Genomic DNA, 72089 nt, shown 5'->3' with positions numbered 1-72089 from the left:
GGTCTTGTCGGAGCAACCCCACCTCCGATTTAGACTTCTTTTGCAGGTCTCGACGGCGACCGCGACTCCCTCGACTCCAGCTTCTCCGACGCAGGTGAATTTTTGCACCAACAGCAGTTTGGGACTCCCTTGGGTCCTTTCTCGAGGTAAACAGATTCACCTCCCTCCTTCCTTCCGCATCTTTGTTTAATTAGTTCTCCAACTCTTATTCTGACCTCCTGGCCGCCCTTGCAGATTGGGCACCAGCTTCTCGCCAACATCGAGATGATGAATCGGACAAGAAGGGATGCCATCTAGGCAGAGGAGCATCGTCGGACCGAAGTCGCCCGCCTCCAAGAAAAGGTTGCTGAGGTAGCCAACCTCCATGAGGCCCTGGAGAAAGAAAAGCAGGCCCTGGAGCAAGAGAAGCAGACCTCGGAGGAGACGACGAGGAAGGCGAAGGCCGAGGTCGCCAATTTGGTGGAGCAGATCCCGATCCTAGTCTCGAAGGCCAGGGTTCTGGCGGTGGAGGAGTTCAAGGCCTCTGCGGGGATGAGGGACCTGAACGTCAAGTTCGGCCAAGAGGCCTTCATTAAAGGATTCGAGCTCTGTCAGGAGAAGGTGGTCCAGAGATTTTTCGAGCTCGACCTCAGCTTCTTGGGCGAGGCATCTGAAGATGAAGCCGGTCCCTCTCCCACTGCTACTGCCACCGCAGCCCCTCTTCCGGGGACACCGAGCTCCCCAGCCCTTACTTCAGAGGTCTGAGACCTCTGACCTTGTATTTTTTTTTATTGTAATTTTTTTTCTTTTCCCTCTTGTCCTTAAGAAATATTTATTCAATAAGATCGGGTTTCTCCTTTTGGAGGGCTTCTCCACTCTGCTCCCCCTTTTTTTTTTTCTTACGATGAGATGCACCTTGACGCCTTTGCCTCCCGATGGCAGTGTCCTACCGAAGTGCTTCCCCTACCACAGAGAATTTCACTGAAGTCCATTATCCAACGTCTGAAGAAGGAAGTTCATTATTTGACAAAGAGGTCGAAGAAGATGGAGGGCGAGCTTCGCAGGTTGAGGGAGAGCCACTCTGAAGCCACCGCGGAGGCCACCCGCTTTCGGAACCTCCACATGAAGGGGATCATGGAGTACAGTCGGAGGAAAGCGAACTTCGAGAAGGAGCTTGAGGAACACAAGAAGCACGCCAGCGATCGAACTTGGGCTCAAGCTGCCAAGATCAGTTCCCTCAGAGTGGAGCTGTCGGCTGCACAGGAGAGGATTAGCCAGTTGGAAGGAAGCTCATCCCGGCTTCCGACTCGGACCGACAGTGACCGAGAATGGTCGAAGAAGATCTCCGACCTTCAGCAGCAGCTCCAGGATGTCGAGGCGAGCTATGACGCGTACCAGGCCGGCTGGTGCAGGCAGGTGGACGAATACAGGGGGAAGCTCAGGATGGCGACCGACGAGGTTGCCCGCCTTCAGAGGCAGCTAGCTGGAGGGGCTCAGCCTGCTCCCGCTCTGGATTCCAGCGAACTCCAATCCCTGAGAAGAACCGCAGAAGAGCTATCTGTCACCCTCGGGGAGGGAAAGGTCGAGCTGCAGCAATTGAAGATCCAGCTGGTATGCGAGCAGCAGGCCGTCAAGGATGCGGAGGTGGAATCTGAGGTCCTGAGAAAAAGATGTCGAGAGGCGGAGAATGAAAGCCAGCGATTTCACCGAAGATACATGGAGATATTAATGAGAGAGAGAAAATTGGAAGCAGAAGTCGAAAGTTTAAGGCGCTCCCTGGCAAGGGTCGAAGCCGAAAGTTCGAGGTTGGAGGAAGTCGGGCCCCCTTAGGGCTCTTTTGTCCTTTGTTCCTCTAAGTGTCTTCTTTTGTCACTTGTCTGTTTGTCGTCGCCGTTGTCGCTGTCGTTGTTGTTTTTATTATTTTTTCTTCTTCGGGCTTCCGGGCTCTGTAACGCATGTTTTGCTAATGAAATGAAAAGGTCTTTGCTATCTTACCCGTATGTCGTGTTGAACTGTCGTGTGCCGGACTTCTTTCACTTTTATCCCGTGTGACGTCGATGTTGTTTGAGGATTCCTTGTTCATCTGTGTATTAGGTCATCATTGCCGAGTTTCTGGTTTGACGTCGACGCCGCTTGGAGGTTTCTAGTTATCGCCGTGTCGGTTTGCCTTTCGTTTGCGACCGTAGATCTTACTTTCTCTTCCTCCCTCTTCATAGAGAAGAGGTTCTTTGTGCTTTTAATGTAGTTCGACCTTCATTTTTCGTTGGGGTAGGGGATCGCGGCGGCGTAGAGGGGTCATCGCGAAAGTTTTCTTTTTCTTGTCGGGTCTCGAACGGTCGGACCTTAGTCGGCGTCGCGATGAGGTTCTTCCTTTATTTTCGATGTGGTCGGTTTCAGTCCAGGTTAGGACGAGGTTCTCCTTCTGTTTCTAACGGGGCTGTGGGGGCACATATGGGTGCTGTACGGCCTCTCCTTCCATCCGGTCTAAGTGTAATCGGGCCTTCGACTTTGCTCATGTTAGGGCGAGGTTCTCCTCCTGTCCCTAACATGGCTGTGGGGGCACATGTGGGCGTTGTTTGACCTCTCCCCCCATCCGGTCTAAGAGAAATCGGGCCTTCGACCTTGCTCATGTTAGGGCGAGGTTCTTCTCTTGTCCCTAACATGGCTGTGGAGGCGCATATGGGCACTGTTTGGCCTCTCCCCCCATCCGGTCTAAGAGAAATCGGGCCTTCGACTTTGCTCATGTTAGGGGGAGGTTCTCCTCCTGTCCCTAACATGGCTGTGGGGGTGCATGTGGGCGTTGCGGGGCCTCTCCCCCCATCCGGTCTAAGGAGAATCAGGCCTTCGATTTTGTCCATATTAAAGTTTGTTTTTGTTGCCCGAAGGGGTCGTCCCCTGTCGTTACAAGTCCGTGCCAAAAAGGAAAAGATGTGTAGATCTGAAAGGAATCCTGAATTAAAATAGAGTCGTTCGTTATACATTTACAAATTTTTAAATCCTAGCACTATGGAAGGTCTGCTCCCTGTTGGAATCCTCCAGAGATGGAGTTGATGATCCCGATTGGAGGTTGATCTCTGTGCTCTTCTTCCCTCCTTGGCGGCTCAGGCTGCGGTAGTGCCCTTGGCCGATCTTCTCTACCCTCAGGCCGGCATCAAATGAATCTGTCGAGCCGACCTCGTCGGATGAGCTCCTTGATCTCATCTCGGAGCTGGATGCATTCCTTCGTGTCGTGGTCGTGGTCACGATGGTAGAGGTAGAACTTGTTTGAATTGCACTTTTCGGGGTGCGTGTGCATCCTCTCTGGCCTAGGGAGCTGCTCTCTGACCTCCATCAGCACCTGGGTTTTCGATGCGTTGAGGGGGGCATAGTTGCGAAATCTTCCTGGGGGAGAACCCCATCGAGCCCGACGATCCGGGCTTCCCTGCCTGCATGCTCGAGGAGGAGTCTGGACGCGCTTGTACCCGAGAGGAGTTCGAGAACGTGGCCGAGCTTCTCTCGGCCCTTTTTCGACTGCGGGCTTACTCGAGTCCCTCGCCTGCCGTTCTCTCGCGGTCTCCTCATCCTTCATTTTGAAGACTTCTTCTGCTCGAGCGTACCCTTCAGCCCAAGCCAATAGATCAGCAAAATCTCTGGGGTACTTCTTTTTCAGGGAGAACAGAAGGTCGTTCTTCTGAAGGCTGCCCTTCAGAGCGGCCATTGCTACCGACTGGTCCAAGTTTCGGACCTCCAGTGCGGCGATATTGAAACGGTTGATGTAGGCCCGAATGGACTCCCCCTCCCTCTGCTTGATGTTGATGAGGGACTTCGAGCCCTTTCGGGGATGCCGGCTACTGATAAAATGGGCCACAAATTGGTGGCTCATCTGATCAAAGAAAAAGATGGTATCCGGTTTCAGCATCGAGAACCAGTTTCTCGCCGCTCCCTTCAAGGTGGATGGGAAGGCTCGGCATAGAATGGTATCGGGCACGCCATGAAGCAGCATCATTGTCCGAAAGGCCTCCAGGTGGTCAACCAGATCCGAAGTCCCGTCGTAGCTTTCGAATTGAGGGAGTTTGAAGTTCGGCGGGATCGGTTCCTGCATGATCATTTGAGAAAAAGGGGGGTCAGTACAAATATCCTCACCATAAGCGGGAGGAGCGTGGTGGAGCTCTTCGATCCACCTGTTCATCTTCTGGAGCCTCCGATCCAGGAAATCCTCTCGAGTGCGGGTCTTGAGGGTCTTCTGACAAAATGGAGGTAGAGATCTTCCAGGGGTGGAATCGTGGTCTGATTAAGGGCTCTCCACCCTTGGATTTATCTTTCCGAGAAAGATGGGGCGACTGGCCCAAGTGGCCTATCCTACCGTCGGATTTTGGGGTTCCGGTGATGCTCTTTCCAATCGCACTGATGCCTGCGGCTGCTGCTGCTGTTGCATGGCCTGCACAGCTTCAGTAAGGCCTCTGACCTGTTATACCAGCAGGTCGAATTCTTCCGCGCCAACCGTCTTTGCCGGAGGAGGAGGAGGAGGCTGGGAAACTGGAGGTGAGGCCGGAGCCTGAAATCTGATTGTGGAGGCCGTGGATCGTCGCGTGGATGCTTTGCGGGGAGGCATCGGGCAATGACCTAGTGGGGGAAGGAGGAGAGGATGCCGAAAAAGATGATCGGAGGCGGTCCCGTTGAGCGCTCCTTCAAGAACAAGGGTGCTGCGAAGACACAGGCCCCCCTTCCTCTAGCACCAATTCTGTTGGTGCAAAAATCCACCTGCATCGGAGAAGCTGGAGTCAAGGGAGTCGCGGTCGCCGTCGGGACCTGCAAAAGAAGTCTAAATCGGAGGTGGGGTTGCTCCGACAAGATCCTCCGACGCTCAAGTCAGTTCTCTGCCTCAACAAGAATGGAGTGCTCGAACGAAAATTTTAGCAGAGTTTTTAGGTAAGAGATGAGAGCTTAGAGAATAACGTATGTGGGGTCCTCCTTTATAGGCGGAGGGGGCAACAGACTGATAGCGATGTTTGTAACCGTCTGGCAGTGGGCTGCCCAGGGTCAGGAGGAGTTTGTTGCGAAGAGTAGTGGAGTGGAATCGTGGCTATCACCGGGACATGCCACGTGGAGTCTGTTGCGGGGAGTGGAGCGGCGTCCATTATCGCGACTTGCCAGAGGATGGGGGAATCGCGCGGTATCCGTCGCAGGAAGTGGAGTAGAATCATGGCCATTATTGTGGTCTGCCAGGGGGTGATGGAGTCGCACGGAATCCATCACAGGGAGTGGAGCAGAGTCGTGGCCGTTACTGCGGCTCGCCAGGGAGTGATGGAGCCGTGCGGAATCCATCGCAGAAAATGGAGCAGAGTCGTGGCCGTTACTGCGGCCTGCCAGAGGGTCCAGGCCTGTCGGTCGAAGTTCGGTTGGAGTTTGATCTTCGTAGAAGCCCAGACGGGGATCATTTGTCGAGGAGTCTCGACCAAGGCCGCTCGTGATAGAAACTTGAAGTAGATTGTTTGCAGCGGTAACTCAGAGTGGGTCGCTTGCAACAGGAGCTCGGAGTCCGACTCCCGTAGGAGTCCGGACGAAGTCTTCCGGCAGTCAAAGTCGGAGATGAAGTCCAGCTCCCGTAGGAGTCCGGGCAAAGTCTACCTGCAATTGAAGTTAGGGACGAAGTCCGACTCCCGTAGGAGTCCGGACGAAGTCTACCTGCAATTGGAGTTGGAGACAAAGTCCGGCTCCCATAGGAGTCCAGACGAAGTCTACCTATAATTGAAGTCGTGGGTGGAGTCCGGACTCCTATGGGAGCTGGAGTCCGGGCGAAGTCTGCCTGCAGCCGAAGTCGGGGATGAGGTCCGGCTCCCGTAGGAGTCCGGGCGAAGTCGACCTGCAATTGGAGTTGGGGACGAAGTCCGGCTCCCGTAGGAGTCCGGACGAAGTCTACCTGTAATTGAAGTCATGGGTGGAGTCCGGCTCTCGTAGGAGTCCGGATGAAGTCTGCCTGCAGCCGGAGTCGGGGACGAGGTCCGGCTCCCGTAGGAGTCCGGGTGAAGTCTACCTGCAATTGGAGTTGGGGGCGAAGTCCGGCTCCCGTAGGAGTCCGGACGAAGTCTACCTGTAATTGAAGTCGTTGGCGGAGTCCGACTCCCGTAGGAGTCCGGATGAAGTCTGCCTGCAATTGAAGTTGGGGGCGAAGTCCGGCTCCCGTAGGAGTCCGGACGAAGTCTACCTGCAATTGGAGTTGGGGACGAAGTCCAGCTCCCGTAGGAGTCCGAACGAAGTCTACCTGTAATTGGAGTCGTGGGCAGAGTCCGGCTCCCGTAGGAGTCCGGACGAAGTCTGCCTGCAGCCAGAGTCGGGGACGAGGTTCGACTCCCGTAGGAGTCCGGGCGAGGTCCAGAAGATGGTCGACAATCGTGGAAATTCAGGTGGAGTTCGTCCGTCGCGAAGAATTCGATCGACGCTGGTGGGGGCTTATCCGTCAGCAAAACTTGAGAGTGTTGCATAGGCTCGGCTGCCTGGGAGGTTTGAAGAGACGTCGTTGGAGGTCGGAAGTCGGTTGGTTCTCCGGAGGGTCACTCCTGTCACGAACTTTGGCTGGGGGGTACTTTATACCCAACACCAATAAATTATGTATAGAGCTCTAATAGATTTGTTAAATCAACAGACATCAAATAAAAAGATGAACAATTATATCCTGATCAGGTATAAAACTATGAGAAATAAAATAAAAGATGTGATATCACTTCAATTTATAAGATCAAAAAGTAATCTGTCTGATCTTTTGATCAAAGGTCTTTCAAAAGCTTCGGTATTTAAGACATCGAGAGGGATGGAGCTTAAGTCCGTATATTAATCACCAGAGTGGACCTCTATCTTTGCAATTGGAGATCCTAGGATCAAGATTCAAAGGAAAATGACCTCTGAGGTGATGTCTGGTAGCACCATTTCTTGGAGTTTGTCTCCAACCCATCCTTATGTTGTAGTACTCTATGTGTACCGGTTAGGTTGAGCATAGCTCTTAATAGATTCAAGGCTGAAAGTTAAGCAAGGTACGATTCTATTACACATATCCTTAGAGGATCTATCTTTGTGAGAGTAGTCGTGAGGCCACGACTATGGGATTAGGGTGAATTCTTAGTAACTCTCATGAAAATCAAAGCAAGCGCATTGCCTAAATAGCGCTATCCCGCATTATGATCAGTTCATCTTCATACCATGTGTTTTTTATACTAAATACAAATTCAAACCTAAAAGGTACTAGTACTAAGCGCATAAAAGCCTAAGAAAAAAATTTAAAATATTTATTGAATTTAAATATTTTATCATGAGTTTTTGAAACTTGTGGGGGATTATTATTTTTTTTGGAGTTTCAAAAACTCCTCTGGATGTGCGCGGCCATTCCGTGGGCGCTCCACGCACGTGCAGTTGTTCCAAGGGTGCTCCGTGCATGCATGGTTGTTCCACGAGCGCTCCGTGTGCGGGCAGCCATTCCGCGAGTCGTTCACACATACACAGATTCTATGCGCGGCCATTTTGAGCCTCTAAAAGGGCCTCTATCCTTAGTTTTTTCATCCACCCTCGAGAGTTCTTCTTCTCATCTTTAAAAAAAAAATTCTCTGAACACACACACACTCTCTCTCACTCATTTTTTTTTCATTTGATCATTTGGGCTGAGGATGAGTTTGATCAGCATTCGATCGAAATTGTGCCACCAACAGGTGTTGGAGTACTTGGCTTTTGGATTATACCTTGGAGGAGGGTGTACGGACCAAATCTTTGCATGAGAAGGGATCAAAGTCTCCTTTAGAGCAGTGGTTTAACTGCCTTCCAAGCTAGATTCTTTTTTTTTTCTGTTTGTCATATCAATATATATTATTTCACACACATCATGAGAAAGAAAAAAATTCAATTATATATATATATATATATATATATATATATATTATTTCATATAATTTTTATATCATCAGACAGGTCAATCTTCACTCCCATATGTGAGAGATATTGTTCGCTTCGATCTCTGATCAATGGTTCGGAGCTTCATAGTCTTATCTTTTATAAGATGGGGTCTAACGGTTTTATTTTTTAAAAAATACTTCATGGAGAAGAGAAGATTATGTTCATATAAGTTAAACTCTTTCTTAATTCACAACCAATATGATGCGGGACATGATCTAGAATTCAGATGCTATGGTTCTAAAGATGCGACATGCGAATTAAAACCCATGCAAAAAGATTAAGATCGGCAATTAACTAATATTTCAACAGATAAATAGATCTATTCAAGTTTCTACCTCAATGATTAAGATATAATTAGATTAAAGAAAAGAAATTAAGCAGACGGCAGTTGAATTCTAGATCTAAAGTTCTACGGATCATAGGCAATTAAGAAACTATCTATGATTAGGATATATCTTTAGATCTTTAACATGCAAATCTAATAAATTAAGAAATAAGAACTCACAAAAAAAATCAATAATAATTTTAAAAAAATTATCGATTGAAGAGATTTTTTCGAGTGACATATCAAATAAGCCCTGAAGGAGCGAGTTCAATTTCCTTAGAGATCAAAGACATTTACATTCCGGATTGATTGCAAGATAGGGTCGATGGATGTCATTGCATAGATTAGAACTTCAACAATAAAATCATGTGCATAATTTAATTTAGAGGAGAATAAAAGAGAAGAGAGGGGAGAAAGTAGAGAGAGAATAGGAAGAAGAAGAGGAGGAAGAAAGAGGAGATGTGAAATATTTTATTCTCAAAAAAATTCTGTATTTTTTTTTTTAACAAGCCTTTTATAGACTAAACTAAACATAGAACAAACTATCTAGGACTTTTCTGCTTTTAAATACTAAAATCACTTAGGACTTCTTATCCCCATCCAAAATCCTAATTTAAATTAAACTCGTTATAGCCCAACTAAAACAGACTAGAATCAACCAAATAAAAATAAACTGACTAACAAGATCCAATCCAATTGATTCAATTGGGCTAAATTTATAAGACCTCGTAACTAAAACTCAAAATAAAAGAAATAAAGAACTAAATCAAGATCCAATTTAATTAATTGAGTAAAATAAATGTCGATCTGGTACTTCGATGTCATCCATGTGTCCAAGTTGGCTTCGATCAGTCATCACTAATAATGGTGTCCGCACCAATTCTCCTGAAGAGGGAAGAACTCGGCTCTATAGAGAAAAAATTGACTCTATTCGGATAATGCTCTAGCAAATCTGGGTCAATCTCCTGTAGCTACTCTCAGATAATCTAGGTATCTTCAGTCTTCAATATCCCTTGCCATCGAATCAGATGTCGCTGGTAGTCTCGATTCTTGTCCAAAATACTTTCGATTTGATCATGCCTCTTAATTATTTTGGATTATGGGCACTCAGATTGGGGTTCACTCTTGATAGAAAGATCAAGCTCAAATAGATCACTGGGTATTATTATTGGCTCCTTATATCTTATTAGATCTGAAATGTTAAAGATAGAGATAATACCATAATCAAGTGGTAAATCTATAATATATGCATTCGATCTTAGTTTCTTTAAGATCTTGAATGGACCTGCTTCACATGTATATAATTTCTTAACAGTTCTTGAAGGAAACCGTTCTGGCCTAATCCATATCATAACATAATCACCCTTAGCAAAATCCTAAACTCATTTGTGAGAATATGCTAAGTATTTATACAGTTGATTGCTGATATTAATCTTTTCGCAAATTTGTTTATGCAGACTCCTAACATACTGTGTAAACAATTCTGCTGACTTTGACACTCTAGCATGCAACGGCAATGGGATAAGGTCAACTGGCTTTCTAGGTTTATAACCATGAACTACCTCAAATAGACTCATGCCAATGGATCTATTGACAGAACTGTTATATACAAACTCAGCTCGAGATAAAAGAAGATCCCTATTATTTATATGCTCACATACCAAATATTGAAGTAAATTTTTTAAATTTCTATTTACAACTTTAGTTTGGCCATCAATTTGTGGGTGATATAATGAAGAAAATTTTAATTTTGTCCCCATTAAATACTATAAGATTTTTCAAAAATAGCTCATAAATCTAACAATTCTATCAGATACGATTATCTTCGGCAATCCATACAACTTAACAATTTTATCAAATTATAACTAGGCTACTTTTGAAGTATCAGACGTTTTGAGATAAGGTAAAAAATGGGCCATTTTTGAAAATCTATCCACTACCATGCAAATTGAATCATTTTTCCTAACTATTTGTGACAATCCTAAAACAAAATCTATGCTAACATCTTGTCATGAACAGTCAGGTACAGATAGTGGGCTATAAAGTATAATATTTTGCTTACGCTGTTTTGCCAAAGTGTAAGTCTGGCATTGGGCAACTATCTGGGCAACATCATGCTTCAAACTAGATCAATAGAATTGATTCTCTACAGTCTCAATGGTCTTATTTCTATCGAAGTGTCCAGCTAGTTCACTAGCATGAAATTCCGACACAAGAAAATCTTGGATAGATGTTCGGGAGATACACAATTTATTATTTCTAAACAAATAGCCATCTTGCAAAACATAATCACTATACTCTGTAGATGGTCCTTACTGAAGTGAGGAATAAATGTCCTTAAAGTCATGGCATTCTACATATTCTTCTTTAAGCTTTGCAAATCCTACAACTTCAATACTAACAGTCGAAAGTAAAGAAACTCTCCGACTGAGTGCATCCATAGCTTGATTTTCTACTCTCGTTCGATGCTTTAGAACAAAAGTATAGGCCCAAAAAAATTCAACCCATTTAGCATGTCTAGGGTTTAGTTTTTTATGGGAGTTTAGAAATCTAAGGGCTTCATGGTCAGAATAAAAAAAAAATCTTGCGGTAGTAAATAATGTCTCCAATATTTCAAAGCTTGAACTATCGCATAAAATTCCTTATTATATGTAGAATACTTAAGTATTGCATCATTTAATTTCTCACTAAAATACATCACAAAATGACCTTCTTGACTCAAAATTCCTCTTATACCTATACCTGATACATCACATGCAACCTCAAAAATTTTTGAAAAATTAGGAAGAGCAAAATAGGTGCATAGGTCATCTTCTCTTTAATCTTCTAGAAAGCTTTATTGGCAGCTGTTGTCCACTCAAAGATTTTCTTCCTAATGCAATTCGTAATAGGGGCCATGATAGTACTAAAGCCTTTGATGAATCAATGGTAAAAGGTTGCTAGGCCATGAAAACTACCAATGTTGTATACACTCTGAGGCACTGGCCACTCAACTATTGCTTTGACCTTTTCAGGATCAAAGATACACCCTCAGGAGTCACTACGAAACCTAAGAAAATTATTCAATCAGTCATAAAGTTATATTTCTTTAGGTTCGTATAAAGGCTTTCAGTTCTAAGGGTCAAACAAACTTGTCGAAAGTGGTCTAAGTGATCATCCCTAGATCGACTATAGATAAGGATATCATCAAAATATACGACAACGAATATGCCAATGAATGGTCATAGTACCTGAGTCATAATCCTCACAAAAGTACTTGGTGCATTGGATAAGCCAAAAGGCATGACCAACCATTCGTAAAGACCATCCTTCATCTTAAAGGTGGTTTTTCATTCATCTTCTGACCTAATTCTCATCGATGGTATCCACTTTTAAGATCTATCTTTAAAAATATAGTGGATCCTACCATCATATCCAGCATATCATCTAGCCAGAGAATTGAAAAATAATACTTAACAGTAATCTTATTAATGGCGTGGCTATCGACGCATATTCTTCAGGTGCCATCTTTCTTTAGAGAAAGAAGTGTGGGCACCGCATATGGACTCAAACTCTCTCTAACAAATCTTTTTTTAAGAAGCTTTTTAACTTGTCTTTTTAACTCAGCATGCTCAGTAGGGTTTAATCGGTAATGTGGCAAATGTGGTAGAATGAATTCCAAAACTAGATCTATAGCATGTTGAATATCACGCATCGGTGGTAAGTGGTTCGAGAGATATTCGAGAAAAACATCCTTAAATTCATCAAGGAGGGGAACTATCTCCTAGGGATACTCGATTTGGGGTTCTTCATGAATTTTCTTGACAGCTAAGATCTAAATCGATGATGCTTCAGTCATTTTCTTTTCAAATTCTTTAACACTGATTAAATGTAGATCCTTTTTCTTAATGCTAACTTTGGCTCCCATGGTTCCTTTTTTAGAAGTAGTCTTGGGTGGAGAAGATTTGATCATAATTTTCTTTCCTTTATCCCAAATACTACACGAATTTGATTGTCCAAGGAGTGTGACATCCTAGTCATATAACCACGGTCTTCCTAAAATAATACTACCAACTTCCTTTGGTAGTGCATCACACCAAACTTTATCTTGATAGGGATGGAATTGAATAGGAACTAGGCACCTATGCTTGATTGGGATAGATGATGCATCTACCCATGAGATTTTATAGGGACTCGGATGATCTATAGGTGCTAAATCTAGATGAGATATGGCATCGATGGAGATTGCATTTATACAACTTCCACTATCTATGATCACCTTACATGTTTTATCACCATGCTTAACGTAGGTGTGAAAAATAGCCATACGTCGTCAATCTTTATTTTCTTTTGGTTGAGCAACTATACATCTGACCACGCTCAATCTCTCTTCAAAATCTTACTTTATCCTAATATAGCCTAGAATATCTTCATCTTCCTCAAATTCCTCAGCTAACTTGGGATCAGCCTCATAAACTTCTTCTCCTTTTTCAGTTTCAACATACTCAGGCTCTTCCTCTTCAGTTTCTCCTAAGTGTAAGGCTCTAGAAGGGCATTGTGTAGATAGATGTCCATAGCCTTGGTACTTAAAATATTTGGACAGTGTGATAGGTCCACTAGTCTTTGATATCTCTAGTATTCCCTTCCCCTTATCATTTCTTCTCACCGGAGAATCCACAATCGAAGATCGACAGGTGGGGATTTGACTAGTGCTAGGTCTAGGACCTGAAGGGGTCGGTCAGCTTAGGTCAGATCGATAAAAAATTAAATACCTTTGAAATCTTTCAACATCCTTTGCTAGCTGGTAGGTATGCTCTAAGGAGGTCACCTCACATAAGAATAGCTCTAGCTGGATATCCTTTTGGAGATCAGCTCTGAATCTCGATAAGGTGACAACCTTATCCTCAGTGACACTACATCGCATAAGAAATTCATCAAATTTCATGATGTACTCCAAAACAGATTGATTTTCTTGAGTTATCCTCTGCCATTGATCTAGGAGATGTTGTTTGTAGGATGTGAGAAGGTATTTCTCACGCAGCTTTTCTTTCATCTCGTCCCAAGTTCGTATAGACTCTTGTCTCCTATGCTCAGTTAGACACTCTAGATTATGCCAATACAACTTAGCTTGATTGAATAATTTTATTTTGGCAAACCTAATTTTTCAGGCTTCAAACATGTCATACCACTTGAAGAAGTGGTCAATATCTGCCTCTCAGTCCAAATACCCCTTAGTGTCAAACGAACCATTGAAGTTGGGTGCTTCTACCTTAACACTTCTTAGGACATGCTCATCCTGATCCATGGGCTCGCGATAGGGGTGCATATCTAACCTACGACCCATATCTGGACCCTAAGAAATGTAAGGTCCTCTCTAAACTAGGGGCACAGGTGAAGTATCAAGGTTAGGTTGTCGTCTATGAGGAGATTGGCCTGGGTCCATTTTCTGATAAGCTCTATACTTTTTATGCCCGATGATCTCCTAAGGAGTCTCAAAATTAACTTGATTGAAATGTTCCTCTACTAAAACCACTACTCTAGCAGTTAAGTTTTGAACTGAATTATTTGTATTTCGCATGTCTTCACTCAAATTCTTAAAGCCTATGTTTAAATTTGTTAATTGCTCCATCATGCTTTCAAACATAGCTGTTATATTGAGATCCATACTAGATGTAGATGGTGAATACCATCGTAAGTACTTGACCCCTGATCTAGTTGGCATACACTAGTCGCCCAATCTAAAGTTTCAGAATTTTTTTTTTTTTTTTGTGCAGAATTCTTAACGATCAGTAGATTTCAACACTAATCTTGATGATCTATGGACTTTTGATTGAAATAAAATTTAAAACACTATTTTCTAGATGAGTCACAACTCCAGTCACAAAATTTCATAATTTTAGAAGTTTTCCAGGGACAGGACTCTTAAAATCTTTCAAGATTGCTCGCTGCAGAATTTTTGGGTACAGAATTTTTGGTACTGGGCAGTCTACGGAAATAAATTAAAAATTTTAGAGATTTTAGAATTTAACAAAATTTTAACCCTAGTTTTTTTAGCAAGTTAGGTTTCTTTCCACCAAATTTCAAAATTTTTTAATGTCGTTTGCCCTAGATTTTTATGAAAAATTTCAGAACAGATCTAAAATAATGTATGTAGATTTTTAGTGCAGAATTTAAACCTAATGCAAATTCTAATTACCCTAATCAAATCTATAGGCTCTAATACCAAAAATTGATGTAGGACATGATCTAGAATTCAGATGCTATGGTTCTAAAGATGCGACATACAATTTAAAACCCATGCAAAAAGATTAAGATCAACAATTAACTAATATTTTAGCAGACTAATAGATCTATTCAAGTTCCTACCTCGATGATTAAGATATAATCAAATTAAAAAAAATTAAGCAGATGGCGGGAGAATTCTAGATCTAAAGTTCTACAGATCGTAGGCGATAAAAATCACCTATGATTAGGATATATCTCTAGATCTTTAACATGCAAATCTAATAAATTAAAGAACAGAAACTCGTAAAGAAAATCAATAATAATTTTGAAAAAAATTACTGATTGAAGAGATTTCATGAGAGACATGTCAAATAAGCTCTAGATGAGCGAGTTCAATTTTCTTGGAGATCAAAAATATTCGTATTTCGGATTGATCGCAAGATAGGATCGATGGATGTCATTGCATAGATTAGAACTTCAGCAATGAAATCGTAGTGTAGAATTTAATTTAGAGGAAAATAAAAGAGGAGAGAGAAAAAAATCGGGAGAAAATAAGAGGAAGAAGAGGAGGAAGAAAGAAGAGATATAAAATATTTTATTCTCAAAAAAATTCTGTATTTCTTTTTTTTTTTTAACAAATTTTTTATAGACTAAACTAAACATAAAATAAACCACCTGAGACTCTTCTGATTTAAACACCAAAACCACTTAGGACTCCTTATCCCTATCCCAAATCTCAATTTAAATTAAACTAGTCCTAGCCCAACTAAAATATGTTAGAATCAACCAAATAAAAATAAATTGGCTAACGAGATCCAATCCAATTGACTTAATTGGGTTGGATTTACAAGATCTCATAACTAAAACTCAAAATAGAAGAAATAAAGAACTAAATCAAGAATCAATTTAATTAATTGAGCCAAACAGATGTCAATCTGATACTCTGGTGTCATCTATGTATCCAAGTTAGCTCCAACCGATCATCGCTAGTGATGATGTCTGTACCACAATGTGGGACTAATATGTCATTCTTTTATAATATTAGGCAAGATGTGATTTTTCACATACGGCATCATTGTTACAATCAAGAGCTTGTGGCTCGAATGGGTTAGTGTCTACTCCCATATATATGAAATATTGTCCACTTCAATTTTTAACCCATGGCATAGGATTTCACTGTTTTATTCTTTAAAAGACATCTCATGAGAGAGAGAAAGTTATATTTTATATAATTGAGATTTTTTTTTGACATGCAATTGATGTGACGTGAGACCAGTAATATTGTCCTCTTCGATATTTGGTATCCCAATTTTGTGAGTACTGGACTTTGTTTGCTTAGGAACTAGGTGGAAGGAGGCTTAGTAGAGCTAAGGCCGGAACCTTCCTCGCTCTCATAAAAAAAAGAACGAATCCACTCTTCTTACTCATCAGACGCAATGGAATGATTGCTTGGTTGTCTCTTCTTCGTAGAGCTTGCTCAAAATATCTTTTCCGTTTCCCTCTCCAGAGGGTATTGGGCACATCATCTTTGTCATGGTCCTCCTACATTTTTGCTCATTTGGTTCGTACAAAAAGGATGGAAAAAAATATGGCCAAACAGTTAATAGAAGAATGACATTTTTTCACAGGAACAAGCTCCCCACCTTTCATGAGAAATAGAAATTCATGCAAGACGTGAGAAACCCATTTTTTTCATGTGCTAAAAATTAGGTTAATATTTTTTATTAAAAATATAAATAATATTTTATATATTTTTTTAAAAAATAAATATTTAAATAAATATAGATCATTCTAAAAAATATATTTTTTATGCTCCTATCCAATAGTCAATCAAACATGTTAAAATTAATTTTTAAAATATAATATATTAAGATATTAATTTTTAAAAATATACTCCAACGAGATAAAATTTTTTCTGCAAAACCAAATGAATCTATCTATTCTCCTCATTTATTACCCTTTTATTGGATCCGGTACTTGCTGGTTTCTCCTCATCTCCATGATTTCTTGTAGAAGGCTTCATGGATGCATATTGCTTATTGGTGTATGACTTGCAAAGCAAGCATGAGTATCTCTCCAAACTGCATTAGCTGCCATGGTGTTATGGAGACCACGATGCATGCAAGGTTTTCTTGGATGTCCATATACTTGGATGACATATGGGGTGAGTTTACAGCGACGTTATCCACTTTATTGGCACAACTGCAAGGACGTACTGTAAAGCCATTTATTAAACTTTTCTCTCCTGGCATTCACGTTTCATGGTGCCCCTCACGGTCAGGTTTCTTGAAAGTAAATTTTGATGGTGGAGTACGACAACTTTATTCCAATGCCGGTTTTGTGGTATGCAAACATACAGGTGGGGCTATGCACACCATTGTGGGTTACTTTCCCCATGCATGGTGCACGCTATGACCATGAGAAGGTCTTATGATGATATTCGGTCATTTTCACGCATCCAGGATTTGGATTGAGGGCAATTCCATCACGGTCATTTCATGGTTGGAGATAGATGCTAATCGCAGCAATAGAGTCCCCTATCATCCTATGCTGCAAGTCGGCTTCAGTAACCATTTTTTTCTTTGTTCGTATTATACATCTGGCAAGGAGGTAATAGAGTTGTTGATTGGCTTCCCTTACCCCCCTCCAAGTCCAAGTATGTGTGATTTTTCAGTATTGCCGGCACTGGAAGTGCCGACCACTCTCCTCGAATTTTTTACCAAAACCTCAAGATATCCGCATCTCCGCTGCCCCTATCGCATCGCAGCGACATGGCGTGCGGCCGGAGACCCTCCAATGGTACCATCCGAATCCAAAGCCCATCCCTTCGTTTCTCTGCTAGCGAGAGTATCCGCCCTTGTTCCCTATCCTACTTAATCCATGAACTCCTGTATTTGGTTGCAGAGGTTCTTCTGCAGCAACTGAGAGATGGAACCGCCGAATTCGAGCTCCTCGCCCCGCCCACCTCTCCGGCTTCTAATGGCCTTCGATTCTTTGCTAGAATTAGCTCCTCTCTGTACGTTCCGTTGTTTTTTACCCTCTTTGAGTTCATGTTTCTTCTATCTATCCAGAGCTTTTAATCAGGTTTTCGATACATAAAAAAATGATTATTCTTTTTCAAATTCTGAAATCTAAGGGGTGGATCATCACCGGCGATGAAGAAAGTGCAGCATTATTCAGTTCAGAAGGTGACCGGTGATGGCCGTTGCATGTTCCGGGCCCTGGTAGATTTCTTGGAGAGCTGTCTTTTATCTTCTTGATTTTTTTTCTTTATTTATTTACATCCTTCTTTATACTAAACCATCTTCTCATTTATTTATCTATATTCATTCTTTAGGTTTCATGAGTTAATCCATTTATGATAGTACATATTAAGCTGCTTGTCTCCACATCATCCATATCTGCATCCCAAAACAAAAAATCGCAGTATTGTTAATAACAGGAACCAACTAAAATATTTGGGATCAATTTTACGGATCCTTATCTAGAGGGTTACCTCCTGTGCCACCATATGCTTTATTCTGGTTTAGGGCTCGATTAATTATCTGCCTTCATTAACATATAATGGTTTGCATTTTTTATGAACTTTGATACAAATGATTCAGAGGACTTGAGCATTACTTGTAGGTAAAAGGAATGGCAAACAACAAGGGACTTGCACTGAACCCAGCTCAAGAGAGAGATGATGCAGGTAACTTGGAAGAATCTTTTTCTTCTTCCCTCTTAATTTATTGTAGATCTTCGTTATTGTTCACTTTTCATGATTCCAGCATATGTAAAGCTTTGAATTAAATTTATCTGTAAAATGTGGAAAAGGGTCTATATCATGGGAACTTTTGTCATTTTTCTTATGGGTAAAGGGCGAATGACTCTGAAATTCCAAAGTTTGAGATAGTAATTTCACATGTTAGGTTGATGGTGGTTGCATGGGAGTAGCATGGTTCAGAAAGTGTCAATCCTGGACTATTTAAAGTGGTGCCGGTTCTGACATAGTTATCTTCACCCGAATTTTCATTTGGTTTCAAGATTGTCTTGGTATGATCTTATTATAAGAGGGCTTTTGTACGTTGAAACAACTCTGAGCATTGGAAGCTGAGTATTGAAACTCAGCTGTGTCTTCATGTGCTAAATAAAGAAGCATAATACTCTGGTGAAGTAGATGACCCAAATCATAACAAATGGTTATGTCCTTCCAACCTATATTAGAAGAAATGGATCCCTATGTTATTAACTTATATTTGTAGCCTGTTGGAGTGTGCAAACCATTGACATGGTTGTTCTAAGATGATTGTAATTTTTTCTCCTTCATGGAACTCTAGCATCCTAAGTATCCTGCATGGATGTGGTTATAAGAACCATGTGTAGAGGTTTGGTAATTGCCTCAAATGTGAAGGTGATCACCCCAATCCGTCCAAATTTGATCTGTACATAAATATGTCCAAGTACCTATACAGAGAAATTTATGTTTTCATAGTATCTTAAGAATAGAGAATCTTAGGTTTTCATAATATCTTAAGATTTGTGGTGCATGGACTTCCATGCTTTAAATGAAAAACTTTAGGTTAGAAGCCATGGTTTTTAATTGTTGAAACTTGGAATGCAAGACAAGACGTTGCAAAATGTCAACTACTAGCATCTCAATACTTCAACTTGGCCTCAACATAACACTTAAAATGTCGAGCAGCGCAGTGCCATGTTCAAGTGTCGACATGTGCTGACACTTCATCTTTCTGAAATCTCCATAAATAAGAGTAGCAAATTCAACATCAGATCTTTGAAGAAAAAACACCATATCAGGTGAAGAAAAACTAACAAACTTGGAATCTATTTAAAGCACTAAATATCTAGCAGAAGCTGTTCACATGATTAAATTTAGGAACTCTGGTGTAGAGACCAGGCTTCCATGCATACTTGTTAGTAGACAACAGAAGTATGCCAAGAATAAATCTAATATATATATATATATATATATATATATATATATATATATATATATATATATATATATATAAATAATATAAATGGAGGCTTTGCTAAGGCAAAACCTCCATCCACCATGTGTATATATTAGTATTTACTCTATTTGACACGTATATCGTATTTCCATCCCCCTTCGTCAACCGCACCCTCTGCTGCACACGCAAACCCCCAACCCCTTCCATCTCCACATGTCAAGTACCAGCCCCCGCCCTCCATGAAGGCAACAACAACTCCACCACCTCCTGTTGATTCGGTGAAATCCGGTGGTCCCGTCGCCACCGTCGACCTCTTCAAGTTCACCCACACCTAGCTCGACCTCCTTAAGGCCCATGTGTGGTGGTGCGCGCTCTAGTATCGGCAACCAGCATCTCCGTTCTCTTGGTGGTTGTGGGAGGTTGGGAGATGGGCAAGAATGCGGTGGAATGGGAAAAGAAGGCGCGAAAGGAGATGCCTCTGAGGAAGGTGGAGACTAAGAGGTTGACCAAGAGGTGGTTGCTCTTCCTCTGGAGGCTGGGCCGTGGCTCCCAATCCAACCCCATCTCCTTCACCAGCTACCACTCCTCAGAGCAGAAGAAGAGGAGGACAAGCCCAAGAGTCGTTGGAGAACAAAAGAATAAGAGAGAATGGGAGAGGTATCAGAGAAGAAGAAAAATAAAAGAAGAAGAGCATTAGAAAAAGAAAGCAGCGGCCTTTTTTTTTTGGTGGAGAAGAACACAGTTGGGGGTCAAGTGAAAGGGGAGAGAGGAGAAGCTTATTGATCCAACTCGGGGCTGGGTAGCACAAGCCTTTTTATCCTCACCGTTTGCAAGATTTTTTTACGTTTTCTAGTCATTGTTGGCAAGATTAGTGGAATTTTTGATGATTTCTTGGATGGTTTTGATCCTTTTCCTTTTACCATCTTTGTTACTTTTTCTTGGCACAATGTCAGATGCGTTATCCATCTACAGTTTGATAGATGTTCTAAAGGCTTTTTTGGTCCGTTCAGCTAGGATGAGTATGGTTGAGGTTAATTTATTTTCTTTTCTTGGTTTTTCTTTTGTATTTTAGGTGTTATGCTGCATTCTGGTTCTGATCATTATTAGAATTGGGGCTTGTTTGCGGTTGTGATTTTTTATTCTTTTTCATTTTTTTTCTAACTTTTTGGTTTAGGGGCTCTTAGATCTGGTGCATTATATCGCTTATTTAGTTTGATTGGTTTTGTTCCATTTATGCACTAAGTTGATGCTTTGACGTAGGTGGTCCCTTTCTTTTTTTAATGGAAAAATCTCTTAATTATTGAAGGAAATTTGCATAGGAAGCTGGTTAGATTATCATTGAAACATGGTATAAGAATAGCTTCAAGTCATCTGGGGCAATTTGCTTTTTCATTCGCATATTAGTATGTTAACTATTCATTGGATGGTTTGTGGTCTTGGGATTTTGGGTTATAAAAGTTTTACTAAGTTGCCAACAATTGTTAGCTCAGTTGGTTGGCACCTTTCCTAAGAGCTTGCTCTTAGGTGCAAATTCCATGTTCTGCTCACAAAAAATATTTTAACATTAACCTTTTTTTTTCAGTAAACAAACATTAACTTCATGTTTCAGATGATAGCCTATAGTGGTCATCGCATATGGTTTCTGCCAAGAATATAGATTGGATTAGTGTTCTTGACATTGTTGTGGGATTTTGTGCAAGTTGTGGCAGTGTGAGTTGGTCCCTTGAGGTTTTGAGATCTCTCGAACCTCCCCGAGCCTCACATCCCATGCATCGCATGGGGTTATAATCTAGTATGAGTTGTATTTTTGTTCTGGTGAATTGGCCTCACAAGTTCAGTGGTTCCAGAATTAAGATATTCAGTTTGTTCAGTAGTCTGTCAGGATAAAAAATGCTAATATTTATAGTCACTGAACCATGCTGTCATTATGTTCGTGTTAAAGCTGAACTATGCTGTAATTGTGTTCATATTAAAGGTTTTTGGATGGGACAATGATTTCTTCTGATGCATTCATTCAACATATATTGGATCTTTTCTGTAATTGATGCTTGAATTAGACTATCACAGCCTTACATGATCTCTATGTTCCTGGTCTTCTTAGATATACTAACTTCTGATATTATCCAGATGAACTGCGGATGGCTGTGAAGGAAATTATATGCGACAGTGATGATGCAGAACGACTTCAGTATGAAGAAGCACTGATAGCAATTACTGTGGAAGAGTCTTTGAAAAGGTGAGATTTGGCATGCCATTCTAGTGTTGTATGATTATAAGATATATGCCTCTTGGCAGAAAGTTAATTTTTCCATTTTTACTGTAGATATTGCAATCGCATCCGGCGCTCCGATTTTTGGGGAGGAGAGTCAGAACTATTGGTATGTATACACTTTCTTATGTATTCTAAATTGTATGATCATCATATTCTCCATGAAATGGAGTTAAATATATCTTTGTCATATGTGTCTCATTAGGTGAAAGAGTGTAAACTACTAGGCATCAATATTTTCTCTTAGATTGTAATGCAACCATGATGGTGTAACATGCTCGTTTATGATCCTTCCTCCACTTTTTCTTTTTTCAGTAACTTATCTCAAATTTTCTTCTAGCTTCTCAGAACTTTTAAATTTATTAATTGATGAGCCAATGTTATTTCTTAGACTGCAGTTAGAGTTCAAATCTCTCCATATCATAGTAAATCTATGTCTGAGCTATACTTTTAGAATTTTCTTTCTAGTATTTTTATTCAAACTCTTGTTCTCACAAAAATTTCCACTTCAGGTGTTGTCAAAGCTATGCCACCAGCCAATCATTGTCTATATACCTGAGCATGAGGTACATTCCTGTTTTCAGTGCTTGCATGGAGATTGCAGTTAAGCTTCAATTCTGATTTACATGATCAGATTCATGGATATTCTTTCTATTATTAACTTTCTCTCAGATCAGATTCCAGTTTGAGCTGTAATACTGGTATCTGGAAACAGAAAATATTAAGGCAATCTGTAGCTTACTTTATTCCTTTTTGTCGGAAGAGGTCATTCTACAAAATGAATTGTCTTTTCATGTGATTTTGATAGCTTCTAATACTACTATGGAAATTCTGATTCGATCATGTCATTTTCATTGCTAATAACTTTATTATTGAGTTGAGCTGCATAAATTGCTGTCATGCTTTTTAAAAAAGTGGTATCTGTCATGCAAATATTAAGCACTTTTACCACCTTGTGGACACATTTTGATCTAATAACTTGGAGCAAACCAACCAAAATATGGTAATGTTGCATCCTGAATACACACACATACACACACACACATATAAGTCCAGTTCAACTACTTGGTGATTTATTTGTAATAGCTATCAAGCAACAGAAAGGTTTGAATATAGTTTGGTACAAGGTTTTACATCCCAGCGGGACGAGGACATCCTAGATATCTCATCCCATTCTTGTAAAAAAATGAGACCGGAACGAGGTCAGAACTCCAAAACCCATCCATGCAGGAAGAGAAGAAGAAAGAGAAAAGAAAAAAAGGAAAATGAAAAAAAGAAAAAAATGAAAGGAAAGGAGAAGTAAAAAAAAAAGAAAAAAAAGAAGGGAGAAGAAAAAGAAAGGAAAGAAGGAAGAAAAGAAAGAGAAAGAACAAGAAAAAGGAAAAAAAAAAGAATGGATAAGAAAATGAAAGAAAAGAGAGAAAAGAAAGGAAGGTCGAAGAAAAAAAGAAAAGAAGGAAGATAAGAAAAAAAAAGAAAGAAAGGAAAGAAGAAGGGGATAGAGTTGAAAAAAATCTATTGGGATGTATGATCAGGACTATCGTTGGGATGAGATGGGACAACAGAATGTCCCCTTCCATGGAGATATCGGGACACTTCTGTCCTAGATGATTTAAAACTTTGGTTTAGTGAACAAATAGATTGAAATGTTTTATTGGTTGAGATATGAAAAATCTCATGCTGACAAAATATCTCAATCCTCATGCTAAAGATGGCGAGGTGGCAAATAGTGATGCTAGCCCTATGTAGATTGGATTAGGCTTGTTTGCTATGATAGACTAGTTTTGTATTGAATTCGCCCTCAATGCTATAACTCATGACATATGGCAGTGCACCCAATCCTTCACAACATATTGTCACAGGCTGAGTGTTTTTCTTACCCAAATACCTACCCTCAAGTGCCCGCAAGCAATCCGACCTAGGGCTAGAACTGGGCTCAGGTCGGTCTAACGCCCATCGGGTCAGGCTGACTTTGGGTCGGGCTTCGGATTCGACTTGAAATAGTTTAAGCCAGGTTTGGTCCTAAATATAGAACCCATTTGTCTTTCGGATCGGGCTCGGGCATATCTTTGGCCTGATCTGAGCACGGCCCGGGCTCGAGCCCGGATTTTAGCCTGATCAGTAGCCTGAAAAGTCTGACTAATAGCCTAATAGCCCAATCAAGCCCAATTCCAAATGGGTTGAGTCAGATCAATAGCTCGAGCCCCATCCTAGTCAACTAGAATTCGAACTCGAAGGGCCTTAAAATCCCTATTCCCCGTATGTTCGTCCGTCCGATTGCTGATTAAAATTCTTCTTCCTCCCATCTTCCGATCTTCTCCCATCGTCGTCTTTGCTTTAGCCCTAGTTTGTCTGCCACCGCCTTTGTTCGTTCTCCATCTTCTGGTCTTCCCCCATCCCGCCTTCGTCCGTCCGTCGCCGCTCGTCGACGCCAGGGAGTCTTTCACCACTTTACGATTGCTGCCCTCGGCAAAGATGCTGAGTTTTTCCACAAGGGCGGGTTCCTTGGACCCTGAACCCACCAATCTCGTTTGATACCACTGAGTCTCAATCTACCCTCCGCTTTCAACACCACCGCATCCAATGCATCGTCCACCGTCCGAAGATCACCCACGTCGGTGCTCTTTCTTCCATGGCACTGTCGGACCCAGCCTCGCTGATTGACAGAGCACCTGCACCATCCTCTCCACCTTTGGGAAGGGGGAGGTGGATGGTCACCACCATGAGGCAGCTTCGATCCCCACTGTCATCAATGACCACACGTCTGTTGGGGCGCCACTCTAGATGTGGTGCCACTGCCGCAGTCGTTGACGATCGCAGACCTAGTCCTGTGTTGGGGATGTCTAGCTAGGACACCATCACAACCATAGGACCTTTTCGATACCACACTCGATGCAGTAGAAAAAAGAAACAAAACGAAAACAATCAAATACGTGGATCAGTCAAAAGACTCATCTCCACGAGGCATGCAAGTTTTACTATGAAAACGAGAAAATTATAAGAGGAGATCACACTCTCAACCCTCGTATATCCAATCTCTCTCTCACAAGAAGCTCTTTCTCACAAAAGCCTCTCTAGAAAGATTTCCTGAACCCCTGAAGTGATCACTATCTACTGCCTGACAGTCTGCTTGAAGCCTTTGCTTCTACTCTCTGTCGGCACCTCTCCAGGGTCTCCTGCTGCTGTCTCTGCTTGCGGCTGCTGCTCAGGTTCTGTCAAACTTACCTCACGAGCTATTGTTTGTACATAGGCTTTTAAACGCATCAAATAGTGCTTAGATCGGAATTAGACTTCGATTATAACTCAAAGAAATCTTTCGAATCGTCCGATCAAGACCGCAACATCCCACGGCCATCCGATCGCACAATCCCGCACCTCGGTCCATGCAATAGTACCGTGGACCACGAGAAACGGCTTCGAAATGCTGCGGTCCACGGTGGACCGCGAGAAGCGGGTGGGAAATGGCCCATTGGTTCATCGCGGCTCGCATGGACCGTTGATCCACACATCGCGCATGGACCGCATGAGAAATCTGTGGGCTGTGCTTGCGCATGCCCGCCTAGGCTTGGGCCACGCATCGTGCATCCGCGTGCGCTTGCTCCACCGTGGCCTCCACCAGCCCGCCGTCGGCCTCCGCCACCTCATGGGTCGTGCCACCTACTTCAGACTTCTCTCGAGTGTATCTTCTCCATCTGGATTTTGTTTGGATTGATCTTAGGCTCATTGGACTCCGTTCATCATTGCGGATCTCACTATGGGCTCAGTGTGGATCAAATCTCGAGACATCAAATCTTAACAATCTCCATCTCGACTCGACATTTAGTCTCCTCTTAACTCTAAGAGCTTCTGAATCTTCTCACTCTTTTTTTCTGGGGCAATCGCCTGCTGATCATAGATGAGCAAACATGAGAGTCGAACCAAGCCGCTCGATTCTATCTCCGTCATATGCTGTACTCTTCCTAATCTAAGATCTGCTTGGGATATCCTATGGCAATAGAAATCTCATCCTATGATATCATCTCTCATCCTCTCGAGTCTTACATCTCGTGCTTGATCCATCTCCACCTAGAGCTCTATTTTGCTCTGAGCTCCTGACTTCTGAAGCTCTACCTCGCACTGAGCTCCCCGTCAGGTAGTAATATTCTCTCATCTTCTTTTCCTCTAGAATAATCCTATCGTTGCGCAATATCTTCCGGATTCCTCCAGCTATCGTTCTGTAGTCTCTCGAATTCAGTCTGCTTCGTGGATAAGATTATGTCTGAAATCAGATTGTATCGGATCTCCCCCAATCTTCTCATTACACCATCATATGTCTTCCAACTGACCGTCTCGATGTCTCTGATCGCACAGCTCGATCCATCCGGCAGATAAACAGTGCCCTCACTGCTCTTCAGAAAGTCAAACTGCTCCTTTTTACAACATACATGATAGATGCATGCAGAATCTAAAATTCATTGTTGGGAAGAAGTAGATACCTCGTCAGATATCTCCAGGATATCATTCTCAGACTCGCTACTGACCATCGTTGCAGTAGCCCTCATCCGATCTCTGAGTTATGGATAATCTCTGGCTAGATGCTCCAACTCGTCACAACGATAACATCTGATCTTACTCAAGTCCCTCGTCCGGTACTTAGACCGTCCTCATCGTGATTTTCTGTCACTCTGTTTACCACCTCCTACTCCAGAAACCGTCAAAGCTGAGCTGCCACCTGAACTTGAAGCTGGATTCTCCCTTTTGAAAATCTCGTTCTGAAGAATCGCCGTTGTGACCTCGTCCATCTTGAAGATGCTCTTTTCCACTAGAAGAGCAGTCACCAAGGACTCATACGAAAGGAGAAGCGATGCTAGCAAGATCAGTGTTTTGATTTTCTCCTCAACTTTCTTAACAACACTGAGGAGATTGGTGAGGATCTTCTGGAAGTGGCTGAGATGCTCCTGCACGCTGTCCCTCAGTCATTCGCAGCTGGTAGAACTGTCTTCAGAGGAAGAGTGTTGGTGAGAGACTTCATCATGTACAACTTCTCGAGCTTCGATCATAGCACTGTCGGGGAAGACTTGCCAAGTACATGTATCACCACCTCATCCGTCAGATACAAGCAGATCGTACTCACCGCCTACATCTGGAGCCGCCTTCAATCTTACACCTCCATGGTAGTCAACTTTTCGTACAAGAGAGCATCGATCAACCCTTGCTGGATGAGTATGTTCTTCATCCTTGCCTACCACAAAAAGAAATTGCTCTTTCCATCAAATCTATTGATCACCACCTTGATTGAGCCTGTTTTCTCCATCTTTAATCTTGATCACCACCGCCGCAACCTACGTCTTGGTACCGCATCGCTCTGAACCACTTGTTGGGGATGTCTGGTCAAGATACCACCACCACCACAGGACTTTTTCGATACCACGCTTGATGCAGCAAGAAGAAAGAAGAAACAAAACATAAATAATCAAATACGTGGATCAGCCAAAAGGCTCGCCTCTACGGAGCATGCAAGCTTCACTATGAAAAAAAAATTTACAAGAGGAGATCACACCCTCAACCTTCGTACACCCAATCTCTCTCTTACAAGCTCTTCCTCATAAAAGCTCTCTCTTTAAGAAGATCCCTTGAACCTCTAAATTGACTGTTGTCTGTTGCCTGATAGTCTGCTTGAAGCTTCTGCTCCTGCTCTCTGTCGGCGCTTCTCCAAAGCCTCCTACTATTGCCTCTGCCCACGGTTGCTACTTAGGTTCTATTGAACTCACCTTACGAGCTACTGTTTATCCACAGGCTTTTAAACGTATCAAACATTGCTTAGATCGGAATTAGACTTTGATTATAACTCAAAGAAATCTTCCAAACCATCCAATCAAGACTGCAATATCTCACGGCCGTCCGATCGCACAATCCCGCACCCCGGTCCACGCAATAGTGCCGTGGACCGTGAGAAACGATCCCGAAACACCGTTGGTCCATGGTGGACCGCAAGAAGCGGGCGGGAAATGCCCCGTTGGTCCACCATGGCTCCCATGGACCGTCAGTCCATGCACCGTGCATGGACTGCATGAGAAATCCATGCGGGCCGCACCTGTGCGCGCGCACCTGGGCTTGGGCCGTGCACTGCATGCTCTCGCGCGTCCGCACGTTGGGTCGTGTGCTTGCGGCTGGCTCTCATGCTGCTGCGTGCTTGCTCCGCCGCCTTATGGGACGTGCCACCTGCTTCGAGCTTCTCTCGAGCGTATCTGCTCCATCTAGACTCCGTTTAGGCTAATCTTGGGCTCGTTGGCGTCCATTCATCGTTGCGGACCTCGTTGTAGGCTTAGTGTGGACTGAATCTTGAGGCGTTATATCCTAACACTCCGGCCCCGATGCATGGGTCCTCACTCCATGTGGCCTACTAGGACGTCCTGGCGGCATACAGTGAGGCGGCCACGGGCAAGGCATACTCGAAGTGCGAGGCCATCCCCTACGACCAGTTCGAGGTGGCCTTCCAAGCGATGAAGCTCTGGATCACCAACAATGTGGTCCTCCCCATGGAGAACTCCCTTGGAGGCAACATCCACCGGAACTACGACCTCAATTTTAAAAAATTGAGGTAATTCGGGTTGGCCCGATTAGGTTTGGGCCCGAACCGACGTGGGCCGAGCTCGGGCTTGGATGCGGGCCAGGTTTGGGCTTGAATTTTTAAAAAATTTCAGGCCTAAACCTGATCCGAAGCCCAAAAAAATATTTCGGGCCAGACTTGATTAGGGGTGTGGCCCGACTCTGCCCATTTCCGACCCTACCCATTTCTGACCCTAATCCGACCCCTTGGGTCACAATGCTTATGTGCATCTCTATGCCATAATGTAGATTTTTGTCAAAAGTGCTCCGATTCGACATCTCTGTGCCAACTTTAAGGCTTTACCGCTTAAGCCAAGTACTACTCACCCAATGTCTCATTCCTCAGCGTACTTCTGTGCCATGACATAACCACTGTACCATTGATCCGTAAGCCACTAAGCTGCCTTTTAGAAATACACAGACCAAATCTATATAGCACAATCATGTAACGCCACTACCATGCATGAGGCTCTATCAAATCCATCTCTAATGCCGCCTAGCTAAACTACCAAGTTGGCACATCCTGTAATTTCTCGAAGCTACAATCGATCATACACATCCAAGGCCTTTCGAGTTCTGCTATCCAAGCTCCCCCACAAGCTCTTGTGCCATGATCTCGGTCTTTTGCATCTTTGATGTGACTTTTCATCAATGGCCATATTGCTTGACAATATTCACAGCATGCTCACATCACTATGCACTGCCATGGTCTTAAAGGTTCATGGCCATACCATCCAACATCCTATGCCCACGACTTGCTCGCATATTATGCGCTGCCATGATATTGGCATCCAAGTCTACCCATCAAGTAACTTTATTTGACCGGCTGATTCTTGCATCAAGCTGTCCTCTCCTCGGTACGACCCTCTTGGCCGTCCTTGATCCTTCGCCCAGCTCCAAGGCACATACCTCAATCGATATTCCACAAGCTCCGCTTGTACTCCACGATCGATCGGCTCTCGTGAATCCCCATAAGACATCACTCTGCGATGCTCATTAGACTTGTCTGTTTGAGTAGGCCACATCTTTATCCGACTAGTCCTCTATTATCTCTTCGCTCTACTATAGAGATCAAGAATGCATAGAGTAGCCTAGATGTTGCCCAGAAAGATAGCACCCCAAGAGGGGGGCGAATTGGGTTCTTTAAAAACTTCAAGCAATTCTGAAATCTAAACGAGTACGTACTATAATTTAAGCTAACTTAAGTGATTGTATGGTGTGTGCTTTAAGCTACAATGGAATTAAGATATAAAATGCAAACTAATAATTTAAACAATGCAAGGCTGAAATTTAAAAGCAAGTGAAGCAAGCATAAGAAGGTATAATACAAACAACACAAATTTTATAGTGGTCCAGTGCAACCCCGCACCTATGTCTACTTCCCAAGCTTCTCTTAGAAATTCCACTATGATCTCTCGAATTATAGCTTGTTTGTTTTATGCGGGATCACAAACAAACCTAGTTGGTTTATGGGCTTACCAAGCACAATTTATACAGCGATTGTTTTTCGGATTTACAATTAACTTAATTGGTTTTATGGGCTCACCGGCCAAAATCTGTAATATATAATTTCAGGTTTAGACGGATCTAACCTCAAGTTTTTTTCTTCCACAAAAATATAAAAAGAAAATAAGATACAAGAATGAGAATTTCAGCACAAGAAAAATAGAAAAATTGAACTTTTTAAAGTTCGAAGAAGTTGCTGATCGATGGCTCTTTAGATACTTAAACTTCTCTTCTTTGAAACTTGAGAGGATATGAAAGATGTTGGAGATGATCACTCTTGAAAGCTCTTTGAATTCTGTGCACAGATCCCTCTCTTTTTTCTTCCTCAAAGGTATTCAATGAAGCTCTCACAAATTTAAATATTTCTCTCTTTTGATCCCTTTTTTCTTGCTTTCCAAATGATTCTCTAGCTCTTAATAGGCTTGGGAGTTGCTAGAGAACGAATTTTGGTCATTAGGAAGCTTGGACTAGCCTTTGAAGCTAAAAACTAGCCATTGGAAAAGTGCAAAAAACTAATCGTTAGTGCTGTCCTGTGCCCGGGATTGATCCCAATTCCTCGGGGATCGACTCCAGCTCTTCAATGGTTGACCCGAGTTGGGGTTTGAAAATATAATCTTCTATTTTTTCTGAGAGAGTCGACTCTTGCTATTCATAAGTCGACTCGCCAACTGTATCAGTACGTTCCAACGTGGCAGAGTCGATTTGCCACTCCAAGGATTGACTCCTGAACATTCTGAACTTGATTTTGCTTCAGTTTTTAGCTTGTTTTTGTTCAAGGGTTAGCTCTTATGCTCCTAAGGTCGACTCATTAAGTCAGAAACTTGAAGTTTTTTTTTTTTAAATTTCTTGACTTAGCTTCTTTTGAGGAAATCTTTTTAATGGATGGATTCTTTAATTTAAACTCTGAAAAATCATACATTCATTCTTAAAACACATGATTAGTATCATTTATACTCAATAGTTTGAAATCATCAAAATCAATCATAGGATTAACATTCTTCCCCTTTTTGATGATGATAAAACTTTAAGTATGTGCACAAATAATAAAATAATGTGCTTCACTTAAATTGCCAACATGAATCATGAAGTGATAGAATAAATACTTATAAATATATACTTCATGAATGTTTCATTGGATTTAATAATTTGATACTAAAATGCTCATTTTATATAATCTCAAGCAAATACATGAGCATATCAATCAATTTAAGAGTCTTTCAAGTATTTTAAGCATAGACTCAACGCAGCATCATCTCATCCTTTTTGACAGCATCAAAAAGTGCAAAGAAAAGATTTAGACAATATCATCAAAATCAACTCAAATTCACACACGTTCAACTTTTAGAAATTGATTAAGTTCATCTCCTTTCAAATTTAATTTGGATTCAACTTTCAAATTCAGATTTTCTAACTTCTCTCTAAAACTTCTTTCTTTTTGAAAGTTTACAGCAAATTCAATATAAATTTAAAAAACATCTCTCCCCATTTTGAATGATATAAATGAAACAAATGGATTCTTAATTTCAGTTAGGGAATAGCTTTGAGCTTCAAAAAATTCAAGAGAGATGGAGCTTAGCAAGGATTAAAGATATGCATAAGGCATGCTTCATTTTTTTAAGTTCATTCCTTTTTTTTCTTGAAAAGCATCAATCACTTAAGTTTTGAAAAAGTATCAATTTTCATGGTTTGTCTCAAATGATATTATATCAAGAATGTATTAGAGCAAAATGTGGTATCAGAGCGAAATAAACTTGCGACAAAATATTTTTTTCTTTTTGCCAAAAATATAAAGCAAAGAAGTATAAAGCAATAGTAGGTTGTCTGATACCAATTGTAAAAATAAACTCCTTTATATCAATTTTTGATATCAATTATTTTAAAAATTAGCTTAAACAGCAAACTTCTTGATACCAATTAGAGATTTAAAGAAAGCATTTGTCAAATTCATTTCTTAAAAGAATAGTCAATTGTATCAAAATACACAAGCATATTTCAAATTTGGTTTGATACCAATTAATTGTCAAAAAATGATAATAGAATCAAATCATGCAAGATATGAGAAGATATATCAAATGATCAAAATCATATGATCGCACAAATATAAATAAATTTATGAGTCAAGCAGAATATGAATGATTTCTTTGTCATTTTTTTATTTCTCCCCCATTTTTCATAATAAATGCCAAAAAAAATTTGTTTTACTTGATTGTCCTTTTTCTTTCAAGTTATGCACATTCATTAAGTTTGAGCTTATGAATTTTGTAGGAACATTGTTTTCTCCCCATTTGTTTTGTAGTCAAAGCAAATGTTCAATAAATTAGATAAGTGTATGCATCAACCAAGAAAGCACATCAAAGACATTGAATTTCCAAACAAAATCAAATTTTCATTGATTTCCAAAATATATCACAAACAATGAATACAAAGATAGTAAATATGAATACATCCAAAATGTATGCAAGGCTATATCTATCAAGAAGATGGACTGCTAGGGGCACTAATGCATTAAGTAAGAAATCCTAACATCCTAAGAAATCATGAGTCGACTCCACAGGTTCAAGAGTCGACTCCTTAATACAGAAAATAGTTCAAAAAATTTTGATCGAAAGAAAATTGGCTCAAATAGAATAGGAATCAAAGACAAGTCAAGTCAATGATCAAAAATGATATTTGAATCAGAATAAATGAATCAATTTGGGGGATCAAAAGTAATCAACTTGAACATGATCAAATCAAGAGAGAACTAGATAAGAACTCTAAAGGTGAGGTTCAACTAGGGGATTTTCAATGCCTTAAAGATAATCCTAAGATGCAATCATGCAAAACAATAATATCAAGCATATGATCTTTTATGAATAGATGACAATTTTTAATAAATTTCAATATTTAGATATCTTATGAGAATATCAAAATTTAATTCACATGATTTGTACACAAGTAATTTCTTAATCAATCAAGCTTATTATGATTCAGCTTTCTTAAATAATTCTCAATCAAAATCATGATGTTAAGAATTAGGAGGGCATGTAGATTTTATGAAGGCACATACTAGTATCAAAACATTTAAGTCAAAGAATAAAATCATTACAAGCATTGATAAATCATCAAAATCAATCAATTGTGTAAAATAATTTCAATAATTAATGATGGTATGATGTAAATAAGATTTAGCTTTTATCAAACATCATCATTCATTCACTTTAAGTCCTAGACATCTATTTTTCAAAAATTTACACATTTCATATCCTTGGATGCTTGGCACACCTGCAAAATTATTTTCTAGATTTTGGAATCCAAGCCTTTTTGGGTCCATAAGTGTTAGCGCACAAGGTTCCTTTTGGAACCCAAATATGTTTGAATAAAGTGTGACCAATTCTATTCATATTACATTCTGAAATTTCATGGCCTACTTTGTTACATTTAAAGTAAATGATTGAATGATTCTCGTATAAAGCTCTAGTAAACATATTTTTTGACTATTTTTTATTTTTTTAAAGAACTAAAATCAATTGTAGCTTTATTGAAGATAGATTTTTGATTTTTTAGCATTAACTGAAGCTTTTCAAAACTGAATGTAAACTTTTCAACTATAGATTTCAATATTTTTATTTTTTTCTTAATTCTGTATTTTGTTCCACCAAACACTTTTCAGATTTCAGAAATTTTTCTTTTTCTTCAACCAAAACCTTCTTTTCTTTCAAAAGTTCTTCTTTTTCTATTAAAAGATTATTCTTTTCTTCAGCTAAGAGAAGATTGATCTTTTAAGCTCTTTATTTTTCAGTCTTATCTTTTTATATTTATCATTAAAGGCTTCAAATAACTCATCAAAAATAAGTTTGGAAGAATTTTCAAGGTATATATCTCATTATCATTGGCCATAAGGTAAAGCTTGGCAATACCTTCTTCCTCTTCTTCTTTATCAGAGCTTGAAATGTCATTATCACTCCATATAACCATCATCGCATTGCTTTTCCTCCTTTTGGGATTCTTTTTGAGTAGAGGACAATCCGGCTTGTAATATCTTCTCTTGTTGTACTTGTAACATATGATACTTCTTTTTTTTTTTCTTCATTGTCTTCCTTCTTCAAACTTTTATTCATGAAGAATTTCTTGAATTTTCTAGCGAGTAACCCCAAGTCCTCATCTTCATCCTCCGACTCATCGCTATCTTTGAATTTTGCAGTTGATTTGAATGCGATGGTCTTCTTCTTCTTTGACTATTCTTCTTCCTTCTTTTGGTGCATGTTCAACTCATATGTCATGAGTGAATCGATCAACTTCTCCAAAGATAGCTTGCTATGATCTTTCGCTTCTTATATGCCTGTTACTTTAGCTTCTCATGTCTTCGGCAAACATCTTAGAATCTTAAAGACAAGCTCATTTTAGGATATGTTTTGCCAAAATCATTTAAAACATTAATGATATCAGTAAATCTTGAGAACATATTGCAAATAAACTCATGTTCTATCTTGAACAATTCATAATTGTGAACAAGTAAATTAATTTTAGACTCTTTAATTTGGCTTGTTCCTTCATGAGTTATTTCTAGTTTGTCCTAAATTTTTTTTTGTTGATGTACAAGTTGATATTCTATTAAATTCATGTACATCTAAAAAATAATATAAAACATTAATAGTTTTTGCGTCTAATTGAGCCATCTTTTTATCATTTTCATTCCAATTCTTTTTCGGTTTGGGAAGTGACACTCCATTTACTTCAATTGTGGGTGTGTGTGGTTCTCTAGTTATGACTCTCCATATATCATAATCTAAACCTTATATGAAAATTCTTATTCTAGTTTTCTAAAAAGTATAATTAGTGCCATTGAATAGTGGTGGTTTAGATGTGGATTGGCTTTCGGCAAGTGAAGAATCAATAGGGGTTGCCATGATTTTTTGCTCAAGACCAATAGATCAACAACAAATATTAGAGCATCCGCTCTGATACCAATTATTGCCCAGAAAGATAGCAACCCAAGAGGGAGAGTGAATTGGGTTCTTTAAAAATTTCAAGCAAATATGAAATCTAAGCAAGTATGTGCTACAATTTAAGCTACTTAAGTGATTATGTGGTGTATGCTTTAAGCTATAGTGGAATTAAGATAACAAGTGCAAACTAAGAATTTAAACAATACAAGGCTGAAATTTAAAAGCAAGTAAAGTAAGCACAAGAAGACACAATACAAACAACATAAATTTTATAATGATTCGGTACAATCCCACACCTACGTCCACTTTTCAAGCTCCTCTTGAAAATTCTACTATAATCTCTCCAATTACAATATGTTTGTTCTATCCGAGATCATAAACAAAATTAGTTGGTTTTATGGGCTCACCAATCACAATCTATACATCGATTATTTTCTAGCTTCACAATTAATCAAGTTGGTTTTACGGACTCACCAATCAAAATCTACAATATCTAATTTCGAATTTGGACGGGCTTAACCTCAAGTTTTTTTTTTTCCAAAAAAATTTAAGAAGAAAATAAGATACAAGAATGAGAATTTTAGTACAAAAGAAAAATAAAAAAATTAAACTCTTTGAAGCTCGAAGAAGTTGTTGATCAATGGCTCTTTAAATATTTAAAATTTTCTTCTTTGAAGCTTGAGAGGATATGAAAGATGTTGGAGATGATCACTCTTGAAAGCTCTCTAAATTCCATGCACAGATCTCTCTTTTTTCTCTTTCTCAAGGATATTCAATGAAGCTCTCACAAATTTGAATATTTTTCCATTTTGATCCATTTCTTCTTGCTTCCTAAATGATTCTCTAGCTCTTAATAGGCTTGCGAGTTACTGGAGAGTAAGTTTTGACTGTTAGGAAGATTGGACTAGCCATTGAAAAAGTACAGAAAACTAACTATTAGTGCTGTCCCGTGCTATAGATCGATCCCAATTCCTCAAGGGTTGACTCCAACTTTTCAGGGGTCGATCCGAGCTAGGGTTTAAAAATGCAGTCTTCTATTTTTCTTGAGTGAGACGACTCTTACTGTTCATAAGTTGACTCACCGACTATGCCAGTGCATTCCAACATGCCAGAGTCGACTCGCCACTTTAGGAGTCGACTCTTGAACATCTTGAACTTGATTTTTTATCGATTTTTAGCTTATTTTTGTTCAAGGGTCGGTTCTATGCTCCTGGGGTCGACTTATTAAGTCAGAAACTTGAAATGTCCTCTTTGAATTCCTTGATTTAGCTTTTTTTCAGGAGATCTTTTTCATGGATAAATTCTTCAATTTAAATATCTGAAAAATCCTACATCCATCCTTAAAATACATGATTAGTATTATTTATACTCAATATTTTGGAATCATCAAAATCAATTATAGGGTTAACATCAAATAATTCCTCGAGGATAAGACCTCTCAGATATCCCCTCCCCATATAATATGGTCAATTTGTCCAACCAGCATTGCCTCGAATGCCTCCGTACAAGACCATCCAGGCATGGCACCATCTTTGCCCCACAATCGTGCCATGGTGGGCCCGTGTCCTATAATCCTGGGGGAGTTGGAAATGCAGCCAAAGCTCCATGCCCCTCCTCAAACTAAGAGGAATCTTTGAGTATCTACATATATCTTGACGGTCCATCGTCATTCCAAATGTCAAGCATCTCGAACCCCTCGATATCATGTTATGGATATGCCACTCCTTGGCTAACCATTACTCCCCTCAATACCCCAACAAGACATCTACCTAAACTCTACCCCGAGGGTTCTAATGTATCGATGAGCATTGCAAATTTGGGCCCATGTCAAACCCTCTGCAGCATCATGCCACGCCCAAGCCGGCACCCCTTACAACACACCTGTGGCTAAGCCCATGATGATATGGCAACTGATGGGGGCTGTACCATGGTAGATATTAGGCATCTCTATCAGGAGGCCAATAGTGCCACAGACTAGATGGCTTCCTATGTAGCAGAGCACATCGGAGAGTTCCTATGGACCAATGCAGTAGATCTGCCTATGCTGTTTTGTGATACTTTTGTTGTGACATTTTTTGGCTGTATTCATGCTAAACTTATATGAGTACTCTGTCTTACCCCCCCAAAAAAAAAAATCACTATAGCTCATGGCCGGTCTCTCTCATTACTAAGTTTTGGCTAGCTTGCTTCTAAATGCCATTTTTGTCAACTGTTATCCATTGCAAAAGATAGAAAATATTAATATACTTCTTCTAATTCTTTTGAAATTTTTTAATGTTGAATAGATTTTACCTTAAGAAATCTATCTTTTTATAATATGACTCAGGTTTTAGTAGAAGCGGTCCTTTAAGCATTTGATGAAGTTGTTTATGAATAAGAAAGGAAGGCCAGGATCACATCTTTGGGTTAGCTTCATTTGTTAATCTAGCAGAAATTTAAGCTGATGCAAAATCAGTTTTCTGTTTTGAAGTATGTATTGTACTCCAGGGTTTATAATGGTCAGATGAATTCTTTCTGGAGATAAAAGTTCCACTTTCAGTTTGTCATAATTTCTTCAGCAAGTCTATATTGTTTATATGTACATACGTATGTATTGTGTAGAGAGAGGGAGAGGGACTTAAATGATAGTTTCCTTTTTTTTTTTTTTTTGAAGGGTGGATTTTCTGTGGATTTTCTCCCTTTTTCTTTGATTGATTCTCCATTTATATCACATTGCACCCAAAAAGTGATTTGCATCAGTTAGCTTGGGAGCACCCCATATCATGCATATTGGTTATTTTTTTTGTATGTGATAGAGATGATGCTTCTCACTGTAAAATGAAAGTTTTGTCGTTGTTTTAACAGCATACTATGGAAAAATGGGGAAACGGCTTTATCCCCATTGCTGAATATGGATCCGAGTTTGGCAGGAAGTCAAGAAAAGGGAAGCAGAGGATGCCAGTGAGATTGTTATATAGTGGAAAAAACCATTATGATTTACTTGTTTGAGAAGTGGTATTTTGTAACTTGTTGGTTGTATTGTTCAAGTGAACTGGGTAACATAAAAAATCCACCACCAAAGTTACACTTTATGTCTAATATGTTTTATCCTTCTTGGTGGAGGCAATTACTCTAGTGCTTTAGTTCCATGAGTGATGAACTATGCCGTCATGGAAGTTTGTCATCTGTCACTTTTCTTGTAATGGATGCTGAAATTTGATTATAGAGACCGATTCTTTTTGTCTTGTTATATGATTTTCAGGGGATGATTTTTTAGTTTTATGCATCAAAACAGTGTCCGGCTGAAAAGATAGGAATATCTAGGATGTTGTTATTTACATCTTTGACAGTCCAACGTTGATGTTGAATGAAAATGCGACCTTTTTGTGCTTCTGATATGCTTCCCTATGATAGCTTTCCACATCGCTTTCACGGTCGTTCCCTGTTTCCATGTAAGAGATGATGTGCAGCAAGGAAAAAGTAGGAAATGCCTCTTCTGAATTCACCTAATGGATCTTGTGGCACAACTTGTGAGGGGCTGTTTTGTTTGTTTGTTTTTTTTTTTTTTTGGGTTATTATGTATCGAGTTCGTTTTAGTTTGTCACTCTGATATTTATTAGGATCTCTTAGTGTTGTCTTCCAGAGTTGTGGAAACTGATGCTATGTTGAACCACCTTGAAAAATGTAGATCGCCATGCAGGTAAATTTCTGGGAATGGCTAGCATCCCCACACGGACTCGTGGCTTGGCATTTACCACTACTGTAGGTTTGCGCAGGAGGTTCGCTGAATTATTGTTCCAAAAGCATTGGGTTGGGCACTCCAACGCAACAGGCAATTTGGATAGGCAAGATCCATTTGATCTTGATCTAAAGATGGGGCATTTGGCTTGAATTGAAAAGCCTGGCCAAGTTCTGCATGAAGTATGAACGACTAGGGCTAGGCTGCGATGAGCTCATGCCAAGCCATGAACAACGTGGTACAAACCGCTAATGGAAATTACAATCTTTCACTGAGCAATGCTATTAAAACAGCACCCGAACATATAATTATGTTCTTCGATAATGTGATGCAGTTGCTGATGGTTTGGATTATTAAGCAGTGCTTTGACCTTTTTTTATGTGAGGTTTTAATAACACATATCTCCAAATAACAAACTGCGCAAAATACAGGCTGTTAGTTGCCCACTCCAATCATGGAGTAAAATGTTTATGGAATAAAATAGTGACAACTGATAACTCTTCTATTTGTTAAATTTAGGTAAGTTACACTATGAATATTACAAATTTTGGTTAGGTATATTATCCCTCACTGTTTTAGGTAAAAGATGGGTTTGCGGTTCCATGGATCTCTTCTTTGGAGGATAAAAAATTTATCCAAAAAATTATATTTTTTTACGTAAATATTTTTCAAAAAATATTTAGATTAAAAAAATAATTTATCTATATTTTTTTATAAGTTAGAAGATGACTCCAAAATTTATTATCCATATTCTTTTGTACTACTACTTTTATAAGTAATTTGCTAAGATCTATCTATATGTTCTATAATACCATTTATGATATAAATATTATATCATATATCGTAATGATAATATATTACAATATATATTATTTTATTATTATAATTGGGCTAGGGATATTTTAGGAATAAAATAAAAAATTTTAAATGATGGAAAAATGACTTACCACCTCCATTTCATGAGTAAGGCTGTCCCTCATTTCATGAGTAAATCCTATCTATGAAAAAATAACTTATTCACTTATTTTATCAAAAAAAAGAAAGAAATAACTTATCCACTTATTTTATCAAAAAAAAGAAAGAAATAACTTATCCACTTAAAAAAATATTAGAAAATAAATAAGTTAGTCGATAAGATAATTAACCAACTTTTTCACGATATTTATCCATCAAAGAACAAAGGCACTAATCTTTGCTTGGATCATCAATTACATTAAGAACATATATGATTGGAGAAAGTTAGATTCTGGAATGGAATGAGAATAAGTGACTCTCCTTCTAGACATTTGGTTGGAGGGTATTCCATTTCCTTTTCAATTTATGGGGATGGGAATGTCTCAATCTCCTGAATTCAATCCCTATTCTCTCTAATATTCAAATCTTTTTCTGATTTCAATTCCAACCGTGAATCAAACGCACCTTGAGAGCATGTTTGGCTCACAACTAGAATTAGAAACAAAATTAAATTTGAATACTAAAAGAAAATAGAAATTGAATTTTGAAGAATTAAAATATTTTTATTTTTTTTAAATCTAAATAAAAATTAAAATTTTTTGAACTAAATGATTTGAATAAAAATTACCCATTTACATTTTAGAGTCCAATCTCCTTCCATCACATATGTCCTAAATACCAGTGTTGTAAGTAATAATTCATCTATTTGATTTCAATCATACTCAATTCTTGATCCATGAGTGATGGCTTGACGTGCGTCCGGACCTTTAGGATAGGGAAGAGGGAGAAGCCCTTTCCATTTCTCTTTTTTTTCAAAAAAAAAATTCAAGAACAAATAGGAAAAAAATTGATGGTGGGCGGGACCAAGGCAATTTGACTATATTATTATTTTAAAAATAAGATATTGTTATTTGAATAAACTCAAAAAGTATTTATTAAAATTTATATTAATTTTAAGAAAATAGAGATTTTTATACTCATTATATATGGTCATCCTAACGAGACAATGGAGGGCGCAGCATAGGCATAGGTTGTTAATCAGAGACCTCCTAAATCCTCAGGACATTATCAAACGTCATAGCGGCCGTTACTTAAATCCTTATTGAGTTGTCACTTGTCAGTTGACCACACAAGACCGGGGGGGGGAGGAAGCGTGTTTCTTTCCCTGAATTGGAAGGAGAAGGATGCACTGGGCTCGTCAGTTCCGAATATTTATTATTTCCTTGCATCTCTATCTCTTTTCCCCCCGACTTCCTATATCTCGCTCGTATATATAACCGTCCCCTCTTGCACCAATTAGCCTTCCCGAGATTTCTAGGGTTTCTTCAAATCTTTAGAGAGACGAGAGGGTTTCTTCGTCTAAATCTCTAGTTTTAGGGCTGGGTAGGAATGGAAGGCCCGAGCAATGGCGGACTGCTGTACCATGAGGTCCAGGAGTCGAAGCTCTGTGCCGTCCACTGCGTCAATACCGTCTTGCAGGGGCCCTTCTTCTCCGAACTCGATCTCGCTGCGCTCGCCTCCGATCTCGATCAGCGTGAGCGCCTGATGATGTTTGAAGGCAGCGGCGGCCGCGGCACCGGCGTTTTAGGGGACTTTTTGGCTGAGGACTCCCATAATGTCTCCATGGATGGAGATTTCAGTATCCAGGTTTGGCTGCACTTTATCTTTTCTCTTCCGCCTTAGTTGTATAGATCAGATCGGAACTTAATAGAAACATAGAAACGAAAGTCTATATTTGATTTTTGGGTTATAGTGACTGCCGGATTGCCCTAGTTCAATATAGGGCAATTCTCTCAACCTCTAATGCTGATCAACCGTCCTGTGTTTTTCTTTTTTGCATTACGAAAATGGCAATCTTTTATGAGGAATTTTTGAAGGGCTTGTAGCAGAAGAATGGTGGATCTTAACAAATCTCTTTTACTGTTGTTATGTTCGTTTCTAGGAATTAGGATAGCGTTAAGCATGAATATACCAGATGAGCTTTATGCTAGCCTGATGGCCTTGATGCTACGATCAAATTTTAGTATGGTTGCATGACAATTTGGATTCCTTAAATATTGTGATCGGAATTTTGATGTTGAGGTACGCTGTCTGGAAGCTGTTTGGAGAAAAATACATTCTTGGATGGTACCATATTTTTTTCTACTGACTGAAGGTGGCTGTTAACGAGGAGGAGGAGGAGAAACCCTAGACCCATATAGGGGGTAGTTCATGGGTGGTAACCTTTTGCCCAGGCCAAGCTTCAGTTTATGGATCAATGAATGTGATCTTAGCACCCGTTTGGTGTTGCTTTGGTTTTCTCCTTTTGTTTTCAAAAAATCAGGAAGAAAAGTGAAACAGACTGAACAACATATATGACGAAATCCTTTTGTTATGTAAGTTGTTTGTGAAATATTTTGAGATTTTGTTAGCGAATATTTAGTTCTTTTCAAAAGAGTGAAATAAAAAGCAAGGAATAGTTGTACAAATGCTACATGCAGCACCAATCTCCATATGGTATTTCACTAATTTGTAAAGAAGCAAAAGCAACAAAAATACCAAACAAGCTCTAGTTTTAGGTGTTCCCGAGGAGTAATTATGGCAACTTTGTTTATATCTTATCTTGAGAAGAAAATTGGTTTGAGCACCTTCAGAAGAATCATATAATTGATCATCCACAATGCTAAAAATTCTGCAAAAAAAATCTTTTGTGTTCTAATTTTTGGAATAGAAAAGGCAAGTTAGTAGATATATAAATCAAAGAGATAATTTTTTTTTCACGATATATAAGGTTGTAAAAGTCAAGATGAGCTCATGATAGTATACATGTTCTATTTTTTTTTTGGTGTGCTAGATATATTAGACTAGACGAGAGTAAACACATCCATAGAATTTATGGAGCGAAAGTTCCCTAAATCACTGTGGTATACAAGTCGGACTCCCAATATTGTACTCCACTATGTTTAGCAAAATAAAATGCCTACCACTTTCCCGATGTGTTGCATTCTCAATAAACATGGGTGGTTTGAAAAAAATGTAGTTCAGACAACATCCTCCAAATGTTGAGCAATAATGGATGTGAACCTGTTGACTCATTACGAGTTGATAATAGTCTAAGAGTCCGCTTCCAACTGGATATTCTTCGCATGAAGAACCATTGTGGCATAGAGGAGACGTTCCCAAGCAGCTCTTAATTTTGCCATGGGCACATTGATATCATAGAGATAAGACCCTTCAGCTGCAATGAAGTTTCTATTGCTACCTCTAATGACCACACCAGCTTCATCATTTGCACCTTGATCCTTCACACTGCCATAGGAGCTGATCTTGGGGCAACCAAGGGGTGGGGGCTTCCTTTTGATATGAATCATTAATTTAGATGCAGGGGCTGCACGAGGAGAGCTCCAGGCTTTCCTAACTATCAAAGAGTCTTCTATGGAATGACCTTGTGTATATTTAGATGCATAGATGAGCGCTTTCCTTATTGTGGCCTCCAGCTTTAAAATTAAAACATTGTGGCAGTCATGGCAAGCCAAATGTAATAGCCAACAAACATAACAAAACATTATAATGTTTTTGATTCTGCCTTTTTGATCCCTCGTGAAGCACCTATAGAAACCTTGAATAAAGAGGGTAGTGATGGCAACAGAAGTTGGCAGTTGAGTAAGTTCCAAACAGTAATAGTGTACAGGCATTCAAGTAGCATGTGGCTTACATTCTCCACTGCATTTAGGCAGCAATCACAATGAGGAGGAATGTTTCCATTCTTGTTTGCAGAATGCCACAACACGAGTCAATTCCATGCAACCTTCCACTAGGATAAAGAGACTGAGATGACTTTTCAAATTCCAAACCCAAGCTGCATCTTTAGGTCTAGAGTTTTTTGGCTGAAAGAGCTTGTAGGAATACTGGCATCGACTTTGGAGGGTCCAGAAGCAGCCCAACCTATGTTTTCCCTCAGTGAAAAGGCCTTTGAGAAATAGGTTGTCCAACAAATTAATGTTGACCATAGTTGGAAGGCAGTTCAAGGGAGTAGTAGACAACCATGGGTCACGCAAAATCATCATAGGATTCCCATCTCCATTAGTCCATTGAAGACCTGAGGGCACAATGATAGCATACTTAAAATCCTGCCACCATATAGTCGAACAACTTCAAGAACATGTCAGCACCTGAGAGCTTGTCTAAGCACCATACTTAGTGTTTGTTGGTAAACACCAGATATTATCCGGATCAAGGAGTTGCTTAGCAGCATGTTTAGCCAATTGAGTCTCATGATGGGCAATCAGAGATGGTACACCTAAACCACCACTTTGTATCAGTTGGCAGACATCATGCCATGCTATTAAATGAAATTTCTTGGTAGTATCAGTAGAATCCCAAAGAAAATTTCTTGTTAGATAGGTTTGTGTACAACAGATCTTGAAATAGTGATGTTGGACATAAGATAGATTAGCAAAAGCACAGAGGATAGATCTGATTTAAACAAGCCTTGCCATCATTAATAATGACCTTCACTTTCAACTCACCATGGATTAAAAACAAGCCTCCCTACTAGGACCAGATCTTTTTCAAAGAAAAGCTTGCATATTGTTGAGGATGACAGTTTAATGACAATTCTTTTTAAAAAAAAAAAAAAACTTACAGTCGGTCATTTAAAGGTTATTTGAGTAAATTGACTTCTTTCTCATTCCCCAAAAAGAAGCCTTTAAATATCCATAATAATAAATTGGCTGGTTGGTTAATACAATGATGTGTTGATTGTAAGCATATGTACAAGCTATGCAAACTTGTGACCGTAATAAACATGTATTCATTAAGCCCAATCCCTCCCTCTTTACCGGACTTTCCTTAGGCCAAGTCTGGATTCAATTTGGCCACAGTTAACTCTAATTTCTACAAAGCCTAAGCCTGTGTTGTCTCAATTGATTTCAGGCTCAACTCTTTACGGTAATTCCTAGTTTGTAGTTAAAGCCTAAATTATTAGCTGTATGTTGATTGATTCAGTTTGTCTCACTGATACCCTTAATTAATATTGAGAATGGAACTTAAACTTTTAGTGTACTGAAAAGCTAGATGCATCACCAGTAACCATTGTTTACTAGCCCGAAATTTGTCAAAGCTCCCACAAGAATAAATTGGATGACTATGATAACATGAGCTGGATTTCTTTTCGAAATGTAATGATAACTTGTTTTGGAGGTCTGAAAACTTTTGTTTACGTCCAATATCTTAATTTTAGTTACTAAATAAATCCTTTTCTTTCCCGGTAGGGTCATTGTCAACAGGATCCCATCTCTCAATTCCTCGTACCTGGTAATGTTAATTTTTGTTTGATTCCTTCTTGGAGTGAATTGTTTACTACATGTATGACATATTAGGATTTTTTGGTGATTATGTGGGTTGAATTCAAAGTCATTTTTATGTGGAAATGGTAGAATCATTCTTACTGAATGTAGATTAGTGAATGAGTTGGCCTGTATACTCTAGGGGCAGGACTATGCTTATTGAGGTGACAGTCCTCATGTGTTAGTTCTTGACTTCTTTAATGTCTCCACATATTATGGTCAAATTTAGAAATATCCATGGTGACTTTTTCTGGAGGATTAGAAGAGGAGAAGAACATGAGAGAAGTATTCATTTTGCTAATTGGGCTAGAGTCAGTAAAGCATAATGTCAATGTAAGGAGTGGCGGAGGTGGAGGACATGAATTGGAAGGTTGAATATGACTGGTTATGGAAAGTTGCATGATGAAATTGGATGTGGAAAGAGGCGGTCATACTGATAAAAGAAGTGATTAGAGAGAATTATTTGGTGAGTCTTTAAGATCATATAAGGTTGAAAGGAGAATCATTTAGTAAGTTTTTAAGATCGCGTAGGGTTGAAAGGAGTGAAGAAAGTCGGCTTCTACAAGACTTAATATATGGCGTATCCTGGATTTTGAAACTCTGTATCGTTTCTATTATTATGTGAAAACCTTCTGTAGCTAGACTCTTAATCCTGTTTATGTTTTTTTCCTTGATGAAGTTGTGGCATGTAATAGTTTCTTATGTTAAAACGTGAAAGCCTCAAGTAGTTGGAGTGTTCGTTTTTTCTTTTTTTTTTTCATGCTGTGGTTGTTGCATGTGACTGGAAAGTTTTGGTCGACATAGGGGGCTCCAGTGCTGTTTTTAGGCATGGGGAAATGGAAAAATCAGGTGCCCAACCTCTACATATTTTTTATATCTTCCCCATTTGTCTGGCGTCCCCCTTCCCTTCCCTTATTTTTCAGAAACTTGTTTCTGTGGTTTTGGGGGGGGGGGGGGCGCGCGGGGGTTCGGAAGGGAATATCGATGAATATAACTTCTCTTCTATTTTGTTTCTAACTTCGGGCTTCCTTACTTCTGCTTTCCTGCTACAGTTGCACTCCTTTTTTCTTCTTTCCTTTTCGAGGCAAGTGTTGTTTCTGGGGAAACAGAGAAATTGGCTCAACCATATTTAGCCTCTAACTAATGTCTGAAAGATGGAAAGCAGAGAAGCATGTGAATTAAAAAGGGTGGTATATTTATCAAACGAAGACATTTGTCAAAGGCTCTCCCCTAATAGAACAACTGAATAATACTACAAACAATAATGGTTGATGCTATCCCTCAAGCACTCCATCTTATATAAGACATGTTCCATGGGACATGCACTAGTTAGTGCTTATGACCTGAACTTTTTCGAGAGTTTTTTTTTTGTGTAGAACAATAGTTGGTTTTTCAATCATACTATACTGTATATTCTCTCACAGGGATGTCAAGCTTAATTCCCTGAAACTCTATATTATGGGAACTAAATTATCAGTAGTTTGTTTGCTTATAAAGGTGAGGGATTTCCTGATATGGATGGGAGGTGATTTCTGTGTTCTGTAACTGGTTTGTGTAAATTATAATTGTGCTTTGGGTGAAAATTTATCCTTTTTTTTTGTTTTAACTGTAGATTCACTGCATTTATTATTTGGTTTCTCATTTCTCCCAGTTGCTTGATGCCTATGAGTCATGGAATGACCTAATATTTCATTGTTCCAGATTCATGCCATATACATGTATACACACATGCCCAGCAGATAATGTGGCAAATATAGAAGGGTAAAAGTACATTACTAGCACAGATTTAGTGATAATAAAATGTTGCAACCTTGTTAATGAGTGAAATTCGTGAAAGTTTTATCAGATATTTGCAGCTTTCTGATTGTATATTTATACTATCAGCTTCCCATCAAAACCTGGAGCACCTTGAACATGTTAGTTCTTACAGAGAGTGAAGATATTTATTTTACTTCTATGTTAACTTTTTGCTATTTCTTTGGTATGTTGAGTGCCAATTGGCACATTCCTCTGTTAAGTTATATATTCTGTTTCCAGTTGTCTCTATTATCCTTGTATTAAGTGATTTAAGCATCTTGCAGGTTTTAGAGAAAGCTCTGGAGGTGTGGGACCTACAAGTTATCCCCCTTGACTCCCCAATTGCAGAACCATCAAAGTATGACCCTGAGCTGGAGAATGCCTTTATATGTCACTTGCATGACCATTGGTTCTGCATTCGGAAGGTTAATGGAGAGTGGTACAATTTCAATAGTCTTTACCCAGCTCCCGAGCATCTCTCAAAGTTCTACCTCTCAGCTTACCTGGATTCTCTCAAGGGCAGTGGCTGGAGCATTTTTCTAGTTAGGGGTAATTTCCCTAAAGAATGCCCAATACCCTCATCTGAGGCATCTAATTCATATGGGCAATGGCTAGCTCCAGAAGATGCTGAGAGGATAACAAAATCATGCAATCAAATGCAGGTCCCTGCACAGGGAGCAGATAAATTGCAGCCTTCTTATTCTACAGAGTTTGCTGATGAAGCGGATATGATTGCAAAGCAGGAGGAGGAAGATCTGAATGCTGCAATCGCTGCTAGCTTAATGGAATCTTCTGCCTTTAGCACTGAAAATGTTCAAAATAAGGGCAACTCAATCAACTCTGTAGTAGAGAGCTCCGAACATGGTGTAACCAACAATAACAATGTGATGGATCCTGATACTGGTGCATGCGACAGTGATTTGCCAGAGTCTACCTCAGTCCTTACAGAAACTCACATTTCCAAGAATGAGCGAGATCAGTAGCCAAAAGAGGGTGTTCTCAATGGATCTTTACTTCTCTTACTATGGCCATTTTCCTGCTTGTAGAGTTTTAAAGTATTCGAGTTACATTCTGTCTCATAGAAAATCATTACATTTACATGTTGCTGGAATTTACAAAAGCTCAGCTTTGCTTTTGGCCATCTCTATTTCATGAAATGTTAGAATACAAATTTAAAATCATTGTGATGCTGGAGTTTTACTTTTGGCTTGCTTGTCTGTATTTTATGGCCTTGGCATTTTGGTCTGATGGATTATGCCATGAATGTGAAGAACCAGAAACGGAGATAGGTTAAGCAGCTTTCCAAGCAAAAGCCTTGTGGTGCTTACGAAGTGAGGCTGCAGGAGCTCACAGCTACGTTCATACCTGATCTTTTGCATGCTTGCATGTTAAGTCCTCAGCATGAGGGTCCACTTGATATCATTCTTAAAGGAAATACTTTTCCTTAATATGTCTTATGATGTGCGGCTGTAATTTGCTTGTTCAGTTCATTGTGAAAATGATACAGTTGCATGGGGACATCAAATATCAAAATGTAGAAGCTCATTTGCCCCTCCCCTTTAGACACTTGATTTTTTTTCCTTTTATGCCCTTCTGTCCTGTTAATAATCACAAATATGGATGAACATTTTGAGAAAAAATTACATGCAAGTCCAAACAAGCTAGGTGATGCATTTTTAAGGATCTGTCTGAATAGTCCCATTGGATCCTTATAATTGGAAGCGAGATTTCTAAAATTATATAATGTAAGGTTTGGTTTGGCGTATATTAACTAGATTTTTCCTAATTCATTAAAGAGGAAAAAGGGATCCAAGTAAGCTCTTTTTTCTTTATATAGCATTCAGGTCGATCCAATTCAAGATCATTTATTTATAAAAATAGATTTAGCTCAGTTTGTAGTCTATGATCCTCCTGGTTGTATTGATCAATCCATAAATTCAATAATTCTATGAAATTTTTGATCAAATCCTATAAGAAAGAAAAATCTAAAGAGAGATTTTTGTTCTAAAATTTCAAATTGAAATTCTTTTAATATATTTTTTTAATTTTTGAAGAAGTTAAAAAAAAATTATTTTAAAATTTTCATCAAAAATTTCAACATCATGAATTTTTGACCTCAAAAGCACTTCTTGACCCATCAAAAGCAATCCCGAGCGTAAGTTCGCCGACTAGATGTTCTAAAAGAGCGCCCAAGAAAAAAAGAGACTGAGATAATACTAAGACGAAATCAAAGACAGACAAAAAAAAAGATCCTGTCAGATGATATGCAAAAATGTTACTACCATGGGGGAGAGGTATTCCACTCGAATTGAAGATCTTCCTCGTCAGCGAGGGGGCGGAACCGATCCTCAAGGGTTGGTGTCACCTTATTCGTTCCAATCTTTGCAGCTAGTACACTACCTAAGGATATGAATCCTCGACCGTTTATTTTGGAGAATGATCAAGGATCGGATGGATGATCTCTACCCAGAATTCAAGTTGGAAAATGCCAATCAATTCCATCTGTGCAGACCCATAGGACTTTGTTGTCCAGTTGTGTCATCCCATTTATCAGTCGTGATCGGTCAAGCCCATGTCGCATCACCATCTCCTCCATGGTCAGCCACATGCCAAGTGAATTTATGGTCGCTGTCAAAGGTATTTAAATACCTCACGCGGTCCCGTGTGATGGGACACGATCGTAATGACCCCTTGTCCTCTCACCCTTGACTTTAATCCTCCCTAGAGAAGGGATCCTAACCAAAATTGCGACACCGACCCTCGACTCGACCATGGGTTCCAGTGCCTTACTGATTCATACATTAGTCGGTCTAGCCCAAAGTGACATATGGGCGCCAGGCATTGAGCCAAGAGAGGCCCGACTATCTTCAGAGATTTTGAGTCAATCCTTATTTCTAATCAGTCTTTGAATCATACACTATTACAACTTATCGTACATAGGGAGACTGACCCTTTTTCGAGCCCCGTGCGGCGGGCTAAACCGACCCTTAGGTCGTGCCGAGCCTCGCTTGTCCGACCACCTGCCGATTTTGAATGGTGCGTTCTGGGGAGATTTCCCAGCATTCCCCCCGGTCACCGATCCCTGCCGCTATCAGTTAATGAAGGGGCCGATCCTGATGGATCGACCGATCCTCATGACCGACACCATCTAGCAACAAAGGTGTCCACCAGCTCTCAGACTTCAGCACATCGAACAATGGCCCTTCATTTAAAATGCGGATCAAAGTATACTAATTATGGCTTCTTGTTTGCATAAATCAATTTAGGGTACACCATCCCACGCCATCATTCCACTTGTAAACCACGCACTGGGTAAACCTACATCACGTAGCCTCTCTTGATTGACTACACACTGTATAGTTTCGTGTGATGGGACACAATTAGAATGACTTTCCGTCTCCCCTCATTTGACCTTTGGCCCCCCATTAACGGGGGGGCAGAGGGGGTCTCGGGGAACATGCGGATAATAGACCATCTGGACATCGGGCTCAAGGTCAGGGGAAGCTCATTTTTGGTGTTATCCTCGAAGATTCTGAGCCGATCCTTACTCCTAATCGGTCCCTGAATCCTTCACTATTATAACCTATCATTTCGGTAAGGTTGGCCCCTATTATACTGACCCTCCGAATAGGATCTCGTAGAGAGTCCTTCAGTGTCCATATTTCTGCCGCTGATCCCGACCTCCATCAACCAATGGATGGGTGAGTATGAGCAAACTGACCGACCCCCCCTGGCTGACTCTCTCCATCTAATGGTAGAAATTTCTGTTGGCCCCTAGACTTCGACATCAAAGGATAAATCGAACATTGGAATCCAGCCATTCGTCTAAAAAATAGATCGAAGGACTACTTATGATTTTGTTTAAACACGTCGAATCAAGATGCATCATCTTGGTGCGCCATTTCTCTCACCGCCTGCACGCTCGTTAAGCCCACGTCACATCACCTTTCCTGTCGGTAGCGCATCAAATAAAAGTCCACTTGACAATGACACATGCGACATGACCTGTACGGCCTGCCGTCATCATCAATCCCCCTTTAAATTGAGATAAAGAAGAGACCCTCAGGTATGCACGTGTGTGCCCACCATACTTGTGCTCTCTTGTGATTTCCTCTCCTTCTCCTTCGTTGCACCAGATTCATGACTTGACCGTCAAAAGGTCCCTGTTGCAGCCAATTTTGGTTGAAACTTATTTTGTAGGAATGCCATTCCGATGGTCTCCAGTTCACTCTAGCCATCTCCGTACGCGGTCGAAAATCTTTCACAACAGATGGGCGCTAGAGGAAGGGTCAGGCCCACTCTGAAAAGGAGAGGAGAGACGTGCAACTACTATGATGTCGTGCAAAGGGGCATCTTCCCACTGGTCAAATGCTGTTGCTTCTCAACTAACGAACAATCTACCTAACCCACAAACTCAGACATCACCGTTGGAGGTTCCACCACCAGTTGCTCCACCATTTGGAGCTATTGTCGGCATGGACCAGTTCAACTTATTGGTCCAACAAGTTTAAGATCTAACTGCGGCGATGCAAGTAATACAACAAAATAACCCTCTACCACCTATTGCATTTTTGCCTGGGCATCCTCAAGTCCCCCCATAAAAATAGATTCACCAAAGTCACTGAAGGAGCCAAAGCATAGTGCTCGACGGTCTCCGAGTTCTCACTCGGAGTACGACTCCACTTCAGGTCGAGCCTATTCTCTCTATTCTGGAGCCTATACCATCAGAGATGCAGAGATTGATCACAAGCTTTGAGATATTAACCAAATGATCGAGGCTTTGCAAAATCGAGCCTCAACTAGGGATGATGGTTATAACATCGATCCTCCTTTCAGTATTGAAATCATGAGTCAGTCGCTCCCCTGCCATTTTAAGATGCCCCAGCTGGAAAGCTATGATGGGTCAGCTGACCCTATGGATCATTTGGAAAGCTTCAAGGTGGTAATGCTTCTCCGTGAGGCCACTGATGCCATTCTCTGTAGGGCCTTTCCCTCTACTCTGAAAGGTGTGGCCCGACACTAGTATTCCAACCTAAAGTCGTGAGCAATTTCCTCCTTCAACCAAATGGGTCACCTCTTTGTGACCCATTTTATCAGTAGTAGGAGGCAAAAAAAATGATCTAACTCCCTAATCAACATCAACCAGAAAGAAGGAGAGTCTTTCCGATCCTATCTTGGCCATTTTAGTGTGACCACATTGGAGGTGCGCGACCTACATCAGTCAATTGTAATAACCACTTTAAAGGGTGGACTTTTAAAGAACGATCTTCGATACTCCTTGAAGAAGTCCTACCCCCATGACTTCGCAGACATGCTGGCCAGGCTGATGAAGCTTTTGAGAATGGGCCCGCATCGGGGGCAACTCTTGAAGAAAGAAAAAAAGGAAGAGTATGAGAAGCTCCGACCATTGGAGAACCATAAAAAAGACTCTTGGCAAGCCCGATCTCCCCCAAAGCACAACCGATCCCGAACTCCCTCAAGGGGATTTCAATGGCAGGGTCCAGTTAAGAAACAACATCTATCTCCGTCCAAAAAATTTATCAATTATACTCCCCTCAATGTTCCCCGGACATAGGTCCTTATGGAGGTGCATGGCCAGATCTCTCAACCTTAAAGAATGACGGGGAACCCAATGCGCCAAAATCCAAATAAGTTCTGTCTTTATCATCGTGACCACGACCACGACAACGAAGATCGTGCCCAGCTTTAGGATTAGATTGAAGAGCTTATTTACCGTGGATGTCTGGATTGATTTATCAGACACCATCTCGAACATCGTGAGGAGCACCGAAGAGATCCCCCACAGCAGGAGAAGTGACAAGAGCTTTCGAAAGACCATCCCCCAACTAGGATCATCAATGTAGCAGCAAGGGGAATCAGCTTAGGATTGAAGTAGAAGCCGAATCATCTAAGAAGCTGAGGATTGAGGAGCCCATCACCTTCATTGAAGAGGACACTCAAGGAGTCTTGTATCCACATAATGACATGGTGGTTGTAACTTTGAATATAGAAAACTATGATGTACGTTGTGTCCTAATAGATAATGGAAGCTCAATGGATGTATTATTTTATGATGCTTTTTCTAAAATGAAAATACCTCCTGAGCACCTGGGATGGTTGGATGCCCCCTTGGTAGGATTTATAGGCGACGCCATACACGTTGAAGGGGTTGTCACGTTGCCCGTAACTACTGGTCGAATTCCTCGATGGTCGGTGGCCCATGTAGACTTTTTGGTGGAGCGGACGCCCTCTATATACAATGCCATCATCAGGCACCTAGGACTCAGTGCCCTTCAAGCGATAGTATCCACCTACCATCTCAAGATGAAATTTTCGACCCATTATGGGGTCAGTAAGGTTTAGGAGGATCAGGCTTTGGCATGCCAGTGCTATACCATTGCGCTTCGGGATGCCAAATAACCAGAGATTTACTTTATCGATAAGCTGGATACCCATGATGACTTAACCAAAAAATATGAGGAGCCGGTAAAGGACCTTGAGGCGGTCCCATTAAATGATGGGAACGAGGAGCATATGGCACAAATCGGATCAAAATTAGACCCAGAAATAAGAAAGCAACTTATTTTCTTTTTGCAGAAAAATACAGATATTTTTGCCTGAACTCTTGCAGATGTGCCAGAGATCGACCCTATGGTAATGATGCATTGGCTAAGTGTCAAGCCCACACATCGGTCGGTGAAGCAAAAGAGAAAGAATTTCGCCCCCGAACGACAAAAGGTGATAGCTAAAGAAGTGAAAAAGCTGCTCTAGGCTAACTTCACTCAAAAAGTAACTTATCCTGATTGGATCACCAATGTGATTTTAGTAAAAAAAAATGAATGACAAATGACGGATCTGTATAGACTTTACAGATCTGAACAAGGTATGCCCTAAAGACAGCTACTCTCTATCTTTAATTGATCAGTTGGTAGATGCTACTTTGGGGCATGAGCTCCTCATCTTCTTGGATGCCTTCTCAGGATATAATCAAATCCAGATGGCACCTGGGGATGAGAAAAAGACCGTCTTTATTACTGATCAAGGTCTCTTTTATTACAGGGCTATATCCTTTGGCCTAAAGAATGCAGGTGCCACTTACCAATGCCTAGTAAATAAAATATTTGGATATCAGATCAATCAAAATATGGAGGTCTATGTGGATGATATGCTCGTCAAAAGTAAGACTTCGTGCCGCCACATAGATGACCTCAAAGAGATCTTTGCCACACTTCAAAAATACCGAGTGAAGTTGAACACGACAAAGTGTGCCTTCGGTGTAACCTTGAGAAAATTTTTGGGATTTTTGATGTTGAGCCGAGGTGTGGAAGCCAATTTGGAGAAGATCGAAGCCATTCAGAACATGAACCCTCTGAAACTATAAAAAAAGTTTAGCATCTCACGGGATGGGTGGCGATGCTAAATCGATTTGTATCCAGATCGACCAAACAGTGCCTTCCGTTCTTCAAGATTCTGAGACAACCCAAAGACTTTTTGTGGACTGCAGAATGCAATTACGCTTTTGAAGAGCTAAAGAGCTACCTGGCTTTCCTATCATTTCTGAGCAAGCCAAGAATAGGTGAAGAGCTCTGCCTATACTTAGTAGTTTCTCCAATTATCATGAGTTCTGTCCTGATTCAGAAACAAGATAATTCAGAAGCCTATTTATTATATTAGCCGAACCCTCTATGATGCAGAGACCCAATACATCAAAATAGAAAAGCTCATTTTTGCCCTTATTATTATCTCTGCTTATAGACTTCGGCCTTACTTTCAGCCACATCCGATTGTAGTCATGACTGACCAACCCCTAAGGATTGCCTTACATCATCTTGATACTTTAGAATGATTGGCAAAATGAGCAATCAAACTTATAAAGTTCGGAGTGGAATTTAGACCTTGGCCTTTTATCAAAGCTTAAGCTCTGGCTGACTTCATAGTGGAATATACTATTCCCGAAGACTCGACGGAGCCAAAAGCATTTAAAGAAGGGGCCAAGATTCCCTTCTGAGACCCGCCCCATGAACAAGGCAAGTTTTAGACTGTAAACGTGGATGGATCGACTAGTTCCATTGGATCCAGCGTAGGCTTGTTGCTTTCAGGGCCAAATAGATTTGTTGCAGAATATGCTTTATGATTCAACTTTTCTGCAACCAACAATGAAGTTGAATATAAAATCTTTTTGGTCGGACTAAGAATTGCGTAAGAGCTAGGAGTCAAGAAGCTAAAAATCTACACTGACTCGCAACTGATAGCTGGCCAAGTTAAAGGAAAGTATGAAGCACGAGAGGAGAATATGAAAAAATATCTCTCGAAGGTAAAGAGTCTCACCTCAATATTTTTTAATTTAGAAATTCAGCAAGTATGCCGAATGGAGAACTCGAGGGCTGATCTACTCTTCAAATTAGCCACCTTGGCACCAGGCGATCTCCCTAAACATTTATTCTTTGAAGTGCTAGAAAAGCCAAGCCTCGAAGTTCCGATCCAAGTTCTGTAGGTTGATGAAGAGCCTAGTTGGATCGACCCCTTCATTCATTTCTTGAAGGATGGAGTCCTACCGGCTGACTCGAAGGAAGTTAAGAAAATCAAACATCAGGCCCCACACTATATCCTCTATGAAGGGAAGCTTTATAAGTGATCATTCTCCTTGCCGCTTCTTAGGTGTCTTCACCCCACTGAAGTTGAATATGCCCTTCAGGAAGTACATGAGGAAATATGCGAAAGTTATGTGGTTGGAAAGTCGTTGGCCTACAAACTACTTCGGTAGGGGTATTACTGGCCCAAAATGCAAGACGATGCCATTGACTTCATCAGACGCTGTGATTAGTGCCCAAAGATTGCCAATATCTAGCACCAGCCAGCCACTCCATTAACCCCAATTACAGCTCTCTGGCTATTTGTGCAATGGGAGATGGATATCCTGGGTTATTTTTCTCTAGCTTTAGGATAGAAAGTTTCTACTCATAGCAATTGACTACTTCACTAAGCGGGTAGAAGCCGAACCCTTGGCCAACATAACTAAAGCTAAGGTAATGAAATTTGTCTGAAAGTCAATCATTTGTAGGTTCAACCTCCCACGAGTATTGATCACAGATAACGGGCGCCAATTCTCTTGGTCAAAGTTGCTAAGTTCTATCAGAAACATGACATTTCTCAATATTTTATATCGATGGGACATCCACAAGCTAATGACGAGGTTGAAGTTACCAATCGAACTATTCTACGGTGCCTAAAAGCTAGGATCGAACGAGCCGAGAGGGTCTGAGTCGATGAACTCTATAGTATATTATGGGCCTATAGAACCACCTAGAGAACTCCAACAGTGAGACTCCTTTCAATCTTTCCTTCAGAACAGAACCTGTCATACCGATGGAGATTGGGCTCCCATCATTTCGGGTCAAGAACTATAATGATTAAGCCAATGTGGAATAACTCCAAGTGAATCTAGATCTGCTAGAAGGAGTTCATGAAAAAGCATGAGTTCGGATGGCAGCCTATCAATAAAAAATGGCCCGATATTACAACTCTCGAGTCAGAAATAAAGAGTTCAGGATCGACGATCTGGTCCTATGCCGAACGGAAGTCTCTCAACTTGCAGAGCATGGGAAGCTGACCCCTAGTTGAGAAGGTCCTTACCAAGTGAAAGAGATCATCAGAACCGAAATCTATCGCCTAAAACAATTGGATGGGACACTTTTGTCCTGCCCCTGGAATTCAGAAAACCTCCGCATGTACTGTAGATGTGTATCTGATCAATAAAAGGTGTCTCCTTTCTAAATGATCTCATTTGTCGGTTGATCTCCAGCTCATATCCAACAGTTGTCTTGCTTCAAAGCCCCCACGATGGTAGGAGTGCATCCGAAGCCCCCACAACGGTAGAAGTGCATCTGAAGCCCCCACCTGTTCGATGGGAGTGCTATAGGAAACCGACAGATGTTTCAAGCATACTTTTCAAAATTTTAAAGCAGAAGACAGATTAGATTAAACTATTTAATCTAATAAACATACTTTAGATCTAATCTTAAACACCTATCTTAGGATCTATAATATGTTATATTGCATATATGAGATCTGAAAATAAAAATCTGCATATATGATCATATCAAACATGTAATAGTAGATCACATCTATACCATAGATCATATCTATAATAAATATGAGTTCAAAACTCATCACCTAAGTATGGGTAGTAGATCACCGTATCTAAATATCATGGTCTTGCTGGTTGCTCGCAGCTGCACAGGATGTCTGACCTCTATGAATCGTCCACTCGAAGTCCTACGCTGATCAATCTTTTCGAAAGTGCTAGCTTACGTGAAGATCCTATTGATGGCTTATCTAGTCTTTCTTCGGATCTCTCAAACTCCTCCAAAATTGAAGACGAATACAGAGGAAGATGTGGTGGTGGAAAAAGGGAGGAGAACTCTCTTCTCTCTTTGATTTTTCCTCACCCAAGAATCCTAAAATAAATTCTAGGTCTCTCACCAAGAGGAGTCAGCTCTCCTCTAATCACACACGCCTAAGAAGCCAACGCCTGCCCCAAACCTCATGCCCTAGAGAGAAACGTTTCTCATGGTAAAAACACACCTGAAAATTGTTGCACAAAAGTCAAGGGTTTTTAATGTTGGCATGAAGATGAAGATAAGAGCTAGTTCAAATCAAATTTGAACTAGAATAAAGATCAAGTTCATCTTGAATTCAAATCTAATTTGAATTCAACCTTAAACCAGATTTTATCTTCATCCAAATGGGCATTGGGAGGGAAGAGAAACATCTCTTTGGCATGGAGTTTTCTCATGCAAATCTGGTATTTGTGATGAGAAATGTGGCGTGGGTAAAGGGTGGTCGGCGCTAGGAAGAGTCCAACCTAGTTTGGACTCTAGGATTTTATCCATTTGGTTCTCATGCTAATCAAATTAGATTAGATCCAATTAGATAACAAAATCTAATCTAATTAAGTATCATATGAACTAGATTAAATTCTTATCAAATTAAAATTTAATTGAGCCCAAGTCCTGATCAAATCAAGAATCAATCATCCTTAGCAATTAGGTCATCTCATAACCTAATCGGATCAAATTTAATTGAATCTAATTCAATCAGACTTGAACCAAACTATATTGTTTAATCAAATTGAGCTAATCAATAATCTAATTATTAATCAATCTCCTTATAATTTACTATCTTTTAGTAAATTAATTTATTGTAACTTTTGCATAAGGCTAACCATCAATCATATTGACGATTATACGCTCGAACGATTCTCAATCGTTGATCAGTCACTTGATCGGACAGTAACTTCTTTTGAGTGTGACCTCATATATTTGAACCTAAATTGGTAGTATAAGAATAAATTTCTATACTAATTGATGTAACCATCTAGTAATAGTACCCAATATTCGGATAGGTCAAATATTTGCAAAGCAACATTCAAGAACCTTAGACTATGGTTACGTATAATTCATCTTTTTGACTTTTAGTGCTTAGGATGACTCAGAGTTAAGCTTATTGTGTCATATTTTCAGGTGTGTAGAGTACCTCCCACCAGGAGATCAATGAAGAAAACTCCCTGGAAGGGGGTGAAACACATTGAAGAAGAACAGCCTTTCTGGTTGCAGTAGCCTTGTAAATCCTGTCAGTAGGATTTCTTTCTTCGATTTGAATCCCTTCTCTATCAGATTTGAAATCTACCTTTTGAGACCTGAAAGCATACTTGATGAAGCCTCCAAAACCAAAATGAAATAGGACCTGAAACTCCTCTTGGGCGGCCAAGAGGGGGCGCTCAAAATAGGGGCGTGCAAAAGAGGCAGCGTTGGTTCCTTTCTTTCCTTTTTCGGTTGGCGGCCAAGAAACCCTAGGTTTCTTGGTTCTAGGGCATGGAGAAGATCAGAGAGAGGGGGAAAAGAAAGAAGAGAGAGAGAGAGTTTTGAAAAAAAATGATTTGATTGATTGAACCCTTCATACAAACCCTAAATATAAAGGTATTTATACAAGATTAATGTGACCCAACCACAAAACTCCCTTGGCTAACTTGATATGAGATTTGTGCTAATCCAAACCCATGTACACCAATGATTTGAATAAATCTCATCTACCTATGACTCAAATCTAGCCCAAAATAAGTTAACCCCTCAAGGTCCAAAAATTTTTGGACCTCAAGACCCGAAAGGCTGACAGTCTTTCGTCCTAAGACCCAAACTAGTCCTAGAAACCCTATGAGCACCTCATGGATTTTGGACTTTAGCCTTAGTCTTAGTCTTTTAAGCCTTGGGAGCACCACATGAGGTCCAACAATCTTCACCTTGGTGCCCCAAGGCCTCAGCCAACTCCATCCTATCCATCAAGCACATCAGTGTCACATATCTTTGAAAACTGTCCCGTGGAAGAACCTTCATCAGTGCATCCACTAGAATCTCCTTGGTGTGGACCTTCACCAGATCCACCTCACCTTCTTCTACAAGCTCTCTGATCTGGTGATATCTAATATCAATGTGCTTCATCCTCGCATAGTAGACAGAGTTCGGTGCAAGTAACAGGGCACTCTGACTGTCGCAGTGCACCCTGACGGTCTCCTGTGCAACGTCCATCTCCAACACCAAATCCTTCAGCCATAGGATCTCCTTCACTGCCTTTGTAATGCCAATATACTCCATCTCAATGGTCGATAAGGCCGTGATGGGCTACAAGCATGATCTCCATGAAATTAGACCTCCAAACAGGCTGAATACAAAACCTATCGTAGATCGCCGAGTGTTCACATCTCTACCAAAATCAGTATCTACAAATCCTTCTATCAGCCCCCGAGCCTCTTTGGATGTGTTGGAGAGTCCTTTAACACCTCCTCGCTGTCCGTAGCAGATGCCGACTCCAACAGTACCCACTAAGTACCTGAAGATCCCCTTCAATGCTCACTAGTGTTCCCTGCCAGGTTGTGCCATGAACCTACTAACTTGGCTCACTGCATGGGCGATATTCAGCATACAATACACCATGGCGTACATAAAGCCTCCCACACCAGAGGCATATGACACTCTCTCCATCTTCTGAGCCTCCACCTCAATCTGTGGAGACATCGTCTTTGAGAGTCTGAAGTGGCCGACAAGTGACAGCTCCATCGGTTTTACTTCCTTCATCCTGAACCTCTCCAAGACTTTCTTGATGTAGCCTCCTTGAGATAAATGCAGCACTTTCTTGGCTTGATCTCCAAAAATTTTTATGCCTAAGATCTTCCTCGCAGGCCCCAAATCCTTCATCTCGAACTCCCGAGACAAGACTGCCTTCAGTTCCTGTACAATCTTCCTACTCTTGCATGCTATAAGCATGTCATCCACATGCAAGAGTAGAAACACCCTAGACCCATCCTCCAAAGATTGAATATAAATACAAGAGTCATACTTGCACCTGAAAAGCTCGATGCTCCTCACATAGGAATCAAATCATTTGTACCATTATCTCGACGACTACTTCAGCCTATACAGCGATTTCTGCAGCAAACAGACCTTCCCTTTTGCTCTTGACTCTTGGAACCCTGGTGGCTGCTCCATATAGATGCTCTCCTCCAAATGCCCATGGAGAAACACCGTCTTGACATCCATCTGCTCCAGCTTCAAGTCTTGAGCTGCTACGATGCTCAGCAACATCCTGATGGAAGTATGTCTGATGATAGGAGAAAAAATCTCGCTGAAGTCGATGCCTTCCTTCTGAAAGTATCCTTTGGCCACTAGCCTTTTCTTGTACCTGATACCTTCATGCTCTGAAGATCCCTCCTTGCATTGGTAAACCCATTTGCAACCAATAGGTTTCTTTCCTTGTGGCAACTGCACCAATCGTCACGTCTCGTTCTTGTGGAGAGACTGTATCTCCTTGGATATTGCTTGGACCCACCTCTCTCTGTCCTGACACTCCATGGCCTCCTTATAGGTGTAGAAGTCCCCATTTGCCATCATCAGGATATATGACAACGTCTTCTCGAAGCCATATCATTCCAGTTGCCTAACATTTCTTTTGGGCCTGTGCAGTGCAACCCCGATGTCCATCCTAGGTCTAGCTTGCTCCTGCTGGACCTCTTGGCTTCTATCACTCGTCTGATCTCTCTCTATCTATGGAGACACATCTGAAGAGTGCTCCACCTAAATACCAAGTCCTCCCAATGCACCTGCAAGAGGCAAAAGAGAATAGGATGTAAGTTGTCCAACACTGTCCTACTGCACCTCCTGCTAGTCCTATTGATCCTCCATGCCATCTCGCCTTTGGAGAACTTAATTTTCATCGAAGGTGACATCCCTACTGATGATGACCTTCTTCTCCAAGAGATTCCATAGCCGGTATCCCTTAATTCCTCGTAAATACCCCAAGAACACCATCTTCCGTGACCTGGCATCCAACTTGGTCTGCTCACCAGCATCGATGTGCACATATGCCGTGCACCCAATTACCCTTAGATGGCTCAGTCCAATCCTCCTTCTAGATCATTTTTCCTCTGGAATATCACATCTAATCTTGTGTGAGGTGATCGATTCATCAAATAACAGGCTACATCCACTGTATCAACCCAGAATGCCTTAGGAAGTCCTGCCTGTAGCCTCATGCACCGTGTCTTTTTCAAAAGGGTTCTGTTGATTCTTTCGGCCATCCCATTTTGCTGAGGAGTCTCTCTCACCGAGAAGTACCTTTTGATGCTGCACTCCTCATAAAAAATATGAAACTCTCTACTGGTGTACTCTCTGCCACTATCGGACCGCAGACACTTCAAGCTCCGACCTGTCTCCTTCTCCACCTCAGCTTTCCACACCTTGAATTTGGTGAAGACTTCTGATTTCTCCTTCATGAAGTAGACCCATACCTTACTCAAAAAATCATCTATAAAGGTCAAAAAGTATCTTACCCTATTTTTGGCTGAAATTGAGATCGGTCCCCACATATCAGTGTGGACTAGTTCCAGTGGAGTTGCACTACGGGCTGAACTACTGGCAAACTGCATTCTCCTTTGCTTTTTCATCTGGTATGGCTCACATACCTCTGAAATATCTCCATCCAGATCTAAAATCAGATCATGCTTGCTCAACTCCTTCATCCCACGATCACCCATGTGGTCTAGGTAGTAGTGCCACAACCGATGAGCCCCCTGCTAATCCTGTGCTGTAGCTGCTGCATCAGATTTTTGATCACCACAGATCCTTCCAATCTATAGAGATTATTCTTCATCCTTCTACCTCTCATCACCACCATAGCTCCATTTGAGATGTTCAAGACTCCACTTCTCGCACGACTGCTGAAGCTGAAGCCGCTCCACTCCAAATAGCCCAGTGACACCAGATTCTTTCTCAATTCTGGAACGTGCTTCATATTTATGAGAGTCTGTACCATCTCATCAAACATCCTCATCCGAATGCTTCCTATACCAGCAACCTTGCATGGGTGATCATCTTCGAGTGTCACGATTCCCTCATCAATCTTGGTGTATGTCACGAACCAAGATCGATTTGGGGTGTAGTGATGCGAACATGCTGAATCCAGAGTCCATACATTTGTGTATCGTCTGTGACCTTCAGATACCACCAAGAGGTTATCCTCCACCTCTTGATCAGCCATCATACTCAGCACATCAGATCCTCTCTTGTCTCCCTTCTTGCTCTTCCACTGCAGGCAATCTCACTTGAAGTATCCGATCTCATTGCACTTGTAGCACCGAGCCTCTTTCTTGCTTCTGCTCTTTCGAAACTTCGATCATCCTCTTAACTTGCCTCTTTCTATTCCTCTTCCTGACCTCTCCCCCACGGCCAAGCCCTCCTGGGGAGCTCCATCCTTGGTCATCTTTTTTCACTATTTATTGGAGCGCAGCACCAAGACCATGTCTTCATACTCTAGAGTCTCCTTGCCATACAACAGCATCGTCGACAATGGATCATAGGAAGAGGGCAACGAGCATAGCAATAATATAAATCTATCTTCCTCCTCCATCTTCACCCCGATGTTCAACAACTCGTTGCGCATCTGGTCGAACCTCTGGATGTGACCTAAGACATCTCTGCCTTTCTGCATCCGAAGGCTGTACAATTTCTTCTTCAACATCAGCTTGTTGCACATATTTTTTCTCATATATGTGGTGTGCAACTTCGACCACAAACCCTTCGAGATCTTCTCCTCTAACATTGAATAGAGAGCCACATCTACCAAACATCCTCTAATCATCGAACAAGCCTTCTTCTCTAGAGACATCCATTGACGATCCGACATCCCTTCAGGTTTCTCCTCCAATGCCTGATCTAGATCTACTTGAACAAAGAGATCTTCAACCCTAACTTTCCACATAGAAAAGTTTTCTTTCCCATCAAAATTCTTAAAATCAATTTTCATGTTGCTTGCCATGGCTGGATCCAAACCAAATCACAACAGAAACTCCAAGGGATTTGAGAAATACCTCGATAGGGATCTTGCTAAAATTTCAGCCTTTAAAGATCTTCACCTTCTGGTATCTCGTTCTCCCTCCACGCAACACGGACTCTAATACCACTTGTTGTGCCATATTTTTAGGTATGTGGAGTACCTCTTACCAAGAGATCAACAAAGAAAACTCCCTGGAAGGAGATGAAACACATTGAAGAAGAACAGCCTTTCTGGTTGCAGCAGCCTTATAAATCCTGTCAATAGGATTTCTTTCTTCGATTTGAACCCCTTCTCCATCAAATCTGAAATCTACCTTTTGAGACCTGAAAGCACACTTGATGAAGCCTCCAAAAGCAAAAAAAATTAAAACCTAGAACTCCTCTTGAGTAGCCAAGAGGGGGTGCTCAAAATACGGGCGTGCAAAAGAGGCAGCACTGGTTCCTTTCTTTCTTTTTGGGGTTGGTGGCCAAGAAACCCTAGATTTCTTGGTTCTAGGATAGGGAGAAGACCAGAGAGAGAGGGGAAAAGAAAGGAAGAGAGAGAGTTTTAGAAAAAAATAATTTGATTGATTGAACCCTTCATACAAATCTTAAATATAAAGGTATTTATATAAGGTCAATGTGACCCAACCACAAAACTTTCTTGGCTAACTTGATATGAGATTTGTGCTAATCCAAACCCATGTACATCTATGATTTAAACAAATCTTATCTATCTAGGACTCAAATCTAGCCCAAAACAAGTTAGCCCCTCTAGGTCCAAAAATTTTTGAACCTCAAGATCCGAAAGACTGACAGCCTTTCGTCCTAGGACCCAAACTAGTCCTAGAAACCCCATGAGCACCTCATAGACTTTGGACCTTGACCTTAGTCTTGATCTTCTGAGCTTTGGGAGCACCACATGAGGCCCAAAAAAGCTATCAACTCATAATTAATATATCCATAATGTGTCTCAACCTCATAAATCTTGTGACTCTCATAAAGACCACCTTGAACAAGATTTTGCTGAATTGAAATATAATATAGCACTAACTCCTAAAATTAGGAGTAGTCAATCCCATCTTGACTCACACACCAACTTCGCAAGTACTTGACTGTGTCCAAAAATCTTTCATCACTGAATTAGAAATTCAGATAGTCCGACACTAAAGCACAGTGAGTTGCTTGCAAGTCATCATAGCGATCTTAGGTCGGAGGGACACTAATATCCATATCCTTCGTGAACTACTCCTGACAGTTGAGTGCTCCGTAGTTAGATCAAGTTTAGTGAGATGTACTCCTACATCTCACCTACATGCCATACTAGTATCTCCACACTCCTTGATTAAGAGGACAACCAATTCATATAGTACACAACGACCTACATGATATATCTATCATCCTAATAATAGCATATTGTTTGATCGTGAAATATTTAAGGACTAAACGATAAATCTTCTTTTATCGATCAAAATAGTCCTAAGGACTTCATCACAACACAGAAGTTCAAAAAGAAGATGTACACTTTGTGATGAAAAGGCCAAATAATTTTTATTAATGAATAATTAATATACAGTTACATACAATGAGTACAACCATCAACAGACTGATGATTGACTTTGAGATATAATTTTCAACAAGTGTATTCGAAGCCCCCACGATAGTGAAAATACAATCGAAGCCTCCATCTATTTGATGAAAGTGTATTCGAAGCCCCCATGATGGTGGGAGTACATCTGAAGCCTCCACGATGGTGAAAGTACATCCGAAGCCCCCACCTATTCGGTGGGAGTGCAAATGAGGCTTTAACCTATTCGATGCGAGTGTGGATAAAGCCCCATGACATTAGACTACTACTCGCACCATCAAAGATCTGGGTCTGGTTGTTTACGTGTTTGTTGGATTGTGATTGTACCATAAACTCGCCGCACACATCTCCACATTTATCTGAAAGCAAAATGAGAACTGCCAGTTAGGAGGCCAAACGTTGAAAAGCATCAGGATTAGATGCTACTCCAATCCCAAGCAACACCAATGACCTTATTTCAAAACCATCGATCGTGAATTTGAGCCTTATGGGAGCCTCCAAACACCTAGCCTAGCTGCTCCTGTTACTCCTTGACAAAAGATGACATTTAGAACCATTTCAATAAGGCCCAAAGGTGAGGGGCGAGCGATCCAACCTAATTAGCATGAGATGGTTAAATACAATCAAGAATGAAATTACAAAAAGTCAGAGTTGCGCAATGCAAGTTCGATCACAATTAAAGTATTTTATTCATGATAGTTATAGGGAAAGCATCATGATGAGTATGATTATATAGACAGAAAAAAAATAGAAGGAAAAATGAAGACCAATGATAGCTTTGCATCCTGACTGGAAAGAATTTTTCTCTTCTTTTGCCAAAAAGAAAATCAGAACTTGAGGACACTGCCATCTTCCATGTACAAGCCCTGTGCTCCCAAAAATGAAGTGCCAATGCTTACAATCTCCCCCCTCCACACTCGAAACTTTCCAATCCTGCATGTTCAAATTTCTAAAAGGACCGCACGAGAAGGAGAAAGAGGTGCTCTTATGCCTAGATATCGACGGCAATCACCATCCTCATCGATCCAGCCAGAAAGCAGGCACGACGTCGGCAACGATGGGTGAAGCCTACACCAGTAGGCTACTGAGGGTCCCACGGATGAGGTCTCCAAGCGGTAAGGACCACGCTCCACATCGAAGAGTGACTGTGCAATCTGGTGGCCATCCCTCTTGGAAGCATGTACTCCACAAAAACACCATAGAGAGACTATCATTGAAGCCAGGCCCGTTCTAGGCATGACGTCGGAGTAATCTCTTAGGACCATAGATTCACACTACCTCCAAAGGAAGCGGCTATTTTCAATACCTCCCAAGTCAAATTGGAGCCTCTCAAGTGATCCCTCTTTCTTAGGTAATAGGTGGCGGCCACGACCATAAAGGATAACTTCCCCGCTTGCAAAGAAGATGCCCATTACGCGCCCGCGATAGAAAAAACCATCCCATAGTCCCATAATGTATAAGGAAAGAACCCCCATCTGAGTTGGGAAATGACTCCCTCCTATAAAAAGAGGAATTAACTTTAAATGCTCCATGGCTATTGAGAAACCTCTGGTACAATTCTCGTACTAGATGAGGATCGCCTCGCATAAAATCTGGATGTTAATCCAGCAAACAAAGAAGAACAGAGAAAAAGGCTAAGACTTATTATTGGAACCAAAGAGGGAGAGAGTTAGGGAAAAAAAAATAATTCATTCCATTCATCTTAATAATCTATAAAATTATAATACATCTTATGTATATATATACATAGCCAATAGGTCCGATCAAAAACTTTCCTAACTGAATCAATATATGAAAGCACTCACCGAGCCCATGTACACCCATGTCTTACATGCTCTCATCTCTTGGACTTAATCCCAGTCCAATCCCTGATTTAGTCCCCTTAAGACCTATTAAATAAGGCCTTAAGACTCTAGGATCAAAACTCAATTCTAGACCCAAACAGAAAATCTATTGTGCTCTGTCTGCACAACTGAGTCGACTCAGTCTCAGACTGAATCGACTAACCTGAAACTTAGTCGATTAAGACTAAACTGAGTTGACTAACCTGTATACCGTGCCACAGATTCTTGAAATTCTGTCTTTTGTTTTTCTGAGACTTGATCAACCCAGATTGAGATTGAGTTGACCAACCTACAACTTAGTTGATCCGGTCTCAATTTGAGTCGACTAACCTATTGAAACTACTTCTCTCATAGCTTCATCCTTGGCTCTGGTTCCTTACTCCACCTTGTATCTCTAGATATCTAAAGCCCCAATCATGTCCCTCGAAGTCCTCATCGCCTGAATTTCAAGCCCATGGAGAGCTATGCACCGCCTCCACTCTAGGACCACTCTTGTCTTAGTCCTAGGATCCAAACTGATTCTAGCCTTCCAAAGTCAACCCCTGGCTCCACTCATGGTCTCCTATGGATTGGGAGCACCACACATATACTAACAATCTCTACTTTGGTGCCCCTAAGCCTTGGCAAACTTTCACACAATCTATCTATGTGATCCTACTGTCGCTGTGTATTCTGACAACTCCTCATGCACACACCAACACTGATGCCATCCCCTTCAATCCTAGAGGCCTCAAAGATAACCGCCTCCACCTAGGCTAAAGAATCTTCCTTGTCTCTTGGCACCCTCCTGTGTCTTGTTGACTCCATAGACTCCTTTTCAGCCATGGAACTTTCCTAGTATCGATGCCCATGTAAAAAGTTCAGATAATGCCCTCCAGTACTCCATGCTCATGCATCCAATGTGTCCGCATCCACTAAAATACTGGATACCATCTGTCGCCATAGTGAACCTCTTATGCACCATGCCCCATTCATCGATCCTGCACTTGCGTGCCTCCACCATCAAGAAACTTGAAGCCTGTGTCCTTTAAGGTATCCTCCTCGGTTCTGATACTACATAGCCTCTATCTGGATCTAAGGCTCTCTTGATGCCACCTGCACCAATGGAGCCATCTCTGGACAATGCTCCACCTGAATCTTTAGTTCTCTATGAGCCCTTGCAAAGGACTGAACTTTTTCTAAAGCTGATCGTAGCCTTCCCCTTTAAGGAATCCTACAGCTGTCTGTAATCCAGCTGCACGTGTGTCCCACAGTCGCCTGTATCCAGCTGTGCCCATGCCATGGCTCCGCAGCTACCTATCTCCAGCTACGCCTGTGCCATGGACCACAGCCGCTTATCTCCTCGATTGTGTCTGTGCTGTAGCGCCATAGTCGCCTATCTCCGATCGTGCCTATACTGCAGTTCGCAACTGTCTGTGTTCCAACTACGTCCGTCCTGCGATCCATAGTTTTTTGTGTCCCAGCTTCATCTGCCTCGCTTATGCAGCCGCTTGTGTCCTGGCTGCATATCACGACTGCACAGCCGTCCGTATCCGGCTATGTCTGTGTTGCATCTCCTAGCTGTCTGTGTCCCAACTGCATCTCAAACTTCGTCACTGTCCCTTCGGATCCTCTGCACTCTGTGAATTCTTTCGAAGCTGTCTCAAATACACCGCACACTGTGGGCTCCTCCAAAACCACCAAGAGCTCATCTGACTCTTCATTTTCAATGACTGTACCAATGGAATCCCTCTTTTCTCCTCCATTATCCTTCTTCCAAAGGGGACAATCCTTCTTAAAGTGTCCAGTCTAGTGGCACCTGTAACACTTCAAGACTTTCTCTGATCTGCCCTGAGATTTTTCTCTTTTCCCTGATCTTTCTTGCCTCTCATGAACAGCAAGTGCCTCCACAATAGAGCCACCCTTGCAGATCTTCTCCCACTACTCGTTCGACCTCAAGACACCCACAACCTCCTTATACTCCAAGGACTCCTTGCCGTATACCAAGGTTGTGATCAGACCATCATACGCCAATGGAAGTGAGCATAATAGCAACAACACTCGATCTTCTTCCTCGATCTTCACATCCATATTCATCAAATCAGAACACACCTGATTGAACCTCTGAATATGACTAACTAAATCACCTCCCTCGAACATCCGCAAGATGTACAACCCTTCTTTAGCTAGAGCTTGTTCATCATGTTTTTGCTATGTACATCTTCTCTAGCTTCTGCCAAAGACCTTTCACTGTGGTCTCTGTGCTGACCTCTGATTACTATTGTAGGCAGTCAAAAATAAATCTAATTTACTACTATGTAGTTAGGATGAATCAAGATCATATCCACAAGGATCACGTTAGTTACGGTTGAGTTATTTTAATCTCAAATTAAAGATGAATAGAAGTTGATGAATTAGAAGACTACTCAATAACCAAGCAAAAAAATAAATAACTTAATTAAATATTAACTTCAAATATGAGAGAAGTTCTCAGGATCTCAACTGTTTTCTTATTCGATAGTTGGTATCCTTCTTAACATACCTTTGCTTTGATATCTAAATAATAAAGATATAGCCTATTTTAGAGAGCACGGTCCATATCCGTAGATCACGGCCCATCTCTTAAAGGTATAGGCTAGTAAAAGTTATTTAGATATAAAATAAAAAAAATCTTGTCTAAAGATAATCTATCCAAAGAGCACAAACCATATCCGTAGATCATAGCTCATCCCAAAGGATATAAACTATTCTAAATTAAGATCTCATGCAAAGTAAAATAAAGGCATGAAAATATGAAGCATGAAAACTAAAATTTATTGCATATCAAGAAGGAAATACACAATATTTAAAATAAATAAACACTGTCTGAACAGATTACAGAGATTTTCTAAGAGTTAATGACTAGCCAGCCATGGGGATGCTCTTCACCATGATTTGCATCCTGAAATCTAGAGATTCCTTTCCTCAAACTTGAAGAAGACCTTTAGCAGTAAGAAGAGAAGATTTGGTGGAGAATAGGTTAAGAGAAGTGGGTTTAAAAGAGGTTGGAAGGTGGAAGAGGGTTGCTGAAATTTTTAGGCTGCAGTGTGCAGGGCTGGAAAGAGAGAAAGGTTTAGAGGATTTTTTGGAGGCTTTTGGATGTAAAATTTTTATAATTTATAGGGGACTGATGGAGGTCTGGGACAGCAAAGTTTGAGGAAAAAAGATTGGACTTATGACCAGCTAAAAATCTAGGAAGACGGCTTGGCGTGAAGAAGGGCTGTGGCGTGGAACCTAAGGCTATGGGAGTAGAGGTAGATGATCCCCACAAGGGGGCTATTGTCTTGAAAAAGGAGGACTAGGTGTGTATTTATAGAGAGGAGGGGCATTAGGGTTTGGAGAGTTTTAGGCATGAAGGACTTTTTTTATTTTGGCATGGGTTTGTTGGGAGTTTGGTACGTGTAAGAAACAAAAGAAATGGGGCATAGGGTTTGTGTGTAGCATGTAAGAATTAAAGGATTAGGGAGAGAGGGAGATGTGAGAAGATTATTCATGTGAAAGAGAGTTTTAACATGAGGGATATGGGGTGTGAGGCTTCTTAGGATTTTATGTGGAGAGGTGGCTTAAATCCAAGCCATTAGATCTTAAGTTGTTTGCTTCTAGGCCCTTGATTGGAGTATCACTTCTAGGCCTTTAGATCTTGTAGCTTGCATCTGATCTATTGATCTTTAAGTCGCATTCACACTGGAATAAAATTTTGACCCTTAATCTTGATGGGTTGCATCTCATCCCTTTATGAGTAAGTCATGTTCACACTGGATGGAAGCCGGTTGCCTGGTTCACTCATATCTGAGTCAAATTGAGTCCAATTTGAGTTGTGTGAGCCCAATCTTCTAATTAGTTGCAAAATAAATTAGAGTATCAAATTCTTAATAACTAAAGAGCAATTAAATAGAGTTGTGTATCTCTAGTGACTTAATTCAAGTGTTCATCAGCCTCCAATAGAACCTGATCTATCAAACACATCCGAAACGTACTAAAGGCAATCTCCTCCAGCTCCTTCCAATCTTCAGTGCTAATCTTTTTCGATATCTCTCTTATCAAGACCTTATAGATCCACTGCTGCACCAACAAGTCTTTCATCTGCTGCTCCCACAAGGTGAAGTTTTTTTTGCCATCAAACTTCTTAAAATCTACCTTAAACCCATTTGAAGCCATTCCACCCTTCAAGCAAACAACCAGCCCTAAACGTCCTTCTACAATACAATGCCTCACAACCCCAAAAATGAGATCAAATTTGAAACAGATCTCCTTCTACCTTCCTTGGATCAAAAAAAAATCCTCCACCTAACTCGGAACATCACCACAACCAAGGAAGTAACAAGAAAAAAATAGGACAAACCTGGATGCTGCAAAATAGGGCTGAACCTTGATCTTTGGCATCTTTCTTTTTTCCTTCATGCAATTAGGCTCTGATACCACTTGTTGAAAAATCTCTGGTACAACTTTCATACCAGATGAAGATCATCTCGCATGAAATCTGGATGTAATTTAGTAGACAAAGAAGAACAGAGAAGATGGCTAGGATTTGGCATTAGAACTAGAGAGGGAGAGAGTTAGGGAGAAAAGATCAATTCATTTCATTCATCTCAATAATCTATGAAATCCTAATACATCATATGTGTGTGTGTATATATATATAGCCAATAGGCCCGATCAAAAACTCCTCTGACTGAACCAAGATATGAAAGCACTCACCAAGTCCATGTACATTTATGTCTCACATGTTCTCATCTCTTTGACTTAATCTCAGTCCAAGCTCTGAGTTAGCCCCCTTAAGATCTATCAAAGCAGACCTTAAGATCCTAGGATCAAAATTCAATCCTAGATCCAAATAGAAAATCTGTTGTGCTCTGTCCACACAACTGAGTCGACTCAATCTTAGACTAAGTTGACTAACCTGGGACTTAGTCGACTAAGGTTGGATTAAGTCGACTAATTTATGCACCATGGCACTGATTTTTGGAATTCTGTCTTCTATTTTTTTGAGATTTAGTCGATCCAAACTGAGACTGAGTTGATCCACCTACAATTTAGGTGATTCAATCTCAGTCTGAGTCGACTAATCTATTGAAACTGCTTCTTCTCTTGTAGCTTTATCCTTGACTCTGGTTCCTTGCCCCACCTTATATCTCCAGATAACTGAAACCCCAATCATGCCCCTCGAAGTCCTCATCACCTGAATCTCGAGCCCATAGAGAGCTACGCACCATCTCCACCCTAGGACTACTCCTGTCCTAGTCCTAGGATCCAAATCAGTCCTAGCCTCCCAGAGTCAATCCCTAGCTCCTCTATGATCTCCTATGGATTGAGAGCACTACACATGCGCCAACAATGGCTACCCCTATTGATTTACGATGCGTGCTGCATGGGGGTTAGTCATGAGAACTACCTTTGCTAGCACGTATTTAATTTGAGTGGAAGCAAGATAATCATACCACTTCATCTTTTCCTTTCTTTAAATTTTGAAGTAACTTGCATTTAATGGTGGAAGTAAGATAGTCACACCACTTCGTCTTCTCCTTTCCTCAAATTTCGAAGTAACCCACATTTAATGCAATGTAAATATGGGGCAAATGCACCAAAAATTGCACACGTAGCCCACTAGCAAGCTAACTCATCATATTCTAGTAGGCTCCAAAAGCCCCTGGCAAAGAGAGCACAACTGCTGGAAACAAAAGTCAGAGGGGAACGTGCACCTAAATTCTCCATACGACATCGAAAGTCAAACCCATGATGAAAGCCCCTACACTTATATAGTGCACCATCCCCACTCTGACTACCGTGAGATATTACTGGACTCGACTGATC

General features: G+C 40.7%; 2 protein-coding genes across 4 annotated transcripts; both read left to right on the top strand.

Moving 5' to 3' along the window:
* Positions 1-17054: 17054 nt before the first annotated feature.
* On the top strand, positions 17055-37900 carry LOC105050557 (OVARIAN TUMOR DOMAIN-containing deubiquitinating enzyme 3). Of its 3 annotated transcripts, XR_012134960.1 has the most exons (9): positions 17055-17224; positions 17330-17441; positions 17562-17649; positions 18053-18116; positions 21508-21616; positions 21704-21758; positions 22162-22215; positions 36998-37076; positions 37516-37731. XR_012134960.1 is itself a non-coding variant. In XM_073244758.1 (8 exons), the coding sequence occupies exons 1-8, from the start codon at positions 17197-17199 to the stop codon at positions 37557-37559; spliced, it is 591 nt and encodes a 196-aa protein (XP_073100859.1). In that variant the 5' UTR covers positions 17055-17196; the 3' UTR covers positions 37560-37900. The 3 variants fall into 3 exon arrangements, 2 of the variants coding, with proteins under 2 accessions (XP_073100859.1, XP_010928936.1); XM_073244758.1 differs by lacking the exon at positions 36998-37076 and having other exon boundaries at positions 22162-22252; positions 37516-37900; XM_010930634.4 differs by lacking the exon at positions 36998-37076 and having other exon boundaries at positions 17056-17224; positions 37516-37900.
* A 2593-nt stretch (positions 37901-40493) lies between these two features.
* On the top strand, positions 40494-47648 carry LOC105050558 (ataxin-3 homolog). The gene is made up of 2 exons (XM_010930635.4): positions 40494-40990; positions 46752-47648. The coding sequence occupies exons 1-2, from the start codon at positions 40733-40735 to the stop codon at positions 47448-47450; spliced, it is 957 nt and encodes a 318-aa protein (XP_010928937.1). The 5' UTR covers positions 40494-40732; the 3' UTR covers positions 47451-47648.
* The last annotated feature ends 24441 nt before the right edge of the window (positions 47649-72089 follow it).

This window comes from Elaeis guineensis, chromosome 10 (genome assembly GCF_000442705.2).
Source record: "Elaeis guineensis isolate ETL-2024a chromosome 10, EG11, whole genome shotgun sequence".
Classification (NCBI taxonomy): Eukaryota; Viridiplantae; Streptophyta; class Magnoliopsida; order Arecales; family Arecaceae; genus Elaeis; species Elaeis guineensis.
This window is presented reverse-complemented; position numbering and strand designations above follow the sequence as displayed.

Coding starts and splice junctions, on each gene's coding strand:
- LOC105050557 (XM_010930634.4), top strand. CDS start 17,197: ATGGCGTGCGGCCGGAGACCCTCCAATG. Junction 17,225..17,329: donor CGGCCGGAGACCCTCCAATG/GTACCATCCGAA, acceptor ATTTGGTTGCAG/AGGTTCTTCTGCAGCAACTG. Junction 17,442..17,561: donor GCTAGAATTAGCTCCTCTCT/GTACGTTCCGTT, acceptor CTGAAATCTAAG/GGGTGGATCATCACCGGCGA.
- LOC105050558 (XM_010930635.4), top strand. CDS start 40,733: ATGGAAGGCCCGAGCAATGGCGGACTGCTGTACCATGAGGTCCAGGAG. Junction 40,991..46,751: donor ATGGAGATTTCAGTATCCAG/GTTTGGCTGCAC, acceptor AGCATCTTGCAG/GTTTTAGAGAAAGCTCTGGA.